The sequence below is a fragment of the Psittacula echo genome (genome assembly GCF_963264785.1).
Source record: "Psittacula echo genome assembly, chromosome: 7".
Classification (NCBI taxonomy): Eukaryota; Metazoa; Chordata; class Aves; order Psittaciformes; family Psittacidae; genus Psittacula; species Psittacula echo.
The window spans coordinates 21,848,790-21,920,878 of record NC_137740.1 but is presented as its reverse complement, the minus strand read 5'-3'; positions in this window follow the sequence as shown (position 1 = coordinate 21,920,878).

The window sequence follows — 72,089 nt, the reverse complement described above, 5'->3', positions numbered from 1 at the left end:
TTCCTTGACACCTTTGGACATCTCTGCTTTTAAGTTTTGGGCTTCTTTCCCCCCTCCCCCCCCTTCTTCAAGCTGGGCTGAGCTGAACTGGCTGATGTCTTGTGCTGTGCCTAAAGCAAGAGGTTGCATGAACAGTTCTTCATCAACCTTGCGACCAACCCATGTGGGAGATAAGGACCTCCAGGGATGTACCATCTTTCCTCCCTCACTGCTGAACATACCTTTTTCTCAGAGAAAACAGGCAGATGAACTTGTCTGATCTTTGTTCTATTTTTCAACATTAGCAGGGACTGGGTGCAAATAACTTGTCAAAGGGGCATATGATATGGAGCTCCTGGTCCTGCTTTTTGCTCTCCAAGGCCCGGTAAGCTCTGTAGCATCTTCAGGCTATCCCTGTTTTGTAGCTTCTCTCTTGCAGAGTCAGTACATAACAAAACTTCTCTAATAGCCTTTATGGTCTTAACCCAATTTCCTTCAAAACTGCTATATGCTGTGAGCTTTGAGAGGGATTAAGAACTTCAGAAGGCTGCTCATTAAAATTCCATGGAAAGGAGGGATTGTGGCATTTTGAGTGCCTGCAGGCAAGCAATAGAGAAATCCCATCACTTGTTTTGGGGCAGAAAAAAATGATGCCTTTATCAAACTGAAGACTGCCTCCTTCAGCAAGAATTTTTTTAATCAGAGAAAATGTGAGGGAAGCCTAACTTGCTGTTTTGTTGTCATATTGGGGGGTGCTCTGAGAAGTTTCTAAAACTTGTGAAGAAATGAGATCGTGTAGAGAATGATGAACTCCAGAGAAGAACTAGATGCTGCAGAGATGGAGCTGAGCCTCCTGCTGAGCAACTGCTTTCCTCCATATCAGCATGAGATCTATCCCGGCTGTTAGGGAGACTTTTGCAGGGTGCTAAGCCAGCCAGGTGCTGTCTTCTGCCACTGCTAGGTCAGAGGCATCCTCCCATCAGCCACACTAGGAAGTTGGTGATCCCAGAGTTAGTCTTTGAGGGCCTAAATATAATAGGCTCAACATTTTCCAGGATTTGGAAAGTAGTGATGAAATCCATTGGCTGTCATGGAGTGGGACACCCTTCTTTCTGGATGGCTCAGTGCTAATGTGTGCTGGTCCTCAGTACTGATCAGCATGTTGAGGCTCTGGTGACTGCCATCTGGAGTTAAGTCCTGCCCAGATCAGGACATGGAGCAGTGCCCTATGGCCAGAATGCCTCCATATGGGTAAGAAAGAAGAGTCTGTCTGTAGCTATGGTAGATTTCGTGCAATAAAGCTGAAATACCAGAAGATGGGCATTTCTTATGTATGATCATCTGTTCACAGTGCACAAACACATTAAAACTGGAACCTAGGACACCTGATCTTTGATTCTGTGGGTTTTGTAGCCCTGTGCAAGGGGTGTTACATCACAGCACTAATGAGTGCGATAGACCCTGTCTCCTGATTTGGAGGTCTACAATTGAGTCTATTCCGCATTTGGAGAGTTCCTGAGATCCTTTGTTGCAAGTTGTGTTTGAAGGACAAAGTGCAGTGATGGAAACAGCTCTAAGAAGCAGGATCTAGAGGTCAATTAGTGAATGAGCAGGGATAAAAAAACCAAGATTGAAAAATAGTCAAAGATATTTACAGCCTGCATGGCCTTCCCTCTCCTGGTGCTTTATTTTTAATGGCTTGCTGCTTTTACCTCTCTTTGTTTAATGAATATATTGCTGAGTTATTGGAAGCGCAAACTGCATCCAAAAGCAGGACACTCAGGGTTTATTATATTCATATAACTCAAAAACAGCCAAATTGATTCCCCCCCCCCCCACCCCCCCTTGTCCTTCTCCACTTCATCTTTAAATTTTGCAGTGCATTTACAGGTAGTGACAGATGTGAGACTGACAGCACTGGAGATGCAGAAGCTGTGTTTAGGTAATGACCCCAGCAGTGAGTAGGGAGAGCACCTCTCTTTGCCTGATGCTTGCTCCTTCTCCAGCTGCCTCTCCTTGCAGCTTGGGGCAGATACAGTCCTTGGCTGCTTGCTTGATATGCTGGTCTCCACTGCTGCTGGAATGGCTTTGAGAAGCTGGGCCTATCTTTTCGATCCAGTTACCAGCCACTTTCATGCCAGTGTGATCATCTGCTCTCACATAACCAGAGAGCTGAGATAGTAGACATTCTCAGTTATCACAGCACAGAGTGTGAACTTGCAGCTCTGCAAAGGCAGCTGGACTTGGACCTCTGAGGGTGGCTTCAGCTTCCCTTGCTGGGGGAGATAAGTGGCTTGTGGGAAGAAATATAAGCAATGGTTGCTTGGGGTGGTCTTTTAATCTAAGCATCTCTGGGAGTTTCCACTTATTGTCAGGCTCACTGCATGTAATCCTTTCTGTAAGTGGCAGAGAAAATACATGGTAGTTTCTACTTTCTTTAGGGAAGCCTGCATAGACCTGTAGTCTGCTGCCCTCTCCTTGGGATATTCTCCTCTTAATAGCACAGAGGTGGACATGGCAGCAAAGTGTAGGGCAGTTCTTGGAGCCACGCTAGCTACTGGGCCCTGGGACTTTGTCCTGCAACTACCTCGCCTGTTTGACAGGAGTGTAGCACCAGTGGGCTTCAAAGGCACCCCTGCCCTGTCTTCACAGGATGGCAAAGGAGCAGACTAGAAAACCAGGAGGTAGGGAGATCTCTGCTCCTGGAGAAAAAATAAAGGACCCTCACCCTCAGTATGAAACAGCAATCGGTTTTAATCTCAGCCCTGGTTAATGAGGGCATTTTGATCTACAGTTGTTGACTGCAGAAAGAGCCTCCCTGATAAAGAGGGAAGGGATGTCCTGGGGGAGAGGGTCGCTGAATATGCATGGCCCTGAGTCTCTTTGTTTAGCTGATATCTGACTATATTTATTCTTCTAGATTACACATTCTGACTGTGGAACAAAAGGCTGGCAGGAGCTGCTCTCTTGTGCTTAATAATTTGAGTGAATTTACATTTCAATGCAGCCCTGTGCAACTTCCCACCCCTCATGGAAAGAGCAGAATTTTCCTATTGTGGGGAGGGGGAAAAGAAACTACCACCCCAGTGGCCAGGCTCGGAGATTTATGGCTATTCCGCTCTGAATTTATTCCTCATGGATCCTGTATGTGTGTGCCCACCTGCCTGATGCAGAGGTGTTTTCTTCCCTGCTACCTTTCTCCATGATTTGCTCAGGTAACACTCTTTGCCCCACCTCCCTGCTGAGCAGTGTGATTCATTGTCAAGTAATTAACCATCAGCAGTACAGAAAGTACCTGGCTAGGCAGAAGTGTGAAAACACATCTACACCTAATGGGAACTGGACTAGAAGATTTCCAGCTTGAGTGACACCCAGAGAGCTGCAAAGTGACAAAAACACAGAGTTAGCTATTGCCAAAACTCCCCAGACGTGGTCTGGTTTCTATGTAACGTTCTTTTCACTCTACTTTGAGGCCTGAGAGTGCAAGAAGTCTTTTGCTGAGTCAGTGAGTCATGGGGGATTTAGAGGTGGCACTTTCTTACTTGTCTGTCTTTCCAGGCTTGGATCCCTGCCCATAGTAAATGGTTTGCCTAGTTTCACCTCTTGCTTCTGAAATTAATGTTTCTGGTTTGCATCCCCAAATCGATCCGTGAGTATCATTTTGTGTCCCTGCATAGGTTCCTAGGCCTTGTGTGCACAAGTGTCCTGTGTTAGCTGCCACCAATGTTCACTGAGCCACAGTCCTGCAGTTTAATGTTAGGCCAGCTGCATGCTTTGTCTCTCACCTGTCTGATGGTAACCTTGCAGGGACAGGTACACAGATGACCTCAGCATGCCACACTGCATTTGAGTCTCTTACCACTACTGCTCTGCATTAGTCCATCATAACAAACACGTAATTATAGGAACAGATCCTCAATGCTGTTTCTTCACTTATCTCAAGCCCCTTAAGAGATGGATTGTGAGCCCACAAGCACAGGAGTTTCCTGGGTGGGATCTGTGTATTTACAGATCAAGTAATACCTTTCCCATTAGCTCTCCTGCCTAATTCCATGTTGTCTCACATGATGCAAAAGGAGATGGACCCTCACTGCTCTTGAGACTGAAGAAGCAGGGCATGATGCAAGGAGTAGCCTCAGACATGAGAGTCCAGCAGCAGCCTCTTTTAGAAGCTCATGACATCTGCACTGGCTCCTTTGGGCAGGTAGAGAACACGTAGTCTTGTCTTTAATACTTTCCTTGCCAACCTTTTCCTTCTTTTTGAATCTGCATGAAGACCTGTGTGTGGGAGATGTGAGTTCTTGAGCTGAGCTGCAGAGTGCTTCCATGCGCAAGGAAAGCCTATTTCTAGCCAGCTCTAGATATGTCATCAGTGGCCTTTAATACATTCGGTTCAAGCCTTTGTTCCAACCTAAACTGCAGAACAACTCAGAAATGGGTTTTATAGCACTTCTATATACATTGAAATGTGTCAGTCTTTCTGTAGTTGTGCTTCCCGATGCTGCTTAGAGTAACAGCTCTGCAGAAGGCAGTGCAATGATCCTAACCTTAACCAGTGCTTATAAAGTAAGAGCTTGTACATGTGTAATGCTGCTCTTCTTACTACTACCATTTCTAGATGTAGTTGCTAAGTATTACAGAATGCAGATATAATGTCCAAAGAATGTGGGCAAAACCAGGAGCTTGCACTGTGTCATACTTGAGCACAAAGGAGGGAATTTCCTGTCTAGTGGAGCTTTGGTCTAAAGGGTGAAACAGTGGGTGGTTTTCAGAAATTCTGTCTGAAATGCCTGCTGGAACAGGTAGCTGGGTTTATTTTAATGGATAAACATACACATTCATGATTTTTCATTCATTTTGCATTGTATACATGCATAAATGTGGAAACATACATATGTATGTTCCATATCACATATATACACAATCTGTAATATACATGAACACAATGCACCATTAAATCAGGGGTTTGCACTTTTTTTAATTACCTAATTATATTGATTTTTACATTCTGTACAACTTGGTTTTATCTGAACTTTACAGAAGGTGTAAGCAATACACATCTTGTCACATCCCATTTTCACACTAGCGCTGTTGCTGTATGAACCATTGCTAGAAATAAAACATGACTAGAATAGTCAGCCATCTGTCTGGAAAGCACATGCAGTCCCAGATGGCAGTTTCTCTCCCGCTCACTGGTAGCAAAGTCCTCTGTCTGAGAAGCACAGCAGAAATGTGTAACAGTTCAGCTGGGAGATGTATAATGAGCAGCCCCCCTCCAGGCTGGGGCTGAGGGCCCTCCAGCAATGGAAGAGGAAGGAAACTGAGCACAGAGTCCATCCTTAAGGGAGGCATGTGTTCACCTGTTCATCTCAACATCCCAAGTTAGTTAACTCCACAGCAACCCTCTCTGCCACTCAGCTCTGTATGAGTGAGGTTCTTCATCCCATCTATCTCTGTGCATGAGCATTCCTTTACAAGGGTACAGTGGTGAGCAGACAGAAGAGAGTCAGTGGGACCTTGGCAGGTGAAGCTGGAGGGAGATGAAAGCCCATGAACTGTTCTCTCTGGCATTGCAGGATTGTTCGTAGGAGAAATGAGTCTGTCTCTGCCAGAGAGCTAAGTGCTTGGTTTGGAGACAGCTTGGCCACCTAGAACTGACACTTGCCAACCTCAGACCTGCTTAGACTACCTTTGCAACCGATTTCCCTCAACCGAGGAGCCTCCTCCGTATTGTTCAGAACAATTGTAGTGTGGCTTTGCTGCCTGCCCTTCATTGGTGCCACTTGTGAAGAACAGCATAGGAATGTCTTTCCTACCAAAAGAGGTGAATGGGTGATAAAGCGTTTCTAGTTAGCAAAGCATGGTTGTTTCTGCTGGACTGAGCCTTTAAGGGTTGCTTTCACTGGTCAAACTAAGCAGAAAACCCAAAGAATGCGAAAATCACCAAAGTCTGGGAGTGACTCTGTGAGAAAACATCTTTGATATACTTTGAACTCTTCAGTCCTTTGTGCAGTTTTAAATCTGACCTGTGGGTAACAGAACAGGTTTCTATGGAACTGAGAAATACAGAAGAAATCATTACAAAAAGAATTACAGCACTCCATGCTTTTGGGAGAGACACCCAAAGCCACTAACATCTTGGCTGTGGCTTTCACTCCTGCCTTCAGAAGAGCTGAACAGTGTCCTGTGAAACAATGCTGAATTTGAATGTTTTTCAAGCCTGTCTCCATTCCCAGAAAAGTCTTTGTACCATCTATGGACTTTTTAACCTAATTATACCTGTCCCCACCCCGTGTTTTCCTCATGGGTGTGCTGGTGTACTGCAGAGGTTGGCACAGGTCCTTTTGTATGGGGGAAGCTGCTTTTTGGGCTTTCTGAAGCCTTCAGGAGACAGCAGAAGTTTGCTTCAAACCCTGTCCTGTGCTGGGTGTTCTCTGTCTGGAGATCAACTAGCTGTTTGCTCTCAGTGCTGAGCAAGGGCTGGCAAGGTGCCCTGTAGCTTCAGTGGTATGGTGATGATGGTGTGTGCAGGAGGGGTAATGAGTTGTGTGGTCCTCTAATGCAGTGTTTCCCACTTCCCTTCTCAGGGTCTTTGCAGGAGCACCAGAGATGCCCACCCTGCTGTGGCTACAGAAGGCAGCAGCCACTGGAGCTGCAGGTTCCTGGTTATCCCCTTTGCACTCACATGGTCAGGAAGAAAGACAGCACATCAAGAAAAGGTCCTGCTGAGACTGTGCAAAGGGTCACACTGTTTTGGAGGCAGGAGGAAAACAACTGCTTTTTGCTTCCTCTCAGAAACAATTTTGCCTTGGCCTAATTTTTGCAAAATGAAATTAGAAAGCTGTGTGAGCTTTGGGAGCTGGTGGTAGCCATCATTCAGCCAATTCATCATAATGGGAGCCTGGTATGTAATAAGTGGTGGACTAAGTGTCCACCTTTAACTTGCTTCTGAGCTTCTGCACAGAGGTAGACCCTGGGCTGCAGCTGGTGCTGAGGAGAAGTCACCCTGCCTGGTAACAGGTGATGTCAGGCCTGCTGGAGTGATAGCTGTCTGGCTTTTCTCTCCCGGCCAAGGGCATGGCAGGGGAGAGCACAAGCTCTGCAGGGCAAGACTGGGGCAAGCAAGTTAAGGCATGAAAGCCTCATCCTATGTAAATCAGCCCTCGAGGCAGTGTGGCCTGACTGATTTCTACAAGTCACACAGCAGGTTTTGGTAGGGAACGTCTAGGGTTTCACTTTGTTGTGAAAAGCTTCACATCTTTGCTTGACATGCTTAAAGTGTGATCTTTCCAGTTTCATTTTAAGTGCATGAGATGATGGACAAAGCACAGCTAGAGGGAGATGCTTAGGACGTACAAGAGGATGTTCAGTAGCGGAGCATAGGGTGATACTCTCCTGCTCTGAGAAAACAGCTGTGATACCAAGAGGACTTGGGGCTAGGCATGGGGTCAGAGAAACTCAAGGGAAGTGTGTATCCCAGGGAACTGCCCATCCCACCTCCCCTGCTGTACTGCAGTGGGTGGCTTTTCTTAGGCATGTGTGTGGCGAGAGGTGATCCTGGAGGAGGTGACAAGTTCAGAGGAACGGATCCTTCTCTGACCTCAGGGAAATGCAGATCCCAGGTGGCAGTCAATGGGAAAGCATGGACTTACAAGGGCCTTTGATGGCATCAGGTAGCAGGGACTGAGCCAGAAGCTCAATTTCTCCGGTGGGACTGGGAACAATCCCAGCTGGAGGAAACTGCAGAAGGGCAGGAAACAGGGACTCCTCTATACCCTCAAAGCAATAAGGACCTGCCAGGACATAAGCTTTGAGACAACCACCTGGGACAGATAGCTCCCTGCGCTGACAATCTTCTATCCTTTTGGGGATCTTTCCAGGGCACCCACCAGAACGTGGGGATGTTGCTTTCCCTTGTCTGTGCTGGTCCTGCCCGTCCAGGCTCTGAGCACCCACTGGCAAGGAGGTCATTATCACAGGGCCTTGCTCAGCAAAGCAGGGAAGCCTGTCCCTATTTGTCACTGAGCGTTGGGGCCTTGGAGGTGAATCAGATGCACTGTATTAATAGATCTAATCATCTCAAGCCTTGGTTGTGCTGTATGTAGCAATCTGTTTCCTGGCTGACAGCGAGTTTGCTGCTAGCAGGAGGGAGGGAAGGAAGGAGGAAGAAGCATTGCCCGTCCGTAGCTTTGCAGGACAGGACCTTGAAGGTGGCTGAACAGAGTTTCTTTTCACATGTTGGGTGGGTGAAATCCTGGTCTTGTGCTTGTTGATGGCAAATCTGCTGAAGAAAACAGATCACAGGTGGGCAGACTTAGTTCTTTGGAGAATTTCCTGTGCTTTCTGCACATGGGCTTCTCTTTTTCTTGGGTATCCTTGGACAAAGAGGTCTGCTTCTCCTTTTAGCTTATTGGCAGCCTCTTATTTTTTATTCATCTTCCTTGCTATTACTACTAGTTGGTGCCACTGCTGGCTGCTGTTTCAGACTAGCCTGAGATCAATAGGGGAGCACTTGCTAGCATCATATTAATTGAGTCTTATGCCGAGAGCCCTTGTGCTATTGATTGTAACAGTAACTTCGACTGGAATTTGGGAAGCACTTACTTGAAGTCTAAAAAATGAGAAGAAAGCAGAATGCTGGATGATTGGATTGACTTCATTTGGAGCGGATTACACTGTAATAATTGAGTATGTCCAGTCTCCTTTCATTGCTTGTTCCTCTAATAAAAGTACCAGGAATGCTTTCAAATTTCAATATGCAGGATTACAGGGCTTGCTTGGAGCAAGCACCAGAATATAGTGGACAGGAGCAATATGACAGACTTTTATCTTGATAACTGGTAGAAGATACCCACTCACCCTGCTGTCTGCCCCATTCACATCCTTTTCTTTGCTTTCCTTCCTCTAAAAAAGGGAAACAAAAATGCCAATTACTGGCTGAGAACATGAATTTTTCATTGGCCTCCTGTAATTCCCCACAAAGCTGAGAAGCCTGGAAGGTAATGAAATGAGATTTCTTTAAAGAACAAATAAACAAGAGAAGATGCCTGAACCAAAATCTTGGTGAGATGAGAGCATCACAAGAGCCTGCCTGTGATGTGGGGCAAGGACAGAGATACTCTGGGGTCAGAAGAGATCAGAAAGGGGTGGCTGGAGGTATGTCACACATCTTTGTTTTTATCTCCCAGTCCAGGGGTAGCCCTCTCTAAGCAACTGCTGAGACTATAGGATGATGTGGGATGCCCTGAGAGGTCAGGGTACCCTTAGCATGAACATGAAGGGCTGTTATATTGGTTTTTTCTTTTTTTTTTTTTTTTTCTCCTACATACAGCCTCCTACTGTTGATCTTGGTGTGGGGCAAAGTATCTCAAATGAACCCAGGCTGAATGTGCCTTGGGTGTCAAACGTCTTGGCTTGTTTTGCAGAGCTTTTTCAGAAGGGGGTCTGCTTGGTCAGGGCTCCAAGCTTGCTGGGGTGCTGCCACCATGCTGGGATTTTCTAGGACTTTTGTTGTCTTTAATATGCTGCTTTGAAATAACACAGCAGAATCTGCTCTCAAACTCATTTTTTTTTTTTTTTTTTTTTAAATAAAGCTCCTTCCCCCCGCCTTTTTTTAAAAGATGCTGTCAAATCACACTTCTTAAGATTCATGGTGGATCTCCTCTGCCTGACTCTATTACCCAATTTAAATACACAACAGCAAGAGGGGTTGAATGCCACTATGTTAACATGGTGCCAGAGACCTCTGTGAGGTTGTTTGTTAAAAGCAAATTGTACCTGTTACGGGGCCTGGGAAGGGGAGCACAGATGCTGTTAACTGCTTTACCAAATTGACTCTGACTCATTCGTTTCAAATGAAAATTGAAATGCTTTTGACTTCTTCCTTTTTCTTCTTTTTTTCATCCTTCCAGTGGCAAATTTGCTTTACTTAACGCTAAGTGGGGATCATTTCTTGTGATTACTGAAAAATGCATCATAACTTTTGATTACGCTGCTATTAAGGATGCAGAATGGCAATTGCTGCTGCTTGCAGAGATGGGGAGAGAGGAAATGCTGCTGGAAGAGCTGGTGTAACCCTTTGCTATGCTGAGTGCTGTGGAGAAGGTGTAACTGCTGTTGGTCTGGGGCTGTAGGCTGGTGGGGCAGGATCTAGGGACTGATGCTGGGTGCAAGTGAGCATGGATGCAGATGATCTCAGAGGGACGAAGTGGGGGCTGGAGCATCACTAAACTGCTGTGGCTTCCCAGAGGTTTGTCTTTTGCAGTGGCTAATGATCCTCTCTTTAAATGGGAACACCTTGGGACAACTAACTGTTTAGAAGAAGGGAACATTTTTGGGAACGGAAAGGGAATGCGCCTAGCAGCAAGATAAAGGACAAACATCCCAGAATTGTAGAGACCCTTTGGTGTGATAGAAGTTTCTGGCAGGGGGATTCTGATTTACAGTGGGGGAATGGTGTAGACAGCCTGGGAGATGCAGCAGGAGAGAGACTGTGGAGCGTTTAACGACATTGCCTACAGTGCTCGGGAAACTGAGGTAGGGAAAAGAAGGTAGGTGGATGAATTGGTTACATTGCATTGTGTTTTTCAGCAGCAAAGACATCACCTCAAGAGAAGTGCCAGTGAAGCTGGTGTATTACTGGAGATAATACTTGCTTGGATAGGGAAAACTCTGGGCCACCGCAGAGAACGCTTTCCTGGCTTAGGAAAGGTGTAGTCAATGTTTTACTCCTGCTATTCAGCATGGTGGGCTATAAACAGAGCATGTGTGAACTAGTGTAAACTTGTCTGTTCAGTGTTGCACAGGATTTGGGCAGTTATCTGATTTTGGAGTTGCAAGGTGGGGAGATACTGGTTTTGCACTGTCAGCCTACAGGCAGCTCATCAGAGAGGCCACTAGGAGAGAGGCAGGGAATTTCAGTAGCTGGTCTCTTATACACTTGCTTCTTCGCAGTCGCTGGAGAGGGGTCTTGCTTCACTATTTTCACTGCCTCTTTTGTAGCTCCCCCAGGACACCAGGAACCCTCTGGGGCTGCTTTAGCCCGGTTTTTCCACTGGGAACTACATTTCCCAGAGTTCCTACTCTTAAAGGACTGAAGTGCTGGACAGTGCTGACCTGCCTCTGATGAGACATAAAGAGAACAAGAAATGCTGTAAGTAAGGCTGCACTTAATTAAATAATAAGCATAGAAGAGCAGTTATAGCAGACATTTGTAACAAATTGGGAAGATGAGGCTCTCTTAAGAATAAGGGAAGGAACACATTTTACTGCAGTCGTTGCTGCTCTGGGTCATGCTGCAGCCAGCTGCAAACAGCTGGCTCTGTCTTATGCCTTGGAACAGCAGAGCTGTTAGTGGGAGTGAAAGCACAGGCTGAGATACAAGGCTGTGGTTGCAAGTGAGCACCATGAGGCTTTTGGCATACTCAGGAAGTGGATTCTGCCCTAGCAATAAGGCAATAATTTCTCTCTCTAAGCCTCCTAAAAACAGAAGCAGTGCTTTGCTAATACTGGAAGGCTGGAAAGTTAAAGTTGTATTGAGGCCAGAGATGTGTGGAATGATTGGATGCAGAGATCAACCTGCAGAACTACAAAGGAAGAAATGCAATAGCTACTAGTATTGATGAGACAGCCAGTGCTCTCCATGGAGAATTATGATTTCTGCTTTTTCTTCCTCTTCTCTGTGCACCAAACTGAGCTAGATAACGGAAAATACTTACCTGTTCTGTCCAGTGAAATCTGGCTACACGAATGGGCCTTCTTAGAAAGCATTGGCAGCTGTGTGAGTTGGATTTCTTGGCTATAAAGCTCTCAAAGGATCATACATTTACCAGCTCACCACTAAGCCTATCCCTAGTTGGAAGGGACATAAACCAGACCTTGCAGTCTATCCACCTCCTACATCTAACATGGACAAACAGGGGTTGGCTTTGTCTTAGGAGAATGGTGATCCTCGTGGCCGGAGGCTGTGGTTTGGCAATGCACCAAAGGTCAACAAGTCTTTGCATTCCCGAAAGTATATGCATGCATAGTTATAGATATACATATATATGAATATGTGTGTGTATATATATATAAAATACGTATATATTTTTTTGCTGGCAGCTGAGATAAAAGGGATATAATGAAAATGTAAACGAAAAACTTTACACCAGGCATGGCCTGACAGAGGGAAGATTGATATCCCATGATGCTTTGTCTTGATGAGACAATGAAAAATAACCACCACGGCAGCTGTGTCAATATCAGACTTGGTAATGCACCACTAGCTGTGGGTTTTTATTTAATCCGCTTTGCTTTAAGATGATAACGGTTGTTACTTTTCAATGCCTGTCTGTCAGCACCCTGGCATTGCAATATTCCTCCGCAGCTTTGCGAGCGGGTTTCATTTATTTTAAAATACCATTTCACACACTGCTGACTTTTAACAGTGTTCCATGTGAGTTTGGGAGATTGAATAGTGACAGAAACAACACTTTTTATGAGAATACAGAATATTAAAAATGGGGCACAATATACAGATGGCAGTTTTCACTACAGCTTGTTTTTTTTCCCCCCAACCTGCTTCTGCTACTCAGCTTCCCACTGAATGCATTTGTAGTAACACCATAAATGTCACTTTCGCTGACTGCCTTTTGGCATTTTATTTAAATGGGAATTCGGCTCTTGCTGCTACTGCCACTGCATTGAGCTTGCGTTTTGCAGGAGTGCCACTGTGCACGGTCCTCTTGCATCCAGTGCATTTTTGATCAGTTCAGATCTAGGGACTGCCAAAATAGCAACCCCAGCTGTGGCAGAGCCACGGTGTGCGCAGCTGTGTATACACACCTGTGTATCTCTGGCAGGACTAGGAAGGTCACTTAAAGCCATCCAAGAATGGTGAAGTACTTTTCTTTCTGCTTGGCTTCTCTAAGACTTTCATCTTGCCAGCAAAATGCAGAATCATTTGCTACTGTGATGGCACCAAGAGGCAGATGATATCTGGAGTTAGTAATTCTTGGCTGCTTTCTGCCTAAAATCTGGCTGTTTGCTTTAGCTCAGTTCTTGTGATATTGAAAAAGCCCTTCAGGTTTCCTGGGGCAAATAACAGTAAAGGCTTCCCACAAGGTCCCATATAGTCCTGATACAGCCCCATGACACATCCCTCTGTGGGCCTGGCTTATGCTTCTGTAGCTGTGTAGATCTCAAAAATCTGAAAAGCTTGGTATGAAGGACCTTGATGGGTAACAGTCCTTGGCAGTTCTGATCTGTCTCCTGCCACGGGGCTGGAGACTGCTGTTGGTCTGCCAGTGCTTTCCTGGGGGATCATATAGACTGGAAAACATCAGGGAAGGGAACGAACTGAGGACTTGCTTTTGATTTGCTCTCCAAAACATTTGTGTCTTAGGGCAGCTGGACATGACCAAGTAACCTCCTGAAGCATCCCTCCTCATTGGGAACAGGCAATAATTTTTCTGACTTTTACCCCGTCATGGCCCCCAAGGGAAGACAGCGTGAGCCACTGTGAGTGATCTGGCTGCAATGGCTCACCTTGCTGACTCATGCAGCTCTGCTCCCTCCCTTTCCTGCACACTAGCTTTTTGGGCTGTGATCCTATAAATGCAGGAGGACTCTACACCCACTGCTGTACATAATCTCCTATTGACACACAGTTCTTTCAGCACTGGGAGGAAAAGCTGGTGCAAGCCTTATCCTTGTATTTCTTGTCACTGTTCCCCCTGCCATCAGCCCTATTGATAGCCTAAACTCTGTGATAACTTGCTGTCCTCTCTAAACACAGCTGTGAGAGGGATGGGTTGCAGTCCTGTCTTTGTCTTATAGTTCTACAAGACATCAAAGTGTGTTTGAAGATTGCCTAGTTCCCCTGTTCTTTGCTTGTCTTCTGAAATGTCTGATGTCCTCTGCACATCTAGGCTGGAACAGTCTGACTGAGTTGTAGTGGACAATTGTGGCACAGCCAGGAATCCTGCAGCCTTATGACCAGAAAAAAAAATGTTTTTGTTTGAAAATGGAAATATTTATATTGCTTAAAATGGGAAAAAGGATTATGTAAACAATGTTTTTGGGTCTTTATTTGTCATTTTGAAGCAGTGGCTGATTACAGAGAAGTATTTTTTTGTTTCCTACCTGTGTACTCTGTAGAGGTCCTTGATGTCACCAAGTGCTTCATAACGTTCTTTTAGTGTATTGAAAAACGGTAGGCGTAGGATTATTACTTTTGTCTCCATAAAATGGTTTTATTTTAATCTTTGAGCTGGAGGTTCATGGTACAGGTATACAAGGATATTATATAAAATATAATGACCTGAAACAATGTAGTTCCATCCTCCTTGTAATATTTTTGCAGTTCCAGATTCTGTTACTGCAGGACTAAATGCACCTGCATATCTTGAGCCCTTCTGGAAGCCTGGAAATTTGTCCTTTTATATTCCACTGGGACAAAGCTGCTGTTTCTGGCTATCTAGGTTGCAATGGCATCAGACTCACAAGTAGTGATATTTTAATGTACATAAAGCTGTTTTCCAATGCAGGCTGAATCTTCTCCCCTCATGGCCCCAAGGGAGTGTGTAGCAGGGGGTGGGAGGAGCAGAATGAGCCATTACTGAACAGGTTGACTTTCTAAAGAAAATGTGAGCTGTTTGAAAATGCTCTTACATGTGCAATGTTCCAGGCAATCCTGGGAGATGGATGAGCAGTGAGAGTGCAGGTGAGGCAGGCAGAGACACTGGAGAAAATGTTACTTTTGTGTCTTTGTCCCAACAGGAACGATTTCCACATAAATAGCATCTATCTGTTGTTTAACACTTAAATCATCGAAGTGTCCATCAGCATGGGGCTCTTTCATGCTGGATGCTCTACAAGTATAAAAGTGTGCACATGCAGAAGTGTGGAGATAGTTTATGGCTCCTCTTTTAGAGCAAGAAGGTAGTGCAGGTGACCTCTTCAGAGCCCTTACACCCCATTATCTATTCATCATCTGTTATAACTCTTCCTTGTTGCACAAAGTTTATCCTATGTTTCATCAGGTAAGAGCCTGATACACACAAATCAGTTCTCTATGGTCTGGTTTCCCTGAGTTAACTTAAGGAAGCTAAACTTTCCTTCTGGTGTCTAGGTAAAAATCACTCAGCTACACTTATCTACATGTTGGTTTGTATAAATCAATAGTAATGCTCTATTTGCATGATCCTTCAAGGGAAAAAAAAAAAAAAAAAAAAAAGAAAAAAGAACTGTACTTTTAGCCTGATTCTTTCTGGGCTTTTGGACTCAAGGCAAGAGGGGAACAGGGAAAACAGTCTTCATTAGAAGAATGAAACAAAACCAGTCTTCATTAGAAGAATGAAACAGTTCTGCATGTTTTGGCCCTACTCTAGCATTTCCTAAAAATGTTGCTTTCCTGTTTCCCAGATCCACAGTGTTTGTATAGTGCAATTGGTTGCCAGCGGTTCCCCAGCCTTACCTGGCAGCTGTGCCAGGGGATATCACTGAATGGCATGCTATGTGTAGTGTATGACTTACTCCTCATAGCTCAGCAAAGTAAGTCTTTAAACAAGCAGAATTGAATAATTAATCTGAGATAAAGAAAGGAGGTTCCTTGACATCTCCCTCTGTCTAAACATTTATTTTCTGTGGGGCTGGGCAGTGACACTTCATGTAAAACAAATGGGGAAGTGCACTGGGTAAGGGGATATTGTTAAGGCTGGGTGAATTATAGTGGCATGGGAATCATGGGTCACATCTGTGTCTCAACTGTGCACCTAAGGAATGTGTCTTTCTAGTGACTGATGACATGCCTTGTGCACCCTGGAAACCTGTCTCTTAGCTCACAGTGTGGCATTTATTGAGCATCAAGGAAGCAGGAGCAGCACCAGACAACAGGATTTTCTAGGACTGAGTTAAAGGAATGCCAAGGCATCTACTGGTTTGAGGTCTCTCAATTGGTAGGTGCAGTTTACATGTGCAAGGTGGTTATAATGGGTTCCCTTTATCTTACAGATGAACACAGTTTTGCTGTGTTTTGCTTGTCATGCAAAGCCCTGTTTCATCTTGGAGGACATTTGTTCTCCTTGGAGGAGCCATGGCAAGTAGCAGAGGAGTTTGTCCCTTTGCATTATTTCCTCAACAAGAGATAGTTTTTCTAGCACAGAACTATTGGTGTTAGGATGGTAGGTTGGGATTTGTGAAAGTGGGGCTTAGCATGCCCTTCTGCGTGAACTGCTGGGTTTGTGGGTACAGGATGACCCTGACAAGCTTCGTTAGGCACTTCTGATACCTATCTGAAAAACACTGTGCCTCTTGCAGCATCCTGGCTGCCTGGCTACTTCTGCTTATCCATCCCAGCCCCTTTATCATAGGTCCTATGGGTTGTTATTTTTCACAAATATAGTCCAAGACCTTTTAGAGGTCTCACGCCAAGACAGTGTCTGCCTGGGTGGCTGCAGCAGGGATAGCCAGCAAGCTCTACGTAGAAAAGCCAGCTGCCTTCCTATCATGCAGGTATGCAGCTGCACTGATGGCCTCCAAATATTATGGGTGATCAGAGGGCATTTGAACTTTGTGGTGTTTCTCTTCTCTCTCTCCAGCAGAGTCTGTTCAGGTGCATCCACTGAGACAATTCACCACTGCTTCTAAGGATTTAGGTTTGCATCTTCACAAGGTGGGAGGAAGTATTTGCTTTCAAACTTAGTGTTTGTAATACTAGCATAATACTCCTGTGTTTCCAGTGTCCGAGCTGGCAGCTAGCTATTTGTGTACCTGTGTTCATTGTGTCTAAGGGAGATGGGCATTGTGTTTTCTCTATTACATCACCTAACCAAGCTGTCTTGTTTTGTTTTTTTCCTGCAGTTGGAAATACCTCATGCCTGCTGCTGATCTGCTGTGTGCTATAGGGCATGGCAGACTTGGCTGCTCTGCAAGCCTATCCATATGCCCTGTTGAGGTATGTCCCTGCTATTTCTGGGAGAACACAGCTTTTTCAAAGGCTGTTCCTTGGATCTGTGGAGAATCTCAGAAGGAAGTGTGTAAATCACAACTGTGTTTGTGTTGATAGCATGGTCTGCCATGTTGGCCTTGGTCTCTTCTTTGTGGCACTGACACTGAGTCTTCTCACAGTAATAGTAATCTCTGCTTTTTTGAAGATGATGATGAAACTCCTGCTGGCTGAGGTGGATGCAGAGTTAGGCTCTCAGGGCAATAGACTTGGACATAACTGGCCTTCACTAACTTGGGTGGTGAGGTAATGTCTAGTGAGGCAGGGTGGTATACGGAAGAATGTCCTTTTTAATTACTGAGAACTGGAGAAGCCAGGAGGTCAATTCAGTGTGCATGTTGGAGTGGATCTAGGATGGGATATGATTCTTCCTAGCCCTCAAGCCTGGACCTGTGCTGGGATTTCTGGGGCAGAAAGTGGCAATTTCATTCCACGCCTTGTGCTGCAGTTGCTGGCTTTCCATCTCTCCTTCACTTATGCCCACTAATTTTGCTTGGGCTGTATAGACTATAGGTGCTAAGCCTTGTGCAAGGATTCTCCTTGTGAGGAGAGCACTGAGTGAATCAGCAGGTTGGGTGGGTGGGAATAACCTTACTCCTGCACTTTCCATGTGTTGTGTTTGCCAGGTGAAAGAGTGGTAGGTAACTGTACGACAGATCCCCACTCTGAAGGGTTGGAAGATTACCCGCACTGTGGTCCCTCCACTGCATCTCACCCCCTAGCATCCCATAGCAAATTCCATGCTGACTGTCAAAACTATAATATGTGGACAAAGGCAACCTGCAAGGGTCCTGAGCTGTATTCAGGGGTTACTAGCTCTCTTTGCAGAGAATTCAATACCATCGGGAGTTTCCAGCACTTCCGTCTTCTGTTGCAGTACTGTTGTTATTATGGATAGCAATATTGGTACCCAGTAACTCTTTGTGGCAGTTGCTGTTTCAGAGGCTATTAAGCTTGCAGCTGAACAGTTCTTTGTCTAAGGTAGCACCTAATCTTTCACACAACAATATCTTTACAGCTATACCCATCTGGAGTCTGAGTCAAAATCAGATTCACTTTCTGTTAAAACTGCAGATTTGGAGATTTGCACTGTGTCAGCAGGGAAGCGGGGAGAGATTTTTGGTACATAGATGAAGGAGGTATAGGTACAAAACACAGCTGGTTTTGGCTGAGATAGATATAATTTTCTTCATAGTAGTTATAATGGGGCTATGTTTTGGATTTGTGCCGAGAGCAGCGTTGATAATACAGGGATATTTTTGTTACTGCTGAGCAGTGCTTATACAGAATCAAGACCTTTTCTGTTTCTCACACCACCCTACCAGTGAGTAGGCTGAGGATGTATAAGAAGTTGTGAGGGGGCACAGACAGAACAGCTGACCCCAACTGACCCAAAAGGTATTGCAGACCATATAGGTGATTATATAAAGCTGGGGGAAGAAGAAGGAAGGGGATGTTTTCAGTGATGGTGTTTATTCTCCCAACTAACTGTTATGCATGATGTAGCCTTGCTTTCCTGGGCATGGCTGAACACCTGCCTGCTGATGGGAAGCAGTGAGTGAATTCCTTGTTTTGCTTTGCTTGCGTGTGCAGCTTTTGCATTACTTATTAAACTGTCTTTAGCTCAACCCATGAGTTTTCTTACTTTTACTCTTCCAGTTCTCTCCCCCATTCCCACTGGGGGAGTGAGTGAGTGGCTGTGTGAAGCTGGGGTTAAACCACAAAAAATGTCAGCATTAAATCTTTGTCAGGGGATATTAGGAGGTATAACAATTTTACCACATAAAAAGAAAACCAAACAAGAGATAATGGACATTTATGTGAAAGTAAATGATACATGATTTTTGAGCATGCTGGAATCTGAGTAATGGATTACTTGATCAGGTGTCATCTTTTAAGTTCATTAGCTTTGTTCTACCCTCTTTTTGGTATTTTAATATATTTTCTAAAACACTACTTGCTTTATATTTCTATCCTTGTGTTTCAAAATACTGGTTAGAACAGCTTTAGTTCATATAATCATAGAATGGTTTAGGCTGGAAGGTACCTTACAGATCATCTAGTTCCAATCCCCCTGCCATAGTCAGAGACACCTTCCTCTAGACCAGGTTACTTAAAGCCCAGCCCAACCTGGCCTTGACCACTGCCAGAGATGGGGCATTCACAAATTCTCTGGGCAACCCGTTTCAGTTCCTCACCACCCTCACAGTGAAGAAGCCCTTGTATTATCTGTTGCTTGAGACCTGAGTATTAATATGATTTGGAGAATGAAATACAGGTTCACATATCTTCCATGCTGCTCACTGTGGAGCTAGGAAATTACTAACTTGACACCTTCTGTTTGTCTCTGTGTTTTCAGTTGTGTGATGCTTCCTGCCAAGTCGTGGTGAGTTATAGATGGGAACTGTTGGGGTTTTAATCTTTGATGCTACATGCTGTAGGCAGAATTTTAAAAGGGCTCTGATCATGTATTTCTGATGAGAATTCTGCTGTTCAAGTAGGGTCGTGCCGGACAGCCAGGACTCCCTGGCTGTCCGTTGGCCTCCAGGTTTCTCTTTCTCTCCAAATATTCTTTTTTTTCCTTTTTTCTTTCATTTTAATTTTTTTTTCTCTCTCTCATGATCCTTCAGTTGCATCCGCTCCCACTCCCCGAAACAGCCTGCAGGAAACCACACTGATGTTCCTGGAAGGATACATCTGCGTTTGCTCCAGGCATGAAACTGTGGGGGTGCATAGATGGGGTAGCAGTGGAAGATTGCAAAGAGTTCCTGAGTATGAATAATTCCTCCTCCTCCCCTTTGTGGTTTCTTTTTTTCTAGCTTGATTATGTTCAGATTACTTAAAAAAGCCCACAACATTATACGTCCCAAAACACTAGATTTTATACTTCCACTTGATCTCTTCACTCATGAATCCTGGTTTCTATCATTCTGTTTTTGTTGTATATTTTAATTTCTAATTTAGATGGTGTAGCAAGATCTTTTTAATTTTTTTTTATGTGCCTGTATTTGGAGACAACTTGTAAATGCAATGTGAAAATACCCTCATATTTTTTAGTTATGCTTTATTTGTCTTTTGCTGTGGACCCTCTGACCAAATACTATCCTCAGGCACTTAGCCGTCCTCATTATAGCCATTAGGTTAAGTGCTGAGGACAAAATGTATATACTGTACCTTAAGTTTCTAATCACAGTGGCAGAGTTTAGATTGATACATTTTTCTTAATGACAAGCAATTCTGTTCCTTGCATGAGGTATTTAATTGGTTCTTTATTCTCTATAGCCTTGGCAAAGCTTTGTGTTTGCTTTTTGTTTGTGAAAAATTCTTATCCTCTATTTTTAGTGTTTACCTCTTTTGTGAAGAAAATGCAAAAAACGTCCACAAAATTCGTGTTTTCTTTCTTTTTTTTTTTTTTTTTTTTTTTTTTTTTTGGTTGTTGGGGATTTTGATTAAAAAATAATTTTTTCCAATGCAATGAAAAATCCCAGCGCAAAGAAAGCATCTGTAAACAAATCCAAAACTCCAGCTGAGCTCTGAGTCATGACTCTAAGTCATAATGTGAGAGAGGGGCCATCAGGGGTTATATGCGGGAGTGAAATTTAAGGAAAATTTCATTTGAGACTTTCCATTTGTTCGGCTGCTGGTTTCAAGGACTTCACAGCCACAGAGGTTAGAAACTTATAATTATCCTTTAGCACAATTATTATGGTTCTCCTGTGATCACTTGCTACCAGCAGCTCAAGCTTGGGAAAAAGCTCCTAATATTTTAAGACAAGGAAATCATGAAGATTTAGGAATATTGCATTAGGCACCTGAGCTTTTATCTGTTTGGAAGTCCTGGGGAACTGCTGTTTCATGGATTTGGCCTGGGGTGCCAGGTGAGTAAGAGGGCTGAGATGTTTGTGTACATGGAGTAACTGCAAAGCAAGCTATTTCATATTAAAATATGAACTATACTGGCACACTTTATACCTAGATGTGGGATATGCTGTGTTGGTTGTCTGAGAAAAATCTTGTAAGCAGGGGAACCTGCAGTCAAATGAACTGAACATGATCTAATGTTTCTGCAGAGCTGGGGAACTGAAGGCAGGTAAGGGCATGCCAGTTAGTGAGCATGATCCCAGTTTAATACCCGAATGCCAGCTTTGTAACTGGCGGTCGCCAAAAACCTGTCTGATTTCTTTGGGTAGAGGACAAGGGTTTCAAGTGTTGAAGTGCCCGTTTGATTGAGGAGGTGACACTGGGGAATCCAGTTCATTATGGACTGCTGAGGGCAGGAAATTCCAGGGCCGCACTTTCACCTTTTGGAGTCAAGGCTGCTTTCCTTTCTAATCAAATTGAGGCTGTCCAGGTCTACTCCAAAATGTGGGCTCTATCCTTGAGAAACTTATTCCTTGTGGGACACTAATTTTGGGGAGGAGGGAGGCCTGACATCTCTCTTCTGGGAGATATGGTGGAAAGGTCATGAGCAAAACAGAGAAATGTATTTGTTTCCTCTGCCAGGTAGTAATTTGGTGTGTAAGCACTCTTGTGCTCATTTAGCATGTGTTTTTATTGATGGTGAAACTAGCCCTTGGAAATCTGTTCCTGTATTACCCTTTTGGAAAGAGATGTGATGGGTTTGGGTTCCTGCAAACACAGACAACATAATGAAAATACACTGAGTTCTCAAAAAAAAAAAACAAAAACCCAAACCCCAAACGAAACCAAAAACCTTAGTTCAAGCTTTGAAAGGACTTAGTTTGCTATGAGTCTAAATATTGATGCTGCAGATGTAATGAGTCCTTGTAATCAAATGAGTTTTTCTTGGGACTTGTTGATAAAGTTGTATTGGAATAAAGTGACAAGGGAATTGGTGTAAGGAAAAATCACTGCATATTGTTATTTTACTGGGAAACAGTGTAGGATGAAGTGTATTGTAAAGCATCAGCATCCTGGGCCAGGTTTTGAGGAGGAAAGTGTGTGAGGGGAATAGGCAGGGGAAGAAACCTTGGACTGTTAGCAGAAGGAGCCTGCTTGTCTGGGCTGCCTGTGGCAAAGGAGCTGCCTGATCATCCTTGTGTCCTGGGTCTAACATGCAGGGGAGCTTCGTGTCCCCCCCACTGCTGGAGTAATGTTCTTGTAGCTGTGGGCAGGTCTTAGCCTCAGAAGGGAGCAACTATGACATGCAGAGGACATGCCTTCCAGCCAGACTGCTTCCTGTGTGGTCTCTGTAGGAACTTCTCTTTGCATATGTAAGCCTGGGGTGGAGAAGATGGTTTGCCGTCATTCTTAGCCCCACAGGGAGCTATGAATACTTATGTTAGCTGTGCTTCCAGCACGTTATTCCTTAGCTCTGCACTTACACAGCACCACTAAGCACCTGCTAATGCTCGGGAGAATTTTTAACCATACATAGCTCGATTAAATACAAACTTAGCCAGATACGCAAAGAAAACGTGGCTGTAGCCACACAAAATCTGCATGCCTGTAGTCAGATGTGGGTGACCCTGAGTGGGTGTTTTGTATCCAAGCAAATCCTTGGTGATAACATCACATTTGCTACCTGTGATTGTCATTGCTGGAACTGGGTAGGGCAAATGGTCCTTCCAGGCATTAAAAATTTCCTTGCTACTTTACAGAGATTAAACAAAAGCAAGGGATGTATTTCCTGATCACAGGCAAGTCCCTCTGATTTACAGCTGTGCAAGAGCAGAGGCACTTACACTTGGAGAGCAATTTATAGAAGGAGCACAACATCAATGAAACAGCATTGGACTCTGCAATGTGCTGATGGAATGCCTCCCTTGCACTCTGTTCCCACTGGGATCTGCTCCCATAGGTAGTGTGTAAGCTTTTTTAAATTCTTACTGGATTTGTTGAGGTTTAGGACCAGGTATCTGCAGAGGGCTGGTGGCCCCAGGCTTATAGGGGAAGGGGTTGTTTCACTGGAAATGCCCAGGTGCTGTGTTCAGCTTGCCCCTGGGCTCTGCTGAGATGGCAGGTATTGGTGAGGCTGGGCTGGGGATGTTCTTCCCTGGGAAGAAGCATTCAAATTGCACGTAAGGGCCAAGGCGAGAGCAGAGCGTCGTTCTAAGTAAATTGTCAGCCGCCTTTCTGTGTGTCCTCCCCTCACTCCTGCTTTCTCCTCACCGACATATCAGCGATGTTTATTAAGAGATGACAAGTCTATCAGGCCTCATAAGCAGCCTTTCACAAGGAGGAGATCTTATATCCAGAGAGCATCATCAATCTTGTTTCTGCTCTGCTCTTCTGAGCAGCTGATAGCGAACAAGGCTCCATCCTCTTCCCCCCACCCTCCTTCCCACCCCTTCCCCTCTCCTTCCCTCCACCAACCCTCTGTAGCACAGCGGGAGCTAGCGAAAGGGAGATTTGATTTGCATAAAGTGTTTCTAGTAAAGAGAGGGAAGAAGCAGAGAGAAACTCAGCTTCTCTTGAAATGCACCGCTGCTCTGGGAAGGTTTCCCCACTGCCTGGATCAGGGTGGTTCAAGGGTGCATGGTGAAATGCACCCCAATCTGCTGCCTGGGCTGGTGAATTCTGTTCAGATCAGCTCTGATAGGTAGAGACTAGAAAATCTGTACCCCAGATGACGCTGATGCTTTGTCAGTGTAGGTCAGGGGTAGGAATGAGACTGTGATTCAGTTGTGCCCTCATAAGCGTGTATAAGCGTGTATCACTGCTGCCCAAGGAAAGGCCACGCAGACCTCCTGTGGCACATTTCTGCAGCTCAGCAAGCTCTGCTGAGAGCTATGGCTGTTAACTGGGGGCATGGGCTGGTGGAAAAGGTAAAATGGCGTAAAGGGGAAAATGGGTAGAGCAAATGTGCTGTCCTTCAGTATGCAAGAGGAAAGGCCAGATCCAGGAAATAACGTGCAAGGGGTCAGAAGTCCCATCTCAGAGCAGGAATCATCACTTTTGTTTCTATTTTACAAAATTCATCCTGCCTTATAAATAAACTGGGCTCTTTGCATGTTCTCCTCATTTGACACTTGTGGTGAGCTGAAGTGCTGGAAAACCAAGGTTACTTTTTCTCCCTGATGAAATTCAGTTTCTAGTTCTTCTCACCCTACTCCCGTTTTCCATTTCCCTTTTTTTTTTTTTCCATTTTTTAAAATTATCTTCCTTGCCTTCACTTTTATTTAAAGACCTTGACTGTTTAGGACTAGACTTTGTGTGCAGATCCAGTCCTGTAAAGTAATGATAGGTGAAGAAAAGCCACTTTAGTGCCTCTTTGAAATTCTCCTTCCATGGCTCTGCTCATGGAATCATAGAGTCAACTAGGTTGGAAATGTTTAGGTCTCTGGGGAGAAGACATGGATTTGCTTTGGGGAGCTTGTTAGGTAGCATAGCAGTGAGCTTATTCAACAAAGACTTTTATTCCCAGGTGTTTCCAAGAGTTTTGCAGTGGTGTTTATGGCAAAGGGAGGAGGCTGAGTGATCTGTGGGGGAGTGGGTTTTAGCCTGTGGCAGCTCTCAGCTGAGCCCTGTATGTCCTCATCTCCCTACCTCCCATTGCTGAAGACAGCTACAAAATCACTTTTATCAAATACATATAATCTTATGACCAAGGATTTAGGCTACCAGGCTTGCAAACATGGGATAAATGTTGACACATTGTGGTTAAAAATGTTGCTAAAATTTGCATATCTGATGTGCTTTCTTTTTTAAACTAAAAACTGTAGACAGTACCCCAGATATAATCAGGATGCACCTCATCAGGTTTTGCATAGACAGACAATTTCTAAAGGTGTCTCAGAAAAGCTGGCAATTTCAGAGTTCCCATTAAAACTTTATGATGAGAAATTGAACACAAACCTCACAGAATATTCAAACATTAAACCTAACTCTGTGTGAAATTTCCCACCGATCCCTCTAGTAGGATGTGTACTTCCAGAGGAGGAGGCAGGAGTTTATGCTCCATTTTAAGACTCCACAAGCACAGCCCCAACAAGGATGGCAGCAGAAGCTGCCTGTGTTAACAGATCCTCATGGGACATGCGGTGGAGAGAAATACGAGGCTTTCTTGGAGGCATTTGAAGTCTGATCTCGTTCCCTTGAGCTTGGTGGGAAATCTGTTAGCACACATAGTGTAGACTTGAGTGTGATGAGAGCTGAGGGTGGAGGAAGGGCTGTGCAGCTTGGCATATGTACCTGAGTGTTGGTGCTTGGACCCTAAGCTGCCAAATTAAATTGGCTAGTATTGAAAAAATGGCTGAAAGAATTGGGAAAAGGAGAAGAAGAGGAAGTAAATGGCTCTCAGCTTAGAAAAGGCCCATGAGAAAGAAAATTATTTACCATATTTATTATTTAGGCATGAAGGGATGGCAGGATTTGCACTAAAATCTGTTTGATTCAGTCCAGTGTTTGTGATGGCTCCAGCACTGGGTGTTCTAGTGGAAGGTGGGGGAAATTGCAGAGCAGGTGGCTGTGGGTGGTGACTTACTCCTATTCTTCTGTCTTTCAAAGGTCATTTGAAGCCCAAGGGTTTATGTCTCTTCGAAAATGCTGTAGCATTATGATTAGGTGTTGTTAAAATTGCTGCTTATAATATGCCAACATTACCCTTTTAATTCATACACATTCCCCTTCTGTCCTGTTCCTCAGGAGTGGGGAGCTGAACTGCCTGACATATCTTTCCTCTGTCTTATTTTGCCCTGCACTCCCTGGATTCAAGGGCAGGCAGTGCCAGCACTGCAAGTTGGGGTTTGCTTGTTGTGCTAGGGAGATGCCACAGGTTTTGTTTTTGTGAAGTCTTTATTTTCTCCAAAAAAGGTGCTAGTTAATAGTGGACTTTTTGGAAGTAAAGACAGTCATTCCTGCCTTTGTGGAAAGAGCTAGACTTGCTGCAGTCTTGCAGCATCATTTCACTGAGAGATATCCTGCATCCCCTGGCCCATGTCTCCACTGTGGCCCACCTTGGACCACCAGCTAGAAGGGCAGTTAGCACTGAAGGAACTTGTGTATTGTGAGTTCTCCATCACTATTGCATTTCTGTTTTGGTATTCAAGTGGCTTCACATGCTTGATTTCTCTTTCCCTGGAGTAAAATGGGAATAGGGCTTTCCTTACAGCTGTGCAGGATTTGGCCACTTATGTCTCTCTCCCTACTCATTTGCTATTCAGGACATTTATTTCCCTGGGCCAGCCCTTGCTAGGAAGAGGTTGAGGTGGCTGGAACAGGTCAGCTTTTGCTGTCTGGGTCTGTAGTTCATGTCCAGCTGGCTGTTTCTGTGTGAAATGGGCTCAGTGGCTCAGCCCCTCCCCAGGCAGCAGTACATCATGGGGGTTTCACAACCTCCCTGTGCAGGCATGGCTGGGGAGATGGGCAGCAGCAGCTTGGGAGAATGGAGCTAGAATTACCTTCTTCTCCCCTGGGATTGACAGGTTGGCAGAGGTCACTGCCAGGAGAGGCTGTTAGAGAAACATGTGAAGGAGACTTCAGCCAGGGCTGATAGAGAGAGTTTGAATCACTGATGCTGAAAGTCCTTTGGCTGCAGGCAAATGGGTTGCTGCTGTGAGCTTGGGTTTCCCTTGCTAAAATTGGAGGCCTGAGGTGCATAAGGGTCATCACTGGAAACGTCCTGAAGACACAGTGCAAAACTGTGAAAGGGCAAGGCTGGGCTGTGAGCATGGTGGTGGGAAAGGAAGAGGTGCCAGTATGTTTGCTTTCATCGGTGGGCTTGCAGGACACAAACAGGAGTTCTGGTTCAATGCTGAGGCAAGCACTACAGGGCTTGGTAATGCAAGATGATCCAGGATCTGTCCGTATGGCAACAGTAACCCTCTGGCCAGGGGCTGAGTGGGGAACGAGCTTCTTCTCTAGCTAGAGTAATAATGGGTCAGTGCAGGCCAGATGCTACCATGAGGCCGGCATATAATACACAAGTCCTTGGGCAGAGGTTTGTCTGCCAGTTAAAAATTGTGCTTTACTAGTCTCAAGGCACAGGAGGGGCTGTGCTATGCCAGCCAAGTTGTTTTAGGCTGCAGACTTTTCCATTTCCACACTGTTGCAAGCTGCTTTCCTTGGTAGCTGCATGGCAAAAGGCTGTCCTACAATGTGGGAGGAGGCTCTGTGGGCCACAGGGAAACCCTGCCCCATGTAGGCAAGGGCTGAGGAGCATATGTAGCCACAGGGAGACACTGATTTTTGTGAAGCGGCAGCTCTCTTGTGCAAAATATCCTTTTCCCTGGGAAGGACCGCTGCTGCAGAAGTTGGTATGGCTTCTAAAGCTACTTCTGCAGCTACTGTGTGGAATCTTGCAGGTTTTGTCTTGTTGCCATTAATGAGGAAAGGGTGAGAGTTTGCTCCATTACTTTCTGTTAGCTCTAAACCACTCATCAACTCAGGAGAAAGCCCCTTACCGTATTAGAAATGCCACAGTGAAGAGCAAGCCAACTTTATGGCTGGTTTTCGCTCAGTCTGTAAGCTTGAGCACAGTGTTGGGGCTCCAGCTTCAAACACCAGCATGGCTGTGGTTGTGCTATGGTGCATGAACAGCATGGCCATTAATGAGCTTACTCTCTCCTCTGAAACACTGTGACTCGCATCTGACCATGGAAAGAAGTAGCTGCAGCTTCCAGGAGAGCCCATAATGAGGCCAGGATCTCCAGCACAAGGCTTGCTTTCTGTCAGCTCTTGGAGGAGACCGTAGGTAATTACCTCTCCTGTCTGCTCTTCTCTGCTGCCGGCTTCACTTCAGGTTCAAACGCTTGCTGACAGGGAGAAGGGTTTTCAGATGCATAATTTAAAATTCTGATGGCATGTTGTCAGGTCAACATGCTGCAACATGGGAAGAGATTTTACATCATAAGGACTCTAGTGTCACTCTTGGCTAAGCTGCTTGTCTGGCGCATCTCTACCTGTTTGAAAAGTACCTTGTGGGTAGATGTCTGCTTTTGGGTTTTTCTGCAGTGGGGTTATAGCTGTGTGTTCTCTTTTCTAATCAGACCTTTTGAGGTCTGTGGTTGCCTCATCAGTCTGATCTCATGTTGAGGAGCATGTAGGATGCTTTAGGTTATTGTTCTGTATTGGTCTGGATGAGCTGGAAATGGCAGGGGCATCTTTGAAGAAAAAAGGTAAAGAGGAAAGAAATCCAGGCTAGAGATCACTATAAATTGCTGTAACCCTTCCTTAAGCTAATGTTAATACCTTTACAGTGGGGAAAACCTTTTATGAAGATTAAATATGTTTTATCAGGGTTTTTTTTGTGTGTGTGCACAACCTTGGCTTAAATTTAAATCTTTAATTGGCATCTGCCTACAGCCTGTGCTTCCAGAGTTGTGTAAATTACCCTTTGTTGTGCAAAGTAGCATCAGTGTGAAGGGCATTACCTGATCATCAGAGAGAAGGATCTGGTGGTAATCTCTCCAACTGCTTTTGATAGAACTGAGGAAGAACACTTCTTCCGTTAAAGTACATTTTGCTCTCCTCAAGGCAGCTCAATTGCCTGGATGTTTTGCACAGACTTGTTGCCTTATCAAATAGCAGGGTCTCATCCTGTGAATTGAGAGAATTTTTTCCTTTTCTGTGTTGATGGACCAAAGACCTTTTTTCGGGGCAACTGTTTCCTGTCCTTTCTTGTGGTCTGGAAGGGAGCAGTTCCTGGCTCTCCCAGTGTGACTTGAGCTGAGCAGATGTTGCTAAAGGAATGGCACAGACCTTCTGCAGAGAAGGAAGAGACCTGGTGTAAACAGATGCAGAAGTAGCTGAAACAGATGAATATTTTAAGCTGGAGGAGTAAGGAGGGTCTCCACTGCTCATGAGGCAAGTGAGAGATAGAGGAAGTGGTGGGGAAAGGAGAGTGCCTGCCTTTGCATGCTTGAATACAAAGGTTCAGCTTCTGTCTCAGTGTTTTACCTTGCCTGATGCCAGCCACCTTCCATGCCTCTTCATGGTGTGTTGGGCACACACTGCAGCATCTGTGTCCAGTTGCCTGTGACTCGGGGCATCTGGCTGAAAGTCAGGGGTGAGCACACGTACACCAGCCATGTCTTCACTGGAGCCAGAGTGGCAAGGCAGGCAGCAGTGCAGGCAAAACTGTCTCCAACAGTAAGATTCCTGCACTTTCCCAGATTTTGGGCCATAGTTAGGAATGGGAGCAGGGTAGTGTCTGCGGAGTGATGTTGAAACCTGACATGGAGGGGCATCACAGCTGTAAAAAACGACTGAGATTTGGGGCTTAGTGTTTGGGTTTCTTGGTTTTATACACACACTCCCCCCCGCCCTTGCTTTTCTCCAGGACTGTTATCCTTTCAGCCAGGAGGTGGCTCTGGAGCACGCTGTGGAGCTGGGCACAGCTCAGCGTGCAGTAGCCAAACCGACGGGAAGTATCTGTGACCGTCACCAGTTTGCAATGAAAGGCAGATGGCCTTTCTTCTAGCTTCCAGACGGGATGCGTGCGTGTCCTCTGACACACATATGCAGAGGCAGCTTCAATGCATTTCCAAATGCTTCTGACACTGTGTGCTCTGATGCAATGTTTAGGAAGTGGGAAACATGCTTCTGGTGTTGGGAACATAAGCTTGGCTCAGAACACCCTTTGGGAGTGGGTATGACTCCAAATGTACTGTCATACCAGATGTAAGCTGTTCTCAAGAGCTCCTGACCTGCAGAGAAAGTTGTTGTGCGAGGCAGCCGTTCTGAGCTATGGAAAAGAGGAGCTGCCTTTATGCTTGATACAATCCACAGAATGTAGGACATGAGGGGCAAAGCAGGGAAAGCTTTAAAAGCAGCACAGAGGAGCATGACTGCTATCTAGGAGGATATCAGCATCCCACATTTTGGAGTCTCTGCCAAAACTTATGCCTGGGACATACAGGCCTGCCAAGTCTAAATGACTTGTTCTCCGTCATCCTTGGGTAGCACTATGCAGAGGAACACCTGACAAATGGAAAACTCTAGGCCTTAGTCCTCCTGCGTGAGTACAAGATCACAGTGGCCCAGGACTCTTCTGGTTGAAGCTTTGATATGCCCTGGAAGCAGGGAGATCCTGCTCTTCTGTTAGTACTGTGATAAGACTCCTAGTGGTCTTCTCCACATTGAAGACTGTTGCCTGGGGAGAACTTGGCAAAAGAAATCCACCAAACCCACCAGACACACACCTTGATATATACCCCCAGATGTGGCACCCTTGGATGTGCTTCTGCAAGGAATTTAGAGGAGTTAGCCCTGGAAATCTAGTTTTCTCTGTACTTTGATTCTCCTTAGGTGCTCAGAGAGGAGCTTAAGGGATCTTTATTGGGAAACCTGAAATTCCCATTTTGAGGAGCTAGAGGGATAGTGAATGTCAAACAGATCCGGGCTCATCAAAGAACATTTGAGTTGGCTTTAGAGAAGAAACAGGCCTAGAGGCTCACCTGGGCCACAGCAGAGATGTGTTCACTTCAGTTTTTGTGGAAGCAGTACCTGGGCTCTGTTTGGAAGGTCAGAAGAACCAGAGATCCTAGTGCTAGTGCAATCAGTTTCCCCCATCCCATGGGGAAAGAGGGTTATTAGGTGAGAAGCTTGATCCCATGACAAAAGGGATTAGGATTTTGTGGGGACATGGGAAGCCAGAAGGAAGCATGGCAGCTTGTGACTGAGGTGTGCTGGCAACAGCTAAGCTTTCAAGGATTTTGAATTCCTCACTTCCAAAGTCTTTTGATGCTGGTGACCTACAAATGTCAAGGCAAATCTTGGTATTTTCTTACACAGGAAGCAAAATCTCCTGACCTTGTGCTTGGTTGAGTGGGAGGGGATGGGAGACTTTAAGGACATGTCCCTGACACTCACTTGGCATGGTGGCTGTCGTGTCCCCACAGGGTCTGGCCAACCCATGTATCCCTTAGTGTGGCAGTTCATGGCTTTCAGCTGTGGCCTTGGCTTGTGTGTGAGATGCTGTTGGTGCTTTGTGTGTGCTCTGAAGATCTTGTCTCATCTGACAATGGTGCTGGGTCAGGACAGTGCCTTGGGGGAGCTGCCTTCACTGGCAGAACAGTTGCTTGTTCAGATGGGTTCAAGTTGTGCTCAGCTTTGCTGTCAGCTGGTTGTGGGGAACCCTGTGGTGTGGCATCAGTGTCCTTCCTCCCAGCTGCAATGTTAGGCTGCTGCAATTAGCAGCTGATCTGTGTGTGTGCTCTGGTCATGGGAATGGCCAGAAGACATTGGGTCTGTGTTAGGTGGCTCTGTCATCAACAAAGCACAATGATCCTTCAGGCAAGATGTATGAGTTTGACTAGAGTTGCAGGCTGAAGAGACAACCTGTAGCAAGCAGAGGAGGGCGGAACATGTTCACTTAAACCACACTCTTATAAATACAGTGCTATTACTGAAGCAATGGGAATCTTGCACGCTGGTTCAGAGCTTGTCAGACTGCACAAGGAGACCATCCTGCCCAGGAGAACATCTGATAAAGCTTTGCCTCTTTATCTCCAGTGGCTCAGCTGTGCTTTTGGCAGAGCAGGCCAGACATTTGGTCCCCTTTCCAATGTCTGGGATTAATGGGGAGCCTTGAACTGACTTTGTGGGCTTGGAGATAAGTTCAGAATGATTTGCCTGTTGACCTGCAGAAGTCTGTGGCAGGACCAAAGACTGGAGCTGAGCCTCAGCTTTCTCTGCTGATCGCTCATCTGCAGCCAGTCTAGGTTGGCTGGGAGCCAGGGCCTGCAAATGGGCCTGCTGTGAGCTACTGATTGTTTGCTCTTCATATCCTATTTACAGAAGTGAAAGTTGAAGGAAGACTAAGGGCTTTAATTCAGGTCTAGAATCTCTCCTGTCTACTGACTTGTGCTTTGCCAGTGCTGTGTAGACTGGAGAAGGAAGGTTGTTTCAGCACCACTGGTCCTAGTCTTCCATCTGGGAGAAGAATTCTGAGGACAGACCCCAACCTCTCTCTTGCTAAATGAGTTTAATCTAGAATTATAGCTATTTTGTTTTATATCAAGGTCTATAGGGTGAGGCCTACCTCTGTGGTCTGAGATAAATTGCAGGTATTGAACTGAAAAATCCAAACTCGTTGCTGTATTTCAAAATGTGCAGTGAAGCCTGTCTGGTTTCTGCTTGTCTATGACTTCTTCCAGAACTAGAAAGGGAAGAGATTCCCCAGGCTCCATGTGAGGTGCAACTGTAATTCAGTCTGGGCTGCTGGACGCAGAGTCCACTGTGGGCTGTTGGAGGAATACACGCTCTGCTAGGGTTAAATGCTTACATAAAATCAATAGAAGTTTTATTGCCACCACGTGATTTCAGCTGGAACTCTGCCACTCGTAATAGAAGCTGTGTTAGGTCTCCCCCCCTCCAACTGCAGGACAGATATATTAGTCTAGACAAGTGAAAAATAGTGGTATATTGGGAGGCTGCGTTTTCATTATGTAAATGGAGCTCTACAGGAGGATTAATTGATTATTCAGTTACTGTGGATCTGTCTTAGATGTCCTGGCAAGATGAGAGAACCTGATGGAAGCTCTCCAGTGATGCTACATGGTAGTATAAAGGAGTCCTTGAGCATACTCCGCTCCCTTCCAGACAATGCACAGCATGGGCATGTTGCACGTTGCTCTCCCTTACAAGGGGACTTGCTTCCCAGAATGATGTATGTGTGTTTGTGCTTTATGACTGGTGACTATAGCCTGGTACAGGCACTAAAGACTTGCAAGGGATAGCCAGAAACAACCCATTTTAGCCTACAGCTATGCTGTTTGGAGGGACTTACCTCAGTCTTCACTTGGTCTTGCTGATGGCAGCTGGAGATCATCCAGAGGGCTCATGAGGAAATGCATTGCTGGGAGTTGTGTGATGTAAATCCACTTACGGAGATTAGCTCTTAGCTGAAAAGCAAGTAGTGTATTGTCTTAGCCTCTGCCCAGCAAGTAAGAAAGATCAGTTGGGGGAAAGAGGGCACCATGATAGGGACAAACCTGAAGGTGTATTTCATTGGCAGCTTGAGACCTCTTAAGAGGAGGTGTAGAGGACAGTGTGACACTCTAGGTGAATGTAGTACCATCTAGGCATCAAGGTCAGCTGACTATTTTGGAGCAGAGATCAGCTGCCAATAGGAATGGCTACTGAGTGAACTGTGCTATTGTTCTGCTTTCCTTTCTACATGGCCTCCATACATTGCATTTTGAGGTCAAGTAAAGGGTAGATTTCCTGTATGTATGCTGAGGTCTCCACTGCTGTCTGCATCAGGCAGGGTGTCCAGCTGTAGGGACAGCTCTGGAGCAGCTCTGTTTCTCTCCCTGTGGCCCTGGAGGGGAGACTTTTTTTGTAGGTAAGCAAGCAGTGCTACCACGCCTTTATAACTAGATATGTCCCTTCTGGTCAAGATAACACATTACAGCATAGAGAGGGTTTTCTGAATCAGAAATACCTATGGCGCGTTCTACGGTGGTGGGAAGTAGATTTCTAGTCTGTTGGACTCAGGTTGCTGGAGGAAGAAAGGACAGGTGTTGTTAGATTGATGCACTCACTTTCTGCTGTCCTGCTGCATGGGATATAATTGCTTTATCATTCTCTGTTCTTCCAAACCCATTTCAATACTGCTGCCCAGATCAAATTTTGTGAAGAACATTTTAAAACAAATCTTAGCCTTTGGCCTGAAATATATCACCTGTGGAAAGTTTTAGAAACAATCCTGACATTTGGAGACTGGATGTGGAAAAGCTGTGATATTGGGCAAATGGAAATTCAGATTCTGTTTCTTACGGGTAAGTGCAGATACTGGAATTGAGGGCAATGTATCCCCAGATTTGGGTGGGATACAACTCTCTGGGAGCTGAAAAGTGTTGAAAATGCAGTGTTTTCAGGAAAGCCTGCTTATGCTGGTGAAAGATGAAAACTTGCATTTATTTCCATGCCTGTAAAATGGGGAAAAGAATTCAATTCAGCATCTCATTAAATATAACACACTTTTCCAGGTAATTTGTCGAGTGTCTTACAATCCTGCTGAAACAGGGCAAGAAACATTCTGGAGACCAAAGTAAGGACTGCAAGGGATAAGATTCTCCAATAGAAGAGAATAAACTACCTGGACCTGTGCAAAGCATTGGACAGTATCCTGCATAACAACCTTGTCCCTTAACTGGAGAGACATGGATCTGACAGATGGATCATCTGGTAGAGAAAGAATTGGTTGGCTGGTCACACTCAAAAAGTTGCAGTCAAAAGCTCAATGTCTATGTGGAGACCAGTGACAAGTTCCTCAGGGGCTGGCGTTGGTACCGATGCTGTTTAACATTTTTGTCGGCGATATGGACAGTGGGACTGATACACCCTCAGCAAATTTGCCAGTGACACCTAGTTGAGTGGCACAGTTGACACGCTGGAGGTAAGAGATGCCATCCAGAGGGACCTTGACATACTTAAGAAGTGGGCCTGTGCAAACCTTATGATGGTCAACAAGATCAAGTACAAGGTCTGCACCTGGGCGGGGGCAGTCCTAAGCACAAATACAGGCTGGGGGAGAATGAATTGAGAGCAGCCCTGAGGAGAAGGACTTGGCAGTGTTTGTTGACAAGAAGCTTAACATGACCCTACATTGTGCGCTCACAACCCAGAAAGCCAACTGTGTTACTGGGCTGCATCAAAAGAAGCATGACAGCAGGTCAAGGGAGGGGATTCTCCCCCTCTATTCTGGTGACACCCCATCTGGAGTACTGTGTCCAGTTCTGGGGACCCCAGCACATGGACCTTGTGGACTGAGTCCAGAGGACGGCCACGAAGATGATCACAGTGCTGGAGCACCTCTCCTGTGAAGACAGGCTGAGAGAGTTGGGTTTGTTCAGCCTGGAGAAGAGGCTATGGAAAGACCTTCTAGCAGTGTTCAAAGCCAAGGCTGGACAGGGCCTTGAACAACCTGATCTAGTTGGTAACACAGGAAGGTGTCCCTGCCCATGTCAGGATGGTTGGAACTGGCTGATCTTTAAGGTCCTTTCCAACCTAATCCATTCTATGAACTATGGTCACCTACTCCCTTCTCACTGGCCACTGAATTAGACCAGGCTACTGTTGTAATAGATGAGATGGCTTTTTACATGCATGTCCTGATGTTGTGAAGCCAGCAGAGGAGGCTAATTGTTAGACTGACAGCTCTTTCGGTCAAGACTTCCACTGAAGTTGGAATTAATATAATTTACTTCATTTATACTTGCTGATGCTTTGTTCAGTATTGCCTATACCAAGTCAGTTCTGTACGTCCTCTGTGTTGCTGGCATGTCTTGTACATCACTAGGTGTCTTTGCTCTTTATTTGAAGGCACCAAACACTGACAATATAAATGCAGTGCAAAACTTTGCAGGCATGAGGCTTGTTTGCAAGACAGAGATGCATTTCCACGTCCTGTCTCATGGATTCCCGAACACAGATGTTTACAGGAAAAAGAAAAAAAAAATAAAAAAGCACTAATGCTATAGTAGGAGGGGGGAAGCATAATGTATTCTTCAAATGTTTGTATGTCAGCAAAATGCCTGCAAACCATTCAATAGATTAATCCTGTAGCTGGCCTAAAAGGAATGGATTTCTAGCCGTAACTGAGATTGGGGAAAATTGATTTCCATGTTCTTGTTGACTGAATAAGATAAAAACAACTGCCTTGGCACTCATTACTGGGCCAAGAATTTGGATCTCTGCTGCTGACCAACAGAGTTGGATTGAATACTAGAACCAGCCCAGCCCAAGGATTGATGAAAAGGGACTTTTCAGGAACCAATTCTTAAATCTTTCCTATTGTGAAAACGGGACTTGCATGGCTCCTAAAATACCTGGTGGCTTGTATAGATGTATAGCTGGATGCTTTGATCTTTCAGCCAGAACTATGAAGGCAATTCTGATAATCAAAAATGTGAGAATGGGAAGAGGACCTTGGCTAATCTTTCAGCATTAGAGAGCTGCTGCTAGAGATGATGCATGCCTTGTCACCTGCAGTCTGGCTATTAATTTGAGCTCTTGAACTATGTCTTAAATTCTTTGCGATAGCTACCACTCTTTGGCACTCAATGGTCCATCATGTCCAGATTTGGAAGTGGGAAATAGTGACTGGTCTGTGTTACTAGTGAAAGTAACACAGTGATGGTATGCTAGAGTGCATACCATCAGATGGACTTCTCTGAAGTTGTTTCCTTCAGCTCTCAATACACAAATTTCATTTCAAAAGAAGAAATTTAAAATGTGTTCAGATTTCAGGGAGGATATTTTACTAGTTTTACTGTTAAACAGCTCTTAGTAAGGGAAAAAATGCCATGACTTATGAATAGGTTGGAAATGCTGATTGTTTTTCCCACCTCTGACAAAAGACAGTAGAAAAGGTGGCAGAAAATACTGGTTAGGACAGGAGCTGACATCTGCAGGAGGGACAGCAGTGACCCCCTCACTCCAGACCCATCCATGTTCCCCGTGTGTGGAATTGCTGGCTGTGCTGGCCTGATCTTTCCAAAGTTCTTCCAGGCTAGATGGGCTGCATCCTCCTGCTGGGGTCTGTGTAGGAGAGCTGACCTCCAGCTCAGGGAGAGATGTGGAAATCCATGGTGCCTGCATGGTTCTGTATTGGCAGGATGAGCTGGTGTCATCATATGAAGGAGCTCCTGTACTCAGGAGAAGCACAAAGCCCTGCAGTGCAGGAGATACCACCTGGGAAATGCTTGCATCTTCTCTTTAGTTCACCACAGATGAGCAATGAATAGGACCTTTTCAGTTAAGCCTAGTATCCAGTGTATCAATTGTGATTAATCAGTCTCCAAACATGACCAGGGAGTAGGACAACTTGTTCAGCTTGGCCTAATTACTTTTCCCACTTTTCCCACTGTTGTTTTTAGTACAGTTGGAACAGCCTATAAAAGTTAATCCAGCCATCTCTTGAAATGCTTGGGACCAAGGTAGGTCATCTATGCTTTGTTATTACACTGTTTCAGGAGCCTTCCTTTCCCCCTGAGGCTGGTTCCCTTTGGAGCACCCTCATGCAGGAAGCAGAGGAGGTAAGCAATGCAAACTTGGATTCCCAGGACCTCAGACCAAACAGATGTCTCCCACATCCGCAGTCTCCTGTGTTGTAGATTAGGCCCATGTGAAATAGTAAATCCCTGTCCTAAAATTCCTCAGGCAAACTGGGAATCATGGCAGCTTTTGACTGACTGCAAACAGATCACTTGATAACTCTCAGTCTTATTGACAGAACTCTAAAAATACACTGCAAAGTGTAAATAATAAATGTGTAGTATCTGCACTGGAGCAAGTAAACACTGCCTGATGTTGTCTGATATTTCACTGGCAAGGTGTCCTCAGTGATGCTCCAGCAGAATAATTTTCCAAACGAGTGACTTGCATGACAGGTGGATGTTCTGAGCTAATGCAGCCGCTCACAGCGCTGGGTCTGGGAGAGGAGGCGCGTTGGGCCATCATGGCTCTTTGCTGGAGACGGCAGTGAGCAGACCACCAGTGGGTCTCCTCCTGCAGGCTCTCAGCAGCTCCGCGGGGAGGTGTGAGAAAGTGCCTGGCAAGCTTGCCTTGGGCTTGCTGACATGGGTTTGTTGCTAAAAGCTTTTTTCCTGTGTGGTGTGGATACATCGGCTTCTGAGGCTGAATGACACACTGATTAATAATTCATGCTGGCAGTATTGACTGTTGGGAGCTAATCTGAGAATGCCTCAGTGAAAGCCGTTAGTACATTTGCCCTGGGTGAAGAAGCTGTCTTCCTGCTCAGGTGCTGGGGTACTGCAGTAAAGGCAGTCTCCCATTGGTAAGGTGGCTGCTGGTGTGCAGCCAAATCCTTTCCAGGCTGGAAGTTATGGCAGCCAAGACTTCCTTGTTACTCAGAACATGCTTCCCTTCTCCTGCTTTCTGGGGTGTCTCAAGGTGGCTGGAGACTCAAACTGTTCAAGACTAGCTTTTACCATAGTTCATAACTTGAAGGTAGACTCTTGTGCCTACTGTTCCAGAGATGCTGGAGTTTGAAATCCTTCTGTGATAGGATGGTCTCTGAATCAACTTTGCAGCTGCTGTTCTGGGACATCATTGCATGTAGGCATGATCTATGATCTTTGCAGGGGGCCTGCAAGGCAGGAAAGCATATGCAGGCTAAACTTGCCTGGCCAGTCTAATGAAGGACCTTGGGAACTTGGCTAGCAACATGTGGATGTGACTTCTAGGAACTGGGAAACCACAGTTTGCGTAAATGTGGATTTTAAAGAAATGTGTGGCTTTGATTGCTGCTGTGATCTTGAATGCAGGGTGCCACCCTCATGTTATATGTTTGGCTTGGTTGGCAAAGGTCTGCCTTCCTTGACCATGTGGAGACAACAACCCTGGGGCTGAACGCCCTAAGACTGTACAATACCAGTCTGTGATGTCTGTGTTCATGAGTGAGAGACAGAGGAGACCAGTGATATGTGCCTAGGAGTTCTAGAGAAGCTACTCGTAGCTACAGCAGTGACAGAGCCCCATCAAGATTTTCCTTTTCTCTCCCCTTGTCCTAGTGCACAGTGTAACACGGCACTGACTTTTCCAAATAAGATGTAAAACTGAACTGTGATGGGCTTTTGCAAGCAAAGCTCTGTTAACAAGAACAGAGATGTTAACCTTGGATCCCTGCCCAAACTGAAATGGATATAATCTCTAAATGGCTTATACCAAAATGAAATCCACTCACAAAGGAACGTTTGTTTCTCTCTTCCCTGCAGTGTTATGTGCTGAGCACAGAGGGGACAGCAAGTTGCAGGTGGTTGAATTTTTTGTTGAATATTGGACCACACCAGCCCTCCCTCCTTTCTGAATGGATATTGTTCTGTCTTCAAGATTTGACAAAAATGTGCTGGAATCAAGCTAAAAACACCTAACCCAGAACAGACCTGGTTGAAGTCTCTGTTTTCATGAACTCTGGATTAGTCCTGACCTGTGCTGTCCTTCACAAAGCATACCTTGTGCTCGTCACTTTCTGAGATGTCACAGTCCCTGGGCCAGGGTTGTGCTGTCATCAAGCTCTGTGTGACGGAGAGTGCTTCAGGCTGGAGTAAGACTCCAGAGCACTTGTCTCAGAGATAGTGTTCCTCTATCTTCCTTGGGCTGGGGGAAAGAAACTGGGGTCCTGGGGGCTGTGTTAAAGGCAAGGTTGTGCACCAGGAGCCTGCCGAAGGGCAGTGCCTCATGCAACTGATGGGTTTTATTGCCTCCCTGCACACCAGGATCAGATTGCTTCATCACCCAGGACATGTCTGGTGGCATCATTTGGAGATGCAGCACTGTGCTTCGCCATGGCTTAATGTCTGAGTAGTGGAGAGTCTCTGCCTGTGTCAGATGTTTATGTATGGACTGTTTATGTAGCCCTGTGAAGAGGGGGTGCCATGGCAGATGTTAGCCACTGGAGGAACATGGATGTAGGGGAATGTCACATGCTTCCCTTCAAATAGTCTTGAGTGAGGAGGATGATGGAGCTGAGCAGCACCGGGGAAGGACTATGGAATGAGCAGAGAGGTGAGGTCTCGCTGCTATAGTCACACTCAGACCTCAGTGATGCCAGAAGACTTTGTACTGAGATGCAGAAGAACTCAGGACAATGGACATTTCCATGCCACAGTGCAGCAGAAGTAAGGTAGTGAACACAGCATTGTGCTAGGCAACACAGCTGTGTATATATGTGTAATAAACCAGAATAAGCTGAGTTTCTGAAATAGCAGTGCAAGCACTTGCTGCTGGACTTAAGAGGACCAAGTGTGCTTGATGCTGGGAGAGATGCTGTAGCAATGCAGGACCTCAGTGTGTCTTGGTCATCAAGTTGGACTGGACCGAGTTCTGGGAAGATGCTTGCAGCCTCAGCTTCACCAAACACTTGCCCTGGCTAATGCAAATGTTGCTTTGGAGATGCTGAGAGGCTTTTCTCCACCCCCCTCACCCCCCCACCCCCTTAAAAAGAGCATATGTTCTCACTACTAACAAGCAGGTTTGCGAAGAGTCTATTTTTAAGATGATTACAGGGTATCAGTAGCTGTTCCAGTGTCAACTGTCGGTTTTGTTTCCCTGTCGGCAGTAAACTGTTGGCAGGTTTGTGCACCAGAGGTTTACTCCTTCCCAGCTGTAATTGCACAGCACAGAAATTATCACTTGCTCTGTGCATTCCTCTGCTGGTTTTTCCCTCTGAGTCTGCTGTTCACAAGCAGTGCCTCCAAGTGCTTTCTACACAGCGAAGAGCCATGTTATGGCATCTCCTGCTGGCAAAAGGCAAGGCCCAGGTAGCTCTAAACAGCGGAGAGGAGACTAAATGTGGCATTCTAATACACATGTACTTGATATTGGTGCATCCCATCTTGTTGCACTGAGAAGGAGGCCAGAATCCTGTTCCTCTCCTGGTAAACCAAATAGAGAGACTGGCTTTTTGCAGGCAGTTTTCCCTATGTGTTATATAAAATTATACCGACAGCCCCAGCTGGAATCTTCAGGGTGTTAAGCATAAGTCATCTGGTGGGCTGGGTGTCTGGGGAGCTGGTGCTCTTCAGGTTGTGCATGTGTCTGGCACATTGCTCAGTCTTTCTCCACCTTGGATCCTCATTTGACTGGCAGGCAGAACAGCACAGCCAGTCTTCACCAGGATTTTCTCCACATGGCCACACAGAATACGAAGTCCTCTGATGCTCTTGTGAAAGAGGATGCTACAGCAAAAGCTGTGTTTGCTAGAGGGCACTGGAGTGTTAACTCACGCCATCCCTTTGTCCTGCTCCCACACTGCTAAGCCAGAGGTGACTTATGGAGGAGGAAACCAATAGGATCCTTTATTGAGAATTAAGGAAATCACACTGTAAACGGTTGCATCCTTTTAGTTTTTCAAGAGACTTAAATAAATCCATGATTGTGACTGCAGCTCTGTACACAGGGGGAGTGCAGTGGGAAGTGTCAGCTGATGGAGGAGGGCTCAGAAGTCCCTTTCCTTACCCTACAGGGCATGTCCGGTAGGAAACAGCCACTTGAAGGATACTTGTTCCTTTTCACTTGATATGATGGGCGGCTGGTGTTGCAATGATGTCTGGGTGTGAAGTCTGCTCCCTGTCCTTCAGTGCAAGTCCTTGGCACACCTCCGGGTTCGGAGGCAGCCTTCTCCCCCCACCCTGCAAGTTTCCAAGTGCCACCAAACCGATGGGAGAGAAACAATTGCTGTGCTTCCCAGGCTGACACCTCCTGCTGAGCAGCCTTCCCTGCAGGAACTGCAGTCCTCTTGTGTTACTCTGGGGACACGATGCCTTGTTGCTGATGGGACCAGACAGGATCCGTCACTGTGCTGATGTGTTTCCTCCACAAAAAATCCTAAATGACACCAGTGTCTGAGAAACAAGGAACAAAGAGCAAACAAAAATATCTGCTCTGTTTGCTGCCCTCTGGTCATCTGTCATCCAAAACTGGAGTGGGGACTGTGGGTTTTGCTTGTGGAGGAGGGCTTGGGTTTGGGGGTTCTGCTGGAGGTATGAAGTGGGTTAGCTTTTATCACATGAGGCCAACAAGCCTTGAAGGCCAGAATGCTGCATCTGCTGGGTTGTGTTTATGGACTATCTGTCTCTGGTTTTAGCTTGTTTCTAAAGGACAGACTTCTCTAACAAGTTCCCCGCAGTAGGGCAAAAAGGGGTTGGGGTGGGGCTCAGTGTTGCTTGTGCTACAGCATAAGGCCACAGAAGAAGAGGCATCAGAAGAACCTTGTCAAGGTCATGTGAGACTGTCTCCCTGCCCCAAGGTAAGATCCACTCTACCTATGTTGTTTCTGGTCTAATCTGGTTTTAAAGACCCTTGGGGATATAGGTTGCTTAACTTCTTCCAGAGCTTCTAAACAAGACTAATGTAACAAGCATAGAAAGTGTATTGGTGTCGTCATTTCCCCCTCCCTCCAGTCTTCTTTGCCTCAGTTTTTACCCTGTTATTTATGTTCTTTAGTGCATGTGGCTGAAAAAACCTTTCCTTCTTGTTTCTAGCAGGCTGTTTGAAAGCTGCTCTTACCAATGAAAACCAACCGGGATGGCTATGCTCCTGCACAATGAGAGTGATATGTGTCGCCTCTGGGCTTACTCCCTCCAAATGGTCCATTTCTGTCTCAAAATAAGGTGACCCAAAGCAGAGCACCAAACACGATGAAAATCAGCCCTTTACAGTGAGAACCTGAGATACCCTTGCTTGAACAAAATGGTGGGGATCCTCACCCAGTTGAGGGTGCTGATATTAAACCTTCAAGGCGTTGTGGCCTTAGCTCTTGAGAACAGTATCTGTCATTCAAGGAATCAAGGAGATTTCTCCCAGATGTATTTTCTGGTTTTAAATTGGCTGGCAAGCTTTTCCCCTGTCTTTACGTAGCTGTTATTTTCTAGCTTCAGCAGTGAAAGTACCTTAAACCTGTCTGAGTTGGTGCTTCTGAAACAGTCTAGGCTGTTCAGTTTCACAGGATTTAAGACTGACTTAATGTTTGTGTCCTGAATGTGCTAGGAAAATTCTTAGCTTTGCCTGAAGAATATTTCACGCTTAAGCTGAAACTGTGGGCCTTCTTCTCCCTTTGTATGGGTTGTTTAAGTTGTGTATTCCATAACAACGTCTTCTTGTCTGCAATTGTAATAGTTTGAGACCTACCCTCATCACAGTTTCGAGTGGCACCACTTTGAAGTGTGCTGGAGCTTCCTATTTTGGAGAGAATAGAGGAAGGGCAGCCAGTACAACCTGAAGAGCATGGCTGTGGAAAGTGCTAGTGCATCTAACTAAGCTAAGAAGACATCAAGAACAGGACAGAAAGCCTAGAAACATACAAATTCTGTAAGGATAGCTGGACTAAAACGTTGCAAAATAAAGTCTTTCTGGCCTTGTAGGCTATCCTCAGGCAAATGATTTTCTGTGGACCCTATAGAAGAGTTGCGAAGAACTGGCTGAGCAAAGCAAAACAAAACACAACCTCCATTAACCTGAGAAAACAAGACACTCAATTCTTTAAAAATGTCCTAGTCTGAGTAGCTAAAGTCCTGAAAAACAGCCTTAAAAATAAATGACCTGTAGCTTTAACTAATTGCACAATAAGGCCAACACTTTCCCTTCCTTAGGCAGATAAAGCAGGTTGGAAACTAAGGGTACCCATGGGGTGACAGCAGAGCTTGCAATGAAAGCACTGGGTCTTGTCCCTGGGCAGCCCCAGTTAAGAAAGAAATACATTCACAGGCATCAAGTCTTCTGCCTGCTACTAGGACTGCTCACTGGTGATGACATCTCAAATGTGCTTTAATAACCGGCGGCTGTTAATAAGCAATAGCTACTTCACCAGCTTAGATGCATCTCTTTAAATTTAAACAGGATTAGATAAGGTAGGGAGATTATTAAATACCCAAATGAACATTAAGCAGATATATTGGAGGCTTAACAACTCTGCAGCAGATTGTTAAATTGCTCTAAATATTTCCTGACTAGTCTAGGGGTATTTAATTAAAACAACCCCTCTAGACCTCTGTAATGTGCCTAGCAGGCACAAGCCCTGCACAGGGTGGGACCCTAATTGGCAGCATTACTGTAAAGCTGAGCTGTGCTGAGGACAATTAAAAGAACAACAGCCCCCCACCCCATCCCACCCCACAAACCACCCCAAGCCCCTCTAATTAGTGTGAGAAATGACGACAAAACAACTCTGAGTGTCTCCAGTGACAGGTGCACAAATAACAAGGCTGATGAAAGATTTTGCAATTAAGATTGTGCTATGAAGATTAATGGGATATTTTCATAAACTGTTGTAAGATTGCGTATAACCCAGTCACCGCCAAGTAGCTCCATCTCCTCATCAGCATTTCCATATCTCTTATTTCTCAGATTTCGTTCATCGATATTTTCTGGGTTGGTGGGGGTGGGGGTGGTGGGTGCTTGTCCCCAGCACTTTTTTCGGGTTTCTGATGTTTCCCAGCTTTTTCCTTCTCTTGGTTGGACTGGTGTCTAAATCTTGGGTTTCTCCTGCATTTAAACTTCCTGGGTGGGGGTGGAAGTGAGGATGTCCATAGTGGGATATCTGTGTGCTGTTACTCCATCACACGCTACATTTGCAGAGCACAGGGCAGTGGATGACTTGCAGGTATTTCCAAGATAGCTCTGGTGCTGCTCATAGTGTTTCTGCATTGCGCAAGAGGGATGAGGGCAGGCCAAATTGTATTTCTAGGCTGATTTTCTCAGATGGTGACATTTCTACCATTGTGCTCAGCAATTACTTCATCTTCCCATGTATTTATTTTTGGGTGGGTTTTTTGGAGTCGTTTGACTAGTTCTGTCAGCAGTGATGGCTCATAATCTCAGAGGGATTAAGCTCCTACTAGTCACATCGAAATGCATGGCTGGGTAGCAAAGGGAGGCTGTTAACACCTTACTGGGAAAAGGCGTATGGTGTATGATCAAACTTTATTAGCACCCGAGGATCTAGCTGCAAAGTACACATCTGACTCTAGAGCCATGTATGCCTGTGGCTTTCCGAGAGTCACATTGCCTGTGCCTCTTCCCAGCAATGTCTCCCTTGAGCGCGCCAGCAATACTATTAACCCAGATTAAATGTGATACGACCACTGCTTAATAGGAAGCATTAAACTGGCAGTGAAGTAAACTGAGAGCTGGACCAGACACCACTTCCCATGCATTCTTCAAAGAGGGAGGAGATTTGCACTTACCGCCCAAACCCACTCCCTTACGAGAGATGTTTGCCTGTTGCTGCTGTCATTGCTACTTCAATACTCCTAATTGCCTGTTACTCTTAATTTCTTCAAGGCAGGCTAGTACACAGGGAATTTACATTTTTAATCTAGTGAAAGCAATGGTTGGACACACAGCCTCCAGTCCTGGTTTTCTTCCTCTCTCTATTGCTGCCATATAGTGGGTTTGCTGTCTGGCTTTCCAGTCTGTCCGTGTTTACTGGCTGCATGCCCATCCCACCTCCCCTTGATTTTCCTTCCTGACCTTGCCTCAGCCTCACCAGTGGCTTTTTGCTTTGACTTTCCTATGAGACCTCGAAGGTCCTCATTAGGACAGTGGGTCACAGGCTCTGGGGGGGACTTTAGGGACATTAGTCCTATCTGGCTGGAGTGGACTCTTTCTTGATGCTTGCTTTTTACATTGCCATGTGTCTGTATAACAATGTGTTAGAAGAGACACCTGTCCAGACCTGTGGCCCTCCTCCTGCCAGGGCCCTCTTACTAGCTATGGGCCCCAAGGCTGCCCAGGACTGGCACAGCTAGGGATGCATAATTCCATGTGCAGGGATTTCAGAATAGGTATACCTGGAGCCACAAAACCAGTACAGCCACTTCCACACTGTAATGGTTGTTAACTCAGCTGGGAAAGCATGTAAACAAAGCCTGAGTTGCTGTTTGCCTGCTGATTCAAAGGCTCTCCTCTGTGTTTCGCCGTGCCTCTATCCCTATCAAAGGGACTGTCAACTTTTGTTTCCCACAGTTTGTGAACAGTCTTTAAATGAGAGTTAGCACAGGGTCAGCTGCTTGTTTCAGCCACTTCTCTATGCAGAGGGATGCTGTGCACTTCAAGCTCTGACATGCTTTCTATAGGGTCTATGTAAAAACCTGGTCTAGCAAGAAAGCAGGAAGATTATAGCCTCTTAAAGAAGAGGCACTAATTGGTGGTGACAGAGAAATGTAGTTTTTCCTGAGCATGGTATCTGTCTGACAATATTCCATTCACCAAAGCAAACAAGCAGAAATTAGGTCTTTCTGTCTCTTATCCATGAGTTTTTTTGGCTTGATACCTCATTGTCTCTGGTCTCCTTTTAACTGCTCAGCTGTTGTCCTGTTAGTTTCAATGCTTGGCGCAACGTAGGGGTTATAGCTGAAATGCTCTGGCTGGTGCTACGTGGTGTGTCAGCCTGGATAAATACAGTTGTTCCTCCTCTTCTCACATATCTCCTTTCCCATCTCCTCCTCATCATAAAGATACTGAAAAAACCCCAAGTCTGCAAAAAGTTTTTGCAGCCACAGACTTCAAATGTAGGTCTGGTTAGGAGGACCCTAACCTCTCAGGTCCTTGGCTTGCTGGCCCTGCAACCTGCTTCTGCGTGTTCCCAATGTGACTAGCTCTTTGCAGCTTGATGTAATTGTTGCTGGGTGAACTCCACCGCTGAGGTTATGCTAGAAACTAGATATGCTGGGCACTGAGGCTGGCTGCAGTGAAATGACAGTTCTTGGTCTGGGGTAATCAGGGTCTTGTAGAGCTACAGAATGCTCCGAACACTTTCAGAGCAGAAGTGATGCTGTGGCCTTGTCTCCCCAAGTGTGCAGATCTGCAGGACTTCTGAAGTTACAACCTGTCACCTACTGCAAGCCTGACCTCTTGGTCTTCTGAGTAAGCTAGCTGGTTGGCTGCTTGTCTGTGTGCATTTCTCCTCCCCACCCCCCTTGTCTGTCCTGGTGGTTGCACTGATGCTTGCTTTCAGCAAATTAACCTTTTGGGGGAAGTACTTACCTTGTTAGCTTCTTGCCCTGGATACTAATAACTCCTGAGAGGCTAATGCTTCACAGTGATCCAGAACAGCCAGGTAGCCTGCCTTTTAACCTCTGCTGTTGGTTTCCTGGTGATGGTGGGTATGTAGAGCAAGAATGGGAATATACAAGAGTTCAGATCTACCTTATGGGTTGAGCTATCCCTTGTTGCTGCAGTCTGCTGGAACAAGGAAGCAGAATATCACGTATAAGAGGTTGTCCCTGGAAAACTGTTTCTGCCAAAGGCTGCACAAAATAGGCTTTCCTGCTCCCTGGAAGAAGGACAGATGGTGCCAAACCAAGCCTGCCAAGGAGCAAGTCTCATTGTCCTAGTTGCCTGTGGTTCTGCTGTGACCTCTGTCACTGTTTCCCTCTTCGCTCTAAAGAGCTCAGAGCAATGCATGGTTGAACCTCCCTGCTCTGCAGAGGTGAGGGCTGTCCAAATGGACATGGCCTGACCCAAATGGCCCCTGCAATTAGTGCCAGACAGGTCTAAGCAGAGAGTGGGGCCCAATGCAGTAAGAGGCATCAGGAGATGCAGCCTAAGTGGAGCCTTGAGGACCACTTTGCTCAGTCCCCAGCCTGGATGAGAAAAGGTCCTGAGCAGTAATCAGGATGTGGCCCTGCCATTAAAGCTGCTTTGAAACAAGCAAACGTGGGTGGGAAGGGAATTTGTGTTTCAAGGCAGATTTCATTCCTGGTATTTTATAACCCGACTGCCTCACTTTTAGTGATGTAGTTTTACTATCCCCTCCCATCTTAATAGCTATTTTATAAATATTATTATGAAGTCTTGGTGGTAATGCTAAAGGGAAGCTGGGCTTTGTTTTATCTGAATAGTGCTTGCTACCAGCTTGGGATAACGGCTGTAACATTGCAGAGTGAAGCTGAGCTGGAACAAAAGGAAATCTATTCATTAACTTAAATCGTAGTAATTTTAGCATGACCCAAGAGGAGCTTGGTGAATCTAACCCTCTATTTTCCCACATCCTTCCTAGCAAGTGCCTTTCTTTCTAGCTGAGGTTTGAGAGCTGAGTCTTTCCTAGACTAGAGTGAAATCTGAGGTGGATATTTATTTTTCTTTAAGATTAGAGTCAATGCTGTTACAACAATTGCAGTGCAAAGAGAAATAATTGTCATTGTTGATTTTGATGTGTAAAACCTGAATTTAAGTTGTCCACTTACCAATTTCCTAATTATAGGAAATTTTGTTATTTTGTTGTTAAGCTTAGTCACAGATCTCTGTTGATGCTGCTGCCCACCCAGGGTAGGAATCATGGCTGAGACCTCGGGATTACTTAAATCCCTTACGGTATTAGTGACTCCTTTCTAGGGACATGCCCTTGGTTTTTGTAGGACTCTGCATTTTGTGCTGGGAGTGAGAAGTCAAAGAAAGATCTAGGCAAAGAGAGGTGCAAATGGTTGTTTGGCATGGATTGAAAGGGACCTGCTACTGCCAAGGCAGATGAGAAGTCCTGGCCACTGGTCTCCCGCAGTATGACAAGGCTCACTTAAGAGACCCTGGACCTTTCCACCACCATGGTCCAAAGCCAGAGTTCAACTTCCCTTGGCAGGTTTTTGTTGCTGGAGGTGGCTGGATTGTTTTGGGGTTTGTTGTTTTGGAGGTTTTTTTGGTGGTGGGGTGGGGAAGGGGACTGTTTCAGAAGCAGATACAGATGTGAAGATGAGTGGACAGAGGAACATCTTGGAGGAAGAGGAGTGGTTCCTAGGGGTTGGGGATGCAAGAGTAACAGATATCTCAGCTTTCTGCCTGTTTTCTGTCTCTCTCAGTTTCCCAGTCTGTAAAATGGAGGCAAGCAGGTTGATGACTTACATAAGAACTACTGGCATACAGTATTTTGTAAAGGCTTCAAAAAAACCCTATGGATGGCAAAGCACAGACAACCTCATCACTCAGACAGCAAACTCCTACGTGTGAAAACACGAGCTGGGAGTTTGACGTATCTGCTACCCAAATGCTAGCAGGTGACGAGCAGATGGGGCTGCCGAGCCCTTGTCTGAGGTCTGCCTGAGCAGAAGATGGAGGGGGAGTGGGGATCTGAGTGCAGGGGCTTTTTTTTTGTGTGTGTTGTTGATAGCTGACACGTGGTTCTCACCAAAGATGTAAAAATAGAAGCCGTTGGCTTGCATGGGGCTGTGGCACAGAACTGCTTTATCTGGGACTTTGGATGTCACGCTCTCCCTGTTATTTATAGGTGGCAGGCAAACACTGGGAGAAGGACGAGAGGAACAAAATGTGGGAAATGTTTCATGTGGTAGTTTTGGTCCATGGTATTACCTGCTGGGCTGCAGGGACTGAGAGCCCAGGGTCTTCTCCTAATGGTACCTCTGTCAGGCCTGCAAGAACTGACACAGAGAGGGAAGTTCGTCTTCAGAGGGCTCGTCTTTCTGATCCATGTGCCTGACCTGCCTTGGAGACAGTGTTGTTTTAAACACATGGGGAAGAGATGGAGATGGATTGAAGGAGTTTATGAAGAGCTCTGGAAAGGACAGAGCCAGCAAACAGCTAAATTGAAGAGTTGTGTTTTGGCAGTGGGTATCTGCTTTTCCGATGGGTAAACCAGCAGAGCAGTATGTGTAATAGAAGGTTATGTCTTGCTGCAGTCTGAAGTCCTTTATCTGACAGCCTTTTGCTGTAACCTGTGTCGTCCTAGTCATCTTACAGCATGCAACTTCCCGTACTTCTATTATTCTTGAAATCCCAACTGCATGCCCAATGCAGCTTTCATGATGGAAGGGTATTGGGTATTAGAAGCCTTGAGACACACACCACCAAAATCTCGTTACCACCACAGATCCCTCTCCTGAGGCTTTGGAACTCTGCATGTGCCTGTGATTTTGTCTCCCTGCCCCAGATCAACCTCAGGAGAAGCTGGCTGAGGTTGTAGGGGCAGGGTGGCTGGGATGCACGGGAACATGGGGCCAGACAGATGAGAGCCAGTAGTGTGGAGGAAGTCAGGGCGTGCACACTCTGTTCACAGATCTGACCATGAGTTTGCTGGGAGATAAACTAAGAGGTGCAGATGGATGGAGGGATTGGTGACCTCTGTGAGGTCAGCCACTGGCTTGTTGATTCATCCTGTTCAGCTCCTCTGACACAGGAGAAACCAAGGCAAGAGGGGTGAGCCTGAGACTTCAGACGCCCTCCTGCCTGGAAACCTGGAGACTCTTCCCCAACTCTGTTCTTCTCTGAGAAGGCATCCAAACCTTCCCTTCCCATCTAGGAACAAAACCCAGGATCCTCTCTGGACTTCCTGGTGGGATTGTCCCCTTCCCTCTCCTTCCATACAGCAGCAAGCTATGGCAGTTTGTGAGTCATTGAGAAATAGATGCCAAGTGGGTCCCCGGTGCTGGTGTTACTGTGATGGGGAGAGGGGCCAGCACACCTGATGGGGGCTTCTAATAGGAGGCAAATGATTACAGCTGAATAGGTCATATACCATTGTGATCCTGAAAAGAAACATTATGATTCATCATTCCTGATGTAATGTCATCTGTTTAATAAAGCCGTAATTCACTGTGCTCATTTTTAATGGGGCTATTTAAGTAATGGCGTTGGGTTTTCTCTTTACCAACCTCCTCCCACTCCCATACTAAGTAGGATTTGGACCAAGCACTTGAAAAGAGCTATTGGAGCTGAAGACTTTTTTAATATTTACAATATCTTTCAGGCCATAGCTGAATGGGGTATTATTTATGTCAAATCACTACTTACCCTGAAATATGGGGAGAAAGAAAGCCAACAGCTGGATATGGTAATGAGTAAATAAACTATGTGTCTCTTTAATGATAGGGACATGAATTTGTACCACATGGGGAAATGGCCAGCGATAAGATATCTTTGACTGAGGCTGACCACAGAGCAAGGGCACCCCAAAATTTATGTTACTGGAGGGCTCCCTTGGCAGCTTGCTGGGAAGAACAATGGTCTGACGATTGGATTTGGCTTTGCTGCCTGTTCTCTTGGGGGGTGTTGTCCACGTGCAGACACAGCAGAGTTTGCTACCTCCGGCTTGGTGGCAGAGCATGATTCTTCCCATGAAAACCTGGATCTGGAAGTGGTAGTTTCTGTAGATGTCTTAGGAACCCAGGGTTCTTAATCCAGAAGGGTCATTTTGGGCAGAAGTGGTGGGAACAGGAGCGACTGAGTGTCCTCAGTCCAGAAGGAGAAAGTGTAATTGTTCTTATGGTCTGTTTGGGGATTTTTCAGGGTTATTTTCTGTGTATGGAGAGAAGAGTATCTGGGGATATAAATTCTGAATGCAGGTATTTGATCACCACCAATCAGATGTCTGTGTCTTCACTAGTGCAGAGTGGCAAGAGTGTTTCTGTTTCTGGGGATGTGTTACCAGGGCAAATCCAGTGAGTGGGCAACTAATGCAAATGGCTAAAGGAGAGAGGAGATGCCAAAGGGAATTACATGGAAACAACAGAAGGCTGATGGCCATGTTGAAGTTGGAACACCAACGCTGAACTTCTTCATGCATTCAGTCTCATGTGCAAGGGAAAAAGAGGTATTTGAATTTTGTGGCAAATGAGGATTTGTTTGAAGCTCTCAAGCTTTTAATACAGCCCTTATACTGGAGTTAAGTTTCATATACCTGGACATATGCAAAGGCTGTGGGAGTTGTTTTGGCTCAGCATCCCTCTGTGCTATGTGGTGTACAGACACAGGACAGAAGGTCCCTGTCTCCAAGAGCTGATGCACCACTGGGCGAACTTTGACATGTAGCCACTTCTCTTGAAGTCAGTTGTGTGGCTGGCTCTCTGTGCCCGTAAGGAAAATAAGAACTGCCAAATTGGACGTATTATTTCTGATATAGTAAACTCCTCTTGACAGTGGCCAAGAGCAGATGCTTTGGAAACATGTGAGAGCTGGGCATTTATGGGCAGATCCTTCCCACTATACCTACCTGGATTTTGGCAGCCCTTGATGTAGGGACTGCCCTAAATAAAGGAGTCTCCTAATGTCAAAAAGAGTTGAGTTTTGACATAAGGAGAATTTAACCTTTTGAAATTAATTCATATGTGTTCACTGTGTGTACTGTTTATTGAAAACAAACCAAAACAAACCAACCAACCTGAAGTTATCCCTGCCCTCTACCATAGTCCTTCTGAAAGAGAACAAGAACTGTAACTTGTTACAGCTCCTTATAAGATGCTTTGATTTACTTTGAAAGGGCCATTAAAAATATTGCACCTTGCCACCCATAGATTCCTTAGTTGGGAGACACACATGAAAGACAAAAAGGTTTTATTTGAGAATGTGCTGTTTTATGTCCAATTTTATATATTTTTCCAAATTCAGACAGTGGGGTCACTGGTTTTAAGAAGCCACAAATTAAAACCAAAATAACTTCAAGACCTATAGTTTTTGTAGTTAGATGCATTTTGTATTTTTCCCTAGACTTTTCAGATAAGCAACAGAGAGTTTCCAGCTGTCTCTTCTATTATACCAGAAGCAAGAAAGGAAACAAATAAGGAAATTTTGTGGAGAAAAAACCCAACCCAGCCAACCCATAAGTACCTTAAAATATCCCATGCTCAAAGCAGTTTCTACTTTTGTCCCATCCGGTGGTAATTTATCACAGTGGAATTAGGCGGATGCAGGAGCTAGCCCTCTGCTCTTTGGAGGAGCCAGGAAAGGCGGAGGGCTGCGAAGGAGGGTCCTGGGTCCTGTCTGGAGAAGGACAGTGGTACATGTTATGGGGGTCATCAGGCTTCCTGTAGGCCTCTCCACCATGTCTCACAGGCTGGGTCTCCCATGCAGCTCCACTGGAGCTGCATCCTGTTTGGACCATTGGATCTGATGCTATATGGACCTGAAAGGAAGGTCAATGAATGTCATGTGAGGACACTTGGATGGTTGCCTGGCCTGTGGAGGTGAGAGGATGTCTGGTAATTAAATGGTTAATGAAATGGTATCATGCACTATGGCTTGGGACATGGCACCTGGGACAGTTCTTGACTTTAATATCCCTTTCCTCCCCTTCCTTCTTCATGCCAGTCCTCACCTATAGAATGGGGGTGAAGGTTTTCATCTGCCTTTTAAAGGGTTTTAGGTCAGACGTGACCAATGGATGAGACTTTGGTAGGGGGTTGTTGACAGTTTCCCTGTAGACATTCAAAATGTTCTTTGCTCTTAGTATAAGTCAGTATAGCTTGGTCTGAACACCTGCACTCATGTCAAATGCCACCTAATTCCACCTCTAGTCTTGGTTTGGGTGCAGTGGAGCAGAAGGCTGGTCTTCATTAATCCAGCCCTTCATAAGCAGCTGCTAAGGGTGAATACCTTTCGTGCAGTGAGAGGAAATTGTTTCTGCCTGCCTTTTACGTCTGTGCTATCACCTGAGTAGCCCTTGCTGGAACCTCCCAGGGTTGTGCTCACGTAGCTTAGAGCAGTAACTGAAACCATCATGTCTCTCCCAAAACAAGGACCAAAAATTGCATCTAATGATTTGCCATCAAGAATGTGAATTTTGTGGGTAAATCATAACATTGTCCATGGGGTCAGCAGAGAAGGATAAACCTGCCACTTACAGATGTTCAAGGCAATAAATAGGGCCTGTAAAGAGAAGGTCCTCATTGCCAGGCAAAGCCACAAGCACAGAATTGTGCCGTGCCTGGGGCCTCCTGCTTTCCTGGGAAGCAGTGAAGGGGTTAAGTCTGGAGCCAAGCGCTCAGCTTGCTCTGTATTATGTCCAGGTGGCATGACGTGTGAACAGATGAAAGATAAAAATCACAGCGGATAAAATCACAGAGGAAATGGCTCTGTCTGAGCCTGGATCACGACGCCTTGTGCTGACCCCACAACCTGAGCTCCATCAGTCAAGTTGTCCTTCCCTTGACTTCTCACCCCATGCTCTGCTGCTGCTACTCCATAAAAGAGGAGGATAGTGGGAGGAGGGGAAAGGAGGCTCAGCCTGATGACTAAGAGGGTCTGAGGACACAGGTCAAGTTCTTTCTGCTGGAGTCTGGAAGAGAAAGCTGAGTACTCTACCAGACCCTGCTATAAAGTGATCTTTCTTCCCCATAAAAGGACCGAACAAGTAACTGGGAGGCGAGTGCGGTCCTCATCTTGCCTTGGCTGGGAATGGGCGGTGGTGGAGCAAAGCCAGGCTGCCCTGGCCATCAGAGACTGTTACTCTTCAGCAGGGAGAGCGGCAGCAATGTTAGGGCCTTGGACTTTGTTTCTGAAGCCATAAGATCTGTGATTGGTCTGTCAGTCGGTCCCTTTCCATCCACCCTGGCCAGCTTGGCAGCTGTGCTGGCTCTGCTGCTTGGAGGTGAGGAAAGAGACAAATGTATTTTGTGTAAAGATGTTGCTGCTGCACCCCTGGTGCCTGGTCACCTTCAAGAGAAAGTCTGTGGGCATCTCTGAGGGGAATAAAACTCCTCATTCTCCTTCTTCATCTGAGACAGGTGGCACTGATGACAGAAATAAAGTGCACCACTGTCCCAGGGCCAGGCAGCCACAGCTGTGGGGAAAGGCACTCTCCAAGCTTGATTGCGTCTTGCTGTCAAAGGAGCCATGTTCACTGCAAGGGCTGGAGGATGCTGGAATTTGCTCTCTTTGTCTGATCCAAAAGAATCTAGTTCTGGGGAAGGCCTTCTGGGCACACTGCATAAGACATCTGTTTTACAGGGTGTTTAGGATGGGGCTCAGCTCAGGCTTCCAAGAACTGGAAAAGGCTGGGAAGTAGATCCCAGTGGTAGCTGGCTGAGTTCCCCTGCTGTAATTATCTTCTGCAGGCCTGGGATTTGAGTGTGTTAGCAATGACACTGTGCGAGGGCAATAAGAAGTGGAAGGGAGTTCTTAGGTCATTAGGCTCTAAACTGCTCTGTGTGTTTAAAAAAACCAAAAGTGTTTTGCCCTCTCCTGTGGCATAAACGTGCAGGTGACTACAGCTCTCGTGGCTTGTAGCTTCATGTCTGTATGGAAACTTGTATTTTCTGTTCAGCGAATGGGCTCAGAAAACACAAGCAGTGTTTGAGAAGACTGAGGACTTCTTCCCTGTCCTGATCAAGACGGGAAAGGGTAACTGTCAAGGATGCGGGGAAGATCCAAAGAAATGGGCATGATTGTGGGGAAGGGGACAGACACAAGATCAGTGAGCAAAGTCTCAGGGTGACACAGTCTGTGTGCAAAGCTACCTTCATAGGTGGAGGATGGGGTGGCTGCATTTTGGGTTCCTGGCAGGCTCTGTGGATCATCTGCTCAAGAGAGCAGATGAAGAAGTCCATGTGTGTATGTTTCCATGCAATGGAGAGGCTGGAGAGCACCACCAATTCTCCTACCCAGGGAAGGCAGCTCCATGACACAACCTCCTACCTGGGGAAATGAGATCAGCAAATGACTCCTAAGTAGCATGTCCATCACTGTCAAATTGACCATGGATGTCAAGTGTGAATTGGCTGGCCTCGCCGTGTGGCCTGAGCCAGCCCTTTAGCTGGCTGAGTCGAGCTGTGCTGACTCCCAGTGATAGCATTTTAATGTGAGAGATGACAGAGGCCTCCAAGTTAATGTCTGCAGAGAGGTGACAGTTTTGAATGTCAGCCAAAGTTGAAGGCCTGCCTGGAATTTTGTGGAGAGTGAAGAGGATGGGCATGAAATTAGCTTAGCACAGGGAACCGCATCTGCCAGCAGCCTTGCAGAGCTGATGCCCAGTGTTCCTGAGAGCTGGCACACCTGAGTGGACATTCCTGTTTGGACCTCAGTGTTCGACCCACATGTCTCCCAACATGGCTCTTCCCAGGAGTGTCTTCAAAGATTGGAGGAGAGAATTGCACCTGGAGCTCACCATTGCCCTCTTGGGAGGACCACTGGGATGTGATAGGAATCCCCCACTGGTGATAGGAGATGGAGATAAGATTGGAGCCAAGTTGGTGTCTGCCTGCCGTTATTAAGAATAATCGGTGCATGTATTTAGATGAGGCCTGGCTCTGAGGAGCTTGGCTGGCTGCCTGAATGGCCCCATGGAGTCCCACAAGGAAGGCACTCTGATGATTAAAATCTGATGGCAAAGAGCATCCAAGTAATTCCCAAACAGCTTATTCATGAGAGGGAACAAAAGCCTCCTGATGCTCATTGTGCAGATGAAGAAATGACCAGCACAAATCAGCCCAGCTCAAATGAGTGGCAGGTATTCCTGTCCCTCTCCCTGACCTTGGGCCAGGCAGCTTGCTTTGCTGTGCCTCAGTTTCTCCCCTCTCCATGGGAGAAAAGTCTGGGTTTCTTTATGGAGAAATGTTGGGGAAAATAAATGGCTCCAGGATTGCAAAGGGCCTGAAGACTGCAGGTGGGAGGCATTCCTGAAAGGAGACGAAAGCAATGACAAGATACTGAACACAGCCAAGAGCGAGGCTGGATTTATTAAAGAAAAAATGAGGGAGATGTCTGTGGTCAGCTTGATAAATCATCTTCCCCTCAAAGCTGCATTTCTGTGTTATTGTTCACCTGCAATGGGATCTTGACAAACTCTCCCTGGGCTCAGGGGCTAATTGCTGAGTTCACAAAGTTGCAGATTATCTGTGGTGTCTGAGCTAGGACTGGGCTGAACTGATTGTAGACTGGCCATTGGGAAACCAGTAATGGTTCTATTTGGTAATGCTATAGAGGGTGCAATATTCGTTTTTAATCCAGTAGAGCTCAAACACCTTCAAAAGGTAATTCTATTCACTGGTAACCTTCAAAACATGGAGAAGAGCTTATTTCTGTTTGTGTTCTTTATGAGATACTGTCTTTAGTGTGCAAAAGGATTTTCAGAAACCTGGTATTGAATGGCCTGGAAGATTAGGGAACAAGGTGCTCTGTCTGTCCTACATGCAAACTGCATTTATATCCTTGTTGCAAAAGCATAGGGAGGAGGAAAAAGCTTAACTTGGCTTAGGTTGGCTTAACTTCAGTCACTGTTCCAGCAAGGCCACAGCTTGAGAACTCTTGCATGCTGTTGTGACCCTGTATGCACACACATTGACTTGAATATTTGGGAAATCACAACTTTGGTACAAGAGAGCTTTGTCAGAGAGATTCCCTTACTCCCAAAGCAGGCTTTTGGCTGGGAGCTGTTTAAATAAAAATCTGTCTTGCTATTTGCATGTAGATAAAGCAGTGTAAGAAATGACAGCAGCTATTGTATGAATGTGGTTGGCTTGTGAGGAAGAGGATTGTGGCTGTAGTCATGGCCAAACCCCTTCAGAAAATGTCTCCTGCATATTGGTGGGTCCTGGACAGACTTCAGGAGCCACTAACCCAGTACCTGTAGTGCTGGAATGGAACTGCAGATTAGACTGAGATTGTATTAGCAGAAGTGAGTTGTGGCTGCTCTTATTACCAGAGATTTGCCTCTACCTGCCAACAGGCCTGTGGAAGTGGAGATGATGGAGGTTTTGGCCACCTCTTGCTTGAACACAGGATCTCACTTTGCTATTGTACTGAGAGCTGCAGGGTGGAAGTAGGCCAGTTACACAATAAACCCACCAGAACTCCACACAGATATGTCAAATGTTTATTATATGTTTGAAACCCCAACAACAACAACAAAACCCCCAAAACCAACCATCCAAATAAACCCCACCCCAGAAAAAAACACCGAAAAAGCAACCAAACAACAACAAAAATCCACCAAAAACACTTCCAAAGGAAGATAGAAAACTAACTGTGGACCACTTTAGTGTTGGCTGTTTTTAGTTGGCTACTGGAAAAAAATAGCATTTGCGCTGAGAAAAGCCTACTTCAAATAAGGAAGGAAAATGTCTAAAGTGAATTGCACATTTCTTACTTTAAGTTTAATGCTGCCTTTATATGACTGGGCAATTGACTGGAGAAATCCTGGGCTTCGTACAGCTATTTTTCTTGGCAGCACTTTGACCTCTAGGTATCGCCTGGTCTTGACCTCTTTTCCAGTGAGACAGCCTTGGAGGAATACTGCAATTTTCAGGCTCTTAATCCCAAAACGTCAAATGCCAGTCCTGCATATGCTGAAGTACTGACTCATGTTGTCCTAGCCAGTGCTTATCTGTGCTGCTCTGTGGCTTCAAGTCTCTTCCTTCGATAGTGTTGAAGGATACTAGTAAGCTTGTCTCTCTCTGGGAGGATGTGGTGTTTGACCCTGTCCTCTGGACTCAGGACTCAGATGGCTCTTTCTGGTTCAGTGTTCGTCCATGGTGGCATGGGAGTGATCTCACAGGCAGGGTCTGCCTCTAGTGTAGCCCACGGAGGTTTGCCAGGAGAGTGTGTCTTTTGGTGGTGGAGAATTTTCATGCCATTGCTGCTGCCATGTGGAGTACTCATTTTCCTTCACACCAGTTAATTTTGTGCCCAGTCTGGAGTCTGTTAGCTTCCACAGTATGGATGGCGGGAGTATGTGGAAGAAGACCTACTTTGCGGATTAAACTCCCGCTTGCTGCCATCCCTGCCTACTCTGCCAAACACTGTGACATGGGAGCCTTCCTTCTCAAACTCAGGCTAAGAGCTAACACAGAAGAGAGATGTGTGTGGTTGTTTATCCTCCTCATCAACAGATGGGATCCGACAGCTTCTTCCCTTATGCAGTCACAGACTCCACAGCTTGCCTCTTTCCCCCTTTTCTGCCAGGAATAACTTGGGGGGGGGGGGGGGGGGCTTTAAAAATGTTTCATTAACGCTTCTGGAAATGTTGTTCTGTGTGTGAATTGCAGGAACTATTTACAGTAACTTCTTAAATGAACCTTGCAAAATGGAAATAATTTTGCTGTGTGCAAATTTAACAGCCTTTTGCTGTTCTTTTTCTCTTTCCTTTTTTTTTTTTTTTTTTTTTTTGACAGCTTCTACATTTTAAAGTTATGGCCCCAGGCCTGAGAAACCCAGTGTCTTTTGGGGCCAGGTGAATTATGAATCAGCCTTGAACTCCCTTCGTAGCTCTGAGTATTAATGTGTCCATATTGCAGAGGGTTAGTGACTTAACCAGTGAGTTGAGCAGGGAGCAAAGAGGGGACTTGAGGTCTCCAAGTGTTTAAGGCAGAGCACTATATTCTTTCCATGCTAGACAGATGGGAGACAGTGAGGCCCATGGACCTTGGAGAAATTAATGGGGCCCTCTGGAAAAACATCCTGCTTAGAAATGAAATGTTAGCTGCACAGCCGTGTGCTCTGTGTGGCTGCCTTTATTTTTATTGGCCCCTCATCCATTAAGGTTGTCACCTCCTGCTGTCATCCCAACTTTCTACATTGTAAGAAAGTTTGGTGGTAGAACCCTTCTACAGAACACAGGGATACAGTTGTGCTGTCTGCATCTCATTTTAATGGGAGTTGTTAACCAATTGTCAGATTAGTTTAAGATACTTGCTGAAAATATAATTAAAACAGATTATGTGAGGTGTGCTTTTTCTTTGATGCGTAACTCTGGTGTACTGAAAGGTGGAAGACAGCTCACCCAGGAGCAGAGCATAGACTCTGTGAGCAGACAGCTGGCTTGAATGTGTAACTGAAATGGTGGGTACCTATCAACGGTGGCAGATGGCCCTCATTTTGCAGCCACGGCCTCTTGCTGTGGCTGGTGTTTTCCTTGGAGTTAGGGTGGGACTGACAAAGCTGCAAGCTCTGACCTGGTTCTGGGTAGTGCCTGACTTGATGTCCCCACATGAGATCTGGGGGTGTCACGTTTGACTCCCTGGCAGCCAGAGTGGCTGTGGTTGATCTTGTCTGGGCCATGTCTGCAGGGTTATTGACTTGAGCAAGGGAAGCAGAGTCTGCTTCATCCTGTGACTTGCTGGACTTGGACTTCTGATAACTAAATATATAGTGAGGAGTCAAGATGGACCCTGCTGCAGGGCTGCATTTAGCTGAATAGGGCCACATATTTTCTTTAAAGGTTTTGTTAACATATTTAGTGCTTCTGAAAGATGCTTTGAAAGGAGTTCTGTGAAGGCACTTCTCTTTAGATGTTGGAATACAAGTATGGCAAAGAAAAGCATGTCTGTCTTTCCACAGCAGAATGAGGGCTGCTTCATGGACATGAGCGCATGTGACCACCAGTTGTGTGGCCTCTGTCCTTGTAGAAAGCAAAATACTATGCTGATAATTCTCTGTTTATCCTGCTAAGTGCTTTCACCTGCTAAGGAGAGGCATGACAATGTAGCAGATATCTAATATTATTTTCTCTTCAGCCCCTCAGGATTTTGGGATGGTCAGTTTTGTTGATATTTCCTAACTTAAATGAGTTACCTGCAAGTCTCTAGGTCTCTGGAGAAAGATGTGTTGGATAATGTTGCAGCCCCTCTTGCCCCCAACATCCTGAGACTCTTTCCTACCTCCCTAACCAATCCTACTTCAGGTTTTGACTTGCATTATTTATTGCTCTCTTCTTTACAGCAGCCCCTCTGGTAAAGCTGAACCTTGCCTTGCTGAGCTTGGCTCCTTTGCAAGTCTGAATCTTACAAATTTGCTCAGGTTCAGAAGAAAAACAACCCATTGAGGGTTTACAATTGATTTGAGCCAAAAGGAAACACAGCCTTTCATTTTAGATAATTAATAGATATTTTGAACAACAGCACTGATATTTTTGTTGATATTTAGTAATAAATGCTGTCACTGAAATGTTTCTTTCAAAATATAGTTTTAATTGAACTTGAAGCAGAAGGCTTTTCAAGATGAGGAAGACTGAACTGCTAGGCTCAGAAATACTGCAGCTAGACATTTTAATTTTGCAGAATTTAAACATTTCTCTGTGAAGAGCCTTCAATGTGAAGGCATCAAGAGTGATTTGAGAAGTATTTTCATGTTGCTGAATCTACATTTCTCCCAGGGTATGTACATAGTATGTATGCATGGTAGTGGAACATTTCTTACCTGCTTCTACAGTAAATGAGTAGGTAGCACAGTGCTTTGGTGAAGAGCCCTAGTATTTAAATAGACAAGCTGGCACGTTATTTCACCTCTGGATACTTTTGCTTGCCAGCAAAAGAGTAATTTTTCATTTGCCCAGCTCAGTCTTTGGCCAAGCCAAGAACTGAAGCTGGGTCTTCCGAGTCCTTGTCCTGTGTCCCATGACAAGATCCCTGTCTTTCCCCTTTGTTCACGGTTTGTGATTAATTGCCCAAGTCTCCTGATATTATTTCTGTTCCGCTCCCTGACTGTATGATTTGAAACTTTATAAACAGGCCATAGCAAATGCATGTGACATACAAAAATATGGGTATTCATCAAAGTAGCACAGCTGCTCCTGAAACAATGGTGCTAAGGAAGCCCATTCATACTAATTACAACAGCACAAAGAATTGTGTCGCTAAATTTGCTGGCAGGTCCAAGAAATGTTTTGGCTTGACCTGAAACAGTCTCTTTTGGGGAAGAAGTTTTTGGCAAGTTGAAACATTTTAGTTTCACTCTGGAAGGAGCATTTTGTTTTGAAGCTAAGGATTTGCTTTAAGCAGAAATTAAGAATTAGAAGATGGCAATATTTATTTTTAAGTTGAAGCCGAGTATTTTTATTTAAAAAAAAAGTCTTTCTCTTAGCAGTAACAGTTTGATAAAAAGGAGTAAGTGGGTGACATGTTTCAATACGGTTGGAATGGTGTTTTTGGCAACCTTTCTCCCGTATCTGAACTCTTCACTACTGAAGGATTGTGTGACCCTTCTGCAAGCATCCAGGAAAAATGCCCCACCTGAGGGTCTGCAGCTTGAGGTCCAGGCAACCTGTTGCTGCTCTGCTTTGCTTCCAGCCTGGTGTTCTGAGCAGGCAACCCTGGTGAAGCCTAGGAGCGCCTTGTGTGGTGCTGTTTGCTGGGGCAAGAGAACAGGGGAAGTTCTTCTCCTTAATGTTGCTGGGCCCGAAAAGAATAAAGTGTAATTACACTCTGCATACTGGTATTTCCATGCACTTCTCTGATGGCACTCTGACCACACAATAATATTTTCCTTTCTGAAATAACATACTGATTTAATAAGAACCTTTAATGTTTAGAATGTCTGGAAATGCATAATTAAGGTATCCAGCCAATTCCTCCTTTTGCCTTATAATTATTGTTTGCTCATTATCACCCTGAATGACTTGCACCACCCACTCAAACTTAACTTTGCCCACAAATCTGTCAAAATAGAGATGCATATCAACATTGCAAATTGCTATTACAACAGGGGGAACAAACTTCCTTTTTCTTTCAGATGAATCTATTTTCAACATAATTTCACAGTCGTGGAGTAGGTAGAATGATTTGCTGCTGCATAATCTCTACCTGCCTTTCTCTTCAAAATCTTACCTGCCCAAACCTTCAAGTTCAGCATTGTGTCTTGGGTACCAAAACAAACCCCAAACTGTTGCAATTCATAACATCCAACATTGTATTGGTAAAGACCATTCCTAAAGCTGCCTGATAGCTGGGCCAGTAAAAAGGAGAGAAGAATTAAGGTAGAAAAGCAAAATGTTTCCAGCCTACAGCAACTTTGCTGATTTCACCGTGAGCTACTTCGTTTATGCAATATGGTGCTCACTGTAGTCCATGTGAGTCGATGGGAAAACTGCATTTCACATTGTTTCGGTCCCTGCTTTTATTAAGCAGCCATTTGGATGACATATGGAAATTAACGTTATATTTAGGCATGTTCCTGTATGTCCATGAAGACAGTTACAAACCTATTTTTAACTCTAATACTTGCGGTAATCCTCCTAAAACTCACCAAGGGGCACTAACTCTTTTCCTGCCACACAGGAAAACTCAGTTAGGTCTTTAGGGGGATATTTTTGGATAGGAAGATATTTGCCAGAATAACCCCTTCAGTTCACTCTGGTTCTTCTCTCATCTCAAGTTGTTCTGCCCTTCTTGCCAACATCCTGCTGATTCCTTTGGCTTGCACTACCAGCAACCTTGCCGTAGCAAGTCTCAGGACTTGGCAAATGCCTTGAGCTGCTCGTGGCTCTGGCAAGCACCAGCAGATGTGTTGCAGATAGGTTCCAACACACATCTGTGTGGGGCTGTCACTGCAGTGGTCGTGTTAAAATCTGGGATGATGCTGCTTGTGCATGCCCTGCACGCTGCTCCAGGTGTTTGTTTCCAGTCCCTGGACATGCACATACCTAGTCACTGCACAAAGGTCTCTTGAGCACATTGGCTAACCAGCAGCACTTATGTCTTTCAAGAAAGACTTTCTTCTAAGCCTTTATAGGATGGAAAAGCCATAAAAACTGGTTTAACAGCTGACATTGTGGATGGGTGATCCAAGTTGCCAATGGAGATGCAAAGGCACCACTGAAAGCTCTAAGACTGATTTCTTCAGGAGCTTTTGCAGAGAGACCAGAGGCAGTGTGCCAAGACCTCCTGGGATGGCTCTTGTCTGAGGTAGTACTGCAGATTCCTATTCATGAAACCCTTGTTCTAACCCACTGGAGTATTTTGTATGCTGTGGGATGTCTGCAGAAGGATCTATACCATGCTTCAGGCACAACTGCCCCCAAGGGCTGGCATGTCACAATAATGTAATTTCTCAGCTTGATCCAGCTGTTGGGTGGGTAGGGAAGGAGATTTCTGCTCCCCATGCAGCTCTGTTCAGCACGATTCTTTCTGCTGGGATGCCAATCTTGCTCAGGCTCAGATAATCCAGGGGAAGGGCCTCTATTTTTGGTAGTCTGCTTTTTTTTTTCTTTTACCCTTTGCATCTCCTGCTAGCCCACATCAGCTCTAGGCCTCCCTTGGGAAGCTGCTCTACCTTTGTTGAGATGTAGTATGTTAGTCATATGCTCAAACCATCTCTGCCCCACTAACTGTGCTGCAGCCCAGCCCTGGGGCACCTACTACGTCCACTGTTCATGATGTTCTGGAGGCAAGCACACCCGGTGGGTCAGACAAATTTCTCCAGGAAAAGGGAGAGAGATCTCTTCATCTCCTGGGTGAGTGTGCTTCCTTGGTGGCATGCATTCAGAGGCGTGCATGCCTTGTTCTGTGGCTCTGCTGTGGGCAGCTCTGCTGGCCAGCATGTGATGATTATTACCTTGCACTTCTGCACTGCAGTGTAGTGATGACTGCAATTTATCAGGCTATTCCCTGATGGACTGGATTTGACCTGAACGCTAGAGTGTCTCAGTGCTTCCAACCAGCTCCACTCACGTGGTGCCCATGCTGGCTTTCCTGGAAGGCAGGCTGATCTGGCGGGAACTGCCTGACACATCGCCATCAATGCGTAATAACCTTTATTTAGAAAAAAAAACCCGAACAGAAAAAACAACCTTCTGCCCGTGATCCCATGGTAACCCCAGCAATACGGGCATTAATGTCCAGAGAGCTTTCTCCTCTAGCTGGGGGGAGGGTGTGAGGGTGGGGGAGGAGGGGGGCAGGGAGTTAATGGGTTTAGATTATTTGTGGTTATCTGGATTTCAGATTGACACCATAAATATTCAAACTCTGAACCTGGCTGGATGCAGCCGCTGTTGACTTTTGTATGACCTAGCTGGAAACTTTAAATCAGCTGTCGACTTGACTTTCAAGGGAGTGAAATGCTCCAAATCCACTAGATAGCATCTCCTTGGTGTTTTATTACCTCCTGAGAACTTCACTTTGGTAGGGACCCAACTCCAGCCTCCTTTCAGAAAGCAGAGCTTTGTTAGCCCTGCAAAGTCATAAAACCTGCCGTGTGGGAATAAGGGTGTCCTACCTTGTGGCAACACACAGGGCTTATTATATAGAACGTACATGATTAATATACAAGCAAAATGGGTCCAGATGTAAGCGTAGCATCATGTGATTAATAGGCTAACATAGATCTCTATCAATGGTGCTCTCTGTTCACTAGATCTTGCTGGATGCTGTGTTTTGGGCGGGTGTTTTTTTTTTTTTTAAAGTGTTCTTTTGTCTTTTGAGATCCATATATAGGGCTTTTCTGCAGGTACTGAATACATTTTGCTCCTGATGTACAGCATGCTGTCATTCGGGTCAACAGTCCAGGCCTGGTTTGTAAAGTGCTCAGTAAGTCAGAAGTGAAACACTGTGAGCAGCTGTGAGGGTGGTTCGGCCCAGTGATGCCACACCAGTGACCTCACCTTGCTGTGCCAGTGAAAGGCACTCTCTTGCCCAGTGACTGAGAGCAGAGCAGCCCTTTAACGCCAGATTCATCATAGCAAGCAGTGTGTTGAGGGCCAATGTTAGCTTAATGAAAGTCACAGCAGCCAGAGTGTCAATAAAGGTTATGGCTTTTGCTGAAGAAAGAGACCCAAATGTTATTTAAGTAATTGCGTGGTGATGGGGGAAGCAGCAATGACATATCTGGCTGCCCAGTGTTTGCAGCCTTCTCTGAAGAGCTGGACAGTGCATCCAGAGATGATGCTCTGAAACGTCACGAAGTAAAAAAGTTAGGGCCAGATGTTTTGCTGGAACAACCTTGTTGAGAAGGGGACCTGCAGCGTGGCTGGAGTCAACACCTCCTGCCCTCTGTAGCTCCATGGGAGATTAACTAGAGAGCCCTTTGCCTCTTCTTCCCTGAGTCACCTTGGCCTACTTTTCCGAAGGCATTGCTGAATTTGATTGCCTGGCTTTGAGGCGGGTCTGGTTTCACAGGAGTGTGGAACACTCAAATGCTGACAGTCATGTGGCATCAAGGGGTCTCAGGTTGATGCAAAGTGGCCCAAGGTAGGAGCTGTTTTTGAAACTGTAGGGGCTGGCAAGTCTGGGCTGACAGCTTTTAGACTAATTGGTTTGATGGTCTAGTCCTCTAATGTAATGTTTTATTAGGTCCAACAAATTTCTGTTCCAAATTCCCTGGGGAGCTCTCCAAAACAACTGTTCAATGAATAGCTTTTCCCTGCAGCTGAGTGAGAGAGGTGCTGGCAATAGAGAGATTTTGGCAAGCCAGCCTGACAAAGACTTGGAAAGGCTCTTAGTCCAACGTTACAGATTATCTCACCCCTCCTCTGCTCCTCTGGCTGGTACTGAAAGTAAATGACAGGCAAATGGTTGGGTCTTCTAGTGGCCAGGGATGTCTGCTCTAGGTCTTCATTTCGTCTTCATCTCTGTTGTGAAGGTGCTTCTTTGTACAGTTCCTGATGCATTGAGATCTCTCTCTGCAGAAGCCCTGAGCTTCTCCTGGAGACCACGCACATGCATTTGGAGGTGCATTTGGAGGTGCTGGCATGACTGTAGCTGTCCTCTCATGTCTCCAGCCCATGAGGTGTTTTATCCTGTGGCCTGCAGGCAGGCAGTGGGCTCTTAAAGTGACATCTTCCTCCAAGCTCACTCTTGGTTAGGAAGATGTCTGGACCCTCTAATACAGATTCACATGCCTTGTGCTTTTAATATCATGTATGAGTTGCTATCTGCTGACTAAGATTAATTGAATATGTAAAACAATAGGTGCTAAGAATTAATACAAGGATTTGTAATACAAGATGACTTTTATTCTAGTTTGAATACTTCACACAGCGGCTATAAGTACATTAGTTTTATTGATCTATATTCATAGAATTATTTAAATGTACCCTCTGGTGCTGAGTGTCAGGGATTTTCCAGTGCTTGCCACTATGCATTTTTCATTAGAGCCTAGCGAAGGCAGATCCAAACTTTGACTGTCCAGGCAAGATTAATTTCATCTTGACACCCACAGTGAAACATAAGCAGACCACTAACCATGGTCTCACACCATGTACCCTGGAGAGGTTTCCTGGGCTCCCTCCTGCGTGCTCTCTTGCATCGTCAGCATTTCAGCGCTGCCAGGGTATGCTGGCTACCAAACACCCTGGCTCCACCAAGGCTTTTCTTCTGCATTTTGTTTTAAAGAATGAAATGGATCTGTTCCTATACATAGCTGAAACTCTTATATTAAAATCCTGTCTGTACTGCGCATACTAAAGCTGGCTTGATCTTTCAAGGTCAGATGTTTGGCAGGTGCCAACTGTCTGTAGCTGGTACAACGTTTATTCCATCCAAATGAGGCTGGATTGTCTTTTTTTCTATCATATTTTTCCCACTTTTGTCTAAAAATGCTCAATTTATTTCCTTGCTCTTGTCTAGTGGGGGATTAAAATAAAAATAGGAAAAAATGCCAGCAATTTCTACTGAAAAGCATTCTCAAGCTTTTCTTTTAATGGTATTTGATTGTAGTTACTGGCAAAAGAAACTGAACTTTTCTAGTTTACAGGGAACTTAGGATGAAAAGAATTAAACTTCCCAGAGAAAAATGAAATATGATGGGTTTTAGTGTTTAGAAGTGAGGCAGGTAGCTAGGCAGGAAAGGCAGCTTTCCCACAACTTTGTCTTGAGGTTGAGTGAGGGATGGGACCTCTTATAAACTCCCTTTCCTGTCCTTGGTTGCTTGTTAAAGTCATGGGCATCTCTGCTCTCTGCTAAGAGGTTGAGCTCATGCTGCAGCCTTTGCTCAAGGGAGGATACTAAGAAGGTGTCTGTCCTTCAGCTGACAGCCCAGTGAAACTAAAACTATCTGAGTTTTATGTATCTCTTCTAAATTGGGTTAAAATTAGCTGACAGGTTCCAAAGTGATTGGAACACACAAGCCTACAGTATAATTGCATAAGCCACTTTCCTTGGGAACCAAGCTAAAAAGTGTCAGTGTGTTTTATAGCACTTATTAAAACAATCATTTTGTATCTAGTTCAATGTTCATGGTTCCATCTGAACATGAACTTCAGGAATGCTGGAGGGTACATAGCTGATGGTCTTGTTTTGGAGGACATATGTGGATGTGTGCGTGCTGCAGCAGAAAAGCCTTTGGGATTTGGGAACCTGGCCCTGCAGAGAAGCTTTTGTCACATCCTGCTGATGTGGCTGTGCCTGTTGTTACCTACAGCCTCTTCTGAATCCAGCTTTGGTCCTTCTGTTGCATTCTTGGGGGTGAAGAAGCTATCAGGGGATGCTGTTACCCCTCTGCTGCTTCCCCACAGGATGGTTATGTCTCTACCTTGCATCCTTTCAGGATCAGGGAATGAGGTCTTCTTTGGGCCTGTAAGCAGGGAAGTGTTGCCTCGTTCCTTTGCCCTGATGCAGTTGAAAGGGGCAGCAACACTGTCCTTGGAGAATGCTGTGCCTCTGGGGTCAAGCAGGGGCATGGTTGCTCCTAGCTTCCTGTGCAGGCAGCCCTCAGATATGGCTGCTCTGCCCAGGAATGTCCCATGCTCCAGAGCAGACTCAGAGCCTCAAAGAGCTCTCTGCTATGTGGGGAGATTGCCTCCAGTGGCTCCCTGCACCACTCTATGGGGACTCAGAAGAAGATCTGTGCTTTTGTTTTTTAATGTATTTGTCTTTTAATGAATGGAGGAGGAAGGCTGGAAAGTGGCCCTAATATCACCTTCTCTCCATCGCTCAACATCCTCCCCACAGCAGGGCTGGAGGGTGGGCTGGGGCCAGGAGCTGCAGCTGGGCTGAGCCTCGGTCTCTGATCTAGAGCCCTGCCTTTGCCTTGTGTGGGGACAGCTGGCGCAGATCCTGTGTCCCAGCACTCAGCCCCTGCCTTGCACTCGGGGAAGGCGGCTTTGGTAGGGGGTTCGTGAACTTTGCTATGTTTTATAGCCACTAGAGGGGAGTCAGAGACTGCGCGCTTGGGCTCCCTGCAGCCGGGCTGCCCGCGCTGGGGCAGCTCGGGGCAGCTCAGGGCAGCCCGGGGCGGGGGCTTTGGGCTGAGCCCCGCGGTGTGCAGCCAACCCGGCCTTGCCTTGCCCTCGGCGTGTTTTCAGCATCTTTCCCAACCTCAGTGGGAATTCCTTTGGGAAAGTCAGTTCTGCAAGCCAGGACATTCTGCCTGTGTCTACTCTACTTTCCCGCAATGGGAATGTGGATATGTGGGCTGGCAATCCTGGGCTAGCAGGAAGTCAAGCTGGGGAGCCCCAGCCCACGGTGGATTTATCAGGTCAGCTCCAGTAACACTTTGTAACTTGAGAGACAACTGTAGTCACCCAAAGACAGTCATCTTGCTCGCACGCAAGCCTTAAACCACCTGAAGCAGCTCTGTTAAAACCCCATCAGGTCTTCTGGCTCTTGGGTGGAAATCCCTCCCTTCATGCTGTGTTCCTGCATGATGTAACAGGGAGCATGTCCTTCGGTTTGTGCAAGGTGGCTGCAAAGTGACAGTGGGTGAAAGGCTCTGTGTGTCCAGCCCAGGGCACATCGTATCAGCTGCTGGCGAAGAGGAGGCACTGGGATTTGCTGAGGAACATCAGGCTGCTGGGATCGCTGGCGCTGGAGCAGTTTCAGCTGATCAGGAGCAAGTCTGTTTATTGTCTCTGAAACCAGGCATTCGAGGTGCTGAAATTCCTTTGCTAGCAAAGGCCAAAGCAGTATTTTGTGCCAAGATGAGAGATTTTCAGAATGCTTTTATAGCTCATTGTTTTCTGTCATGGGCCCCTATATGATTTTTCTAAAGGAGAAGGGAAGGGCTGTGTTTTCCATTTCTAGGTGCTGCTCTCCAAACTCTGAGTGACATGAGGTGTAACACTTGCTAACTTGTCATGGATGCCTTGGCAAGACTCAGTCAACTTCTGAAGAGGGAAAAAAGGATGAGGTGAGTTTACAAGTGCCCTTAGCAGAGCCTGGCATAGCATCAAGGATTTTTCTTCCTGGGAGCAACACAGCTTTGCTTCCATTGTATGGTGGATGTTGCTGGTGATTCTGGAGCATGATTGAAAAATAGTATATTGACAGCATCAAACCAGTCCTCAAAGGTGCCCCCCGTACTTGTTGCTGAGAGCACACAGCCTCTAACACATCTTGGGTATAGTCTGTGTCACTAGGGAGTGATAGGGGCTGGTTGCATTAAGGAATGGGAAGGATTTGGCCTCCCCTTGGTCTTCCTACAGCTCCAGGATTATTTTAAGTGCAAGGCTGTGGATTATAAATTAGACAATATTTATACTCAGGAAAACATCTGCTGGGTGCTCTTTCCAGTGGACAGGGCCAGCCAGAGGCTCCAGGACATCATGTGTAGGGGTTGCACCAATCGCCACCTGTCTGCTCCTATAATCGAGTTGATTTTTTATGATCTTGACATCAGCTTTCAAGATGCATGATCTATGTGTTTATTTAGCTGTCTTTCCTGGCGTCCCATAGTTTTAAACTCCTGTAAATCCTCCCACAGTTGGATTTCTGCACTTTTCAGAGATTACATTCCCTGACAGTACATTTCTCCTTCCCCCTCACTTTGTTGACAGCTCAGGCGAGGGTCCAGGGAAAGAAGTGCTCAGACCTGGCTCTGGAAGACTGAGCTCTGACACAGAGTGGGTCTAACTTTCCAGGGGCTAGGCAACTGGTACTAGCGTAAGTGGGAGAGGTGGCACAAACATGCTGCTCTGAGGATGGAGTCCCCCTTTAGGTTAAAAAATCTGGTCCAGGGGCTTTGTCAGCCTCCAGGACTTGGTGGCTGGAGGTGGTCTCCATGAGGGGAGCTGCTCAGGTCCTGTGTCCAGGCCAGGAAGCTGAATGAAGTTGACACGGCCAGAACAGTAACTCTGTTAAAAAGCCCAAATTTTGGCTGCTGGGGAGTGAGATTTTTGCGGCTCTGTTTGTTCAAGTCCCCGTGGCCCTTGCTCACTGACACTCTTGTCTTACCGGGAGTTAACCCCCTGTAAGGGCTTCCTGGGGATTTCAGCTCAAATGATTCCCAGAATGAGTCTGTTATAAATGCCCTTGTTTCTCATAAAACCATGTCTTCTTTTGTCTTCTTCTCTTGGGGAAGTACAGCTAGTGCTGAACTCCACTGACTTCCAGATGTGTACAGATGGATAGATACGTGCATACTACTAGGAAAGAATACGCAGCAGCCTTTGCTTTTTGTGCTTTTTCCTACCAGCAAAGCAGGGATCACTGAGAAGAGCTATAGCCAAAAAGTCTGTCAACTCTACAAGATGCTTCCTATAACCTGTAGCCTCTGACTCCGGTGGCTGGGGGTGCATCTCCGTGGAACAGCTGTGTGAGTGGGAAAAATTAACGTGGGCTGATCTGGCTTTCTAGGTGGAGTTTGCAACCACTCTTCCTTTCCCAGCTGGTCTGAATGCCCTTTGCTTACTCCTTGTCCCCTTCTGCTCCCTCTGAAGTTTTCTCATCCCCCCTTGCAGGGATCTTCTGCCTGGCCTTCACCTCTCATGCTGCCTGCCCCAGCCTCTCCTTTCCCTGCTGTGATATGGAGAAGAAAGGGAGACTTCCATGATCCTGAGCTGCCCTGACTCTGTGCCATGTGGTGCCTATGCCTCTTGATTCCTGCCTCTCACCCCAGTCTTCTCAGCCACCAGTGATCAGTGAATTAATTTATTTGCAGCATTAATAGATCTAGAAGGAGTTTCCTGCTTGATTGAATGCTGAGGCCTTCCGCATCTTGGAGAGGATCTCTGACTCCAGCAGGTACCATGCCTGATATTTTTCCAAAGCCAATATGAACTTGTCCCCAGTACAAGCACATCTTTGAGGCCCTTGCATTTGTGCTTAGCAAAAGTGTCATTCCCTCCCACTGCTAAACCTACTTCTGAGTTCCTCTGCTGCCCGCGGCAGCACTCAGGTGTCCAGATAAAATGGATTTAAAACTTCAGTGTATACTGGACATAATTTCACAGCTTTGTTACCAGGGCCCATTAGTACCCACTGTTTCATTCACCCTGCAGTGGGGATGGTTACCGCCTCCCTCTCAGGGGTGCAATTTTAAGTGCTCAGGAGGGACAAAGGTCCTGGCAAGGCTCCAGTTTTCCATGGGGTTGGGCTAAAACTTTCTACTTTTCACCTGCTAAGGGTCTGGCTGAGCAGCTAAACATGTAGATAGGTGTCAACCCACCTGTGTCCATATGATGGTCAGATACATTAGCTGTCTATCGCCACAGTGGTGGTGGATGCTGTTGAGCCCTCATGCTGCAACCTGGCAGCAGCATGCTTTGTGGGGCCATGACTGAGAAAACCCTGGCCCACAAGGGAGGCAGAGATCATGGCCTAGCTGACGTCTCTGTGCTAGTTTCTGCTCCCTATCCTTCCCCACATGACCCCTCTGCCAGATCCTGTCAACCATCCTTGTCCAGTTAGCAGAGAGGGCGAGAAGAATTGATGACTTACCATGGGACGACTTACCTGTCTGTGTAACGAGATGTAAAAGGATCTCTTTCACACTAGGCTGGAGGCTTGCCTTTATGGGCATCTCAAAGCCTTGGCCTTGAACAGAAACCTGCCTCCCGCTAGCAGAAGATTGGATACACCTCATCAGCACTTGTGCATATTTTTGCCTGCCAGGTAATTGCAGGAAAACAGATGAAGAAAGATTGATCTGTAGGTCTTAATTTTATGGTTTTTCTGTGGAATCCACCTGCTATAAGTTTATCAACAAAGAGCCAATGTCCTTATCATTCCCCTCATTGGGGCTGGGAATAATGTGCCAAATGAGTTATTCCTTTATAAGCGTGTTATCATGTAGACGAGTGAAGTGGATTTGCACCTCTGATGGCTGTGTGGTTATTTATATTGCATTAGTGCCTAGCTGAAGCCTGGGTCTTGTTGCTCCGTGGGAGAGAGATCTCCCTCTGCAAAGTAGCTCTAGGTGGGGCAGGAAATGGAAATGCTTTGAGGGCAAAGAGGCTACATGGTGAGGCGGCTGCAGGTTCAGAGCACAGGGGTCTTTACCTGCCAACCCCTCTGTACCAAGCTGCTTATCCACAGTCACATATAACTGGAGTCACCTTTGCCCTCATAGGGCTGCTTGAATTACCACAGAGGCTGTTCCTGTGATCTGCCTG